The following is a 72,089-nucleotide window of genomic DNA, read 5'->3' on the forward strand; positions in this document are numbered from 1 at the left end:
ACCACCACCCCCCCCTTTCCTTCACCCAGTTTAAATAGTTACCAGGGCGTATACCACCCCCCCCCCCCCCTTTCCTTCACCCAGTTTAAATAGTTACCAGGGTGTATACCACCACCCCCCCATTCCTTCACCCAGTTTAAATAGTTACCAGGGCGTATACCACCCCCCACCCCTCTCCTTCACCCAGTTTAAATAGTTACCAGGGCGCATACCACCACCCCCCCCCTTTCCTTCACCCAGTTTAAATAGTTACCAGGGCGTATACCACCACCCCCCCTTTCCTTCACCCAGTTTAAATAGTTACCAGGGCGTATACCACCCCCCCCTTTCCTTCACCCAGTTTAAATAGTTACCAGGGCGTATACCACCACCCCCCCTTTCCTTCACCCAGTTTAAATAGTTACCAGGGCGTATACCACCCCCCCCTTTCCTTCACCCAGTTTAAATAGTTACCAGGGCGTATACCACCACCCCCCCCTTTCCTTCACCCAGTTTAAATAGTTACCAGGGCGTATACCACCCCCCCCCCCCCCCCCCTTTCCTTCACCCAGTTTAAATAGTTACCAGGGCGTATACCACCACCCCCCCTTTCCTTCACCCAGTTTAAATAGTTACCAGGGCGTATACCACCCCCCCCTTTCCTTCACCCAGTTTAAATAGTTACCAGGGCGTATACCACCACCCCCCCTTTCCTTCACCCAGTTTAAATAGTTACCAGGGCGTATACCACCCCCCCCTTTCCTTCACCCAGTTTAAATAGTTACCAGGGCGTATACCACCACCCCCCCCTTTCCTTCACCCAGTTTAAATAGTTACCAGGGCGTATACCACCCCCCCCCCCCCTTTCCTTCACCCAGTTTAAATAGTTACCAGGGCGTATACCACCACCCCCCCCTTTCCTTCACCCAGTTTAAATAGTTACCAGGGCGTATACCACCCCCCCCCCCCCTTTCCTTCACCCAGTTTAAATAGTTACCAGGGCGTATACCACCCCCCACCCCTCTCCTTCACCCAGTTTAAATAGTTACCAGGGCGCATACCACCACCCCCCCCCTTTCCTTCACCCAGTTTAAATAGTTACCAGGGCGTATACCACCACCCCCCCTTTCCTTCACCCAGTTTAAATAGTTACCAGGGCGTATACCACCCCCCCCTTTCCTTCACCCAGTTTAAATAGTTACCAGGGCGTATACCACCACCCCCCCTTTCCTTCACCCAGTTTAAATAGTTACCAGGGCGTATACCACCCCCCCCTTTCCTTCACCCAGTTTAAATAGTTACCAGGGCGTATACCACCACCCCCCCCTTTCCTTCACCCAGTTTAAATAGTTACCAGGGCGTATACCACCCCCCCCTTTCATTCACCCAGTTTAAATAGTTACCAGGGCGTATACCACCACCCCCCCTTTCCTTCACCCAGTTTAAATAGTTACCAGGGCGTATACCACCACCCCCCCTTTCCTTCACCCAGTTTAAATAGTTACCAGGGCGTATACCACCCCCCCCCTTTCATTCACCCAGTTTAAATAGTTACCAGGGCGTATACCACCACCCCCCCTTTCCTTCACCCAGTTTAAATAGTTACCAGGGCATATACCACCACCCCCCCTTTCCTTCACCCAGTTTAAATAGTTACCAGGGCGTATACCACCCCCCCCCCCCCCTTTCCTTCACCCAGTTTAAATAGTTACCAGGGCGTATACCACCCCCCCCCCCCTTTCATTCACCCAGTTTAAATAGTTACCAGGGCGTATACCACCACCCCCCCTTTCCTTCACCCAGTTTAAATAGTTACCAGGGCGTATACCACCACCCCCCCTTTCATTCACCCAGTTTAAATAGTTACCAGGGCGTATACCACCACCCCCCCTTTCCTTCACCCAGTTTAAATAGTTACCAGGGCGTATACCACCACCCCCCTTTCCTTCACCCAGTTTAAATAGTTACCAGGGCGTATACCACCACCCCCCCTTTCATTCACCCAGTTTAAATAGTTACCAGGGCGTATACCACCACCCCCCCCTTTCCTTCACCCAGCACTTATCATTCCAGCGTGTCTTCTTCAGATATCGTTTACAGTTCATTTTCCCAACGGCACATGTAACTTTTGCCTGTCACATTTCATGGCCCTTGATAATGTCCCGATTTTAATATCCAAGGAGATACTTCCGTTTCTCCCACGTACACAAGTCTCTCACCTGAACTTGTTCTCTCTCTCCACACTCTCTCCACAGGCGCTCTCAGCACTCCGGACCTGGTTTATGGCTCGACTTGACTATATGACGAAGAATTACATTAACCTTTTCTTAATAACATCTCTAAGACTAATGTCAAAAAGCATAACATAATGTTTCTGCTAAAAAACATTTTCTAAATTAGTCCATACTCCCTTATTTTACTGGCGACCTCTAGGAAGAGTTACCAGATCATGAAGTTAGCACCCTAACCCCTTTTGATACCAAACCTTCATTACTCCCTGATGAGAATCTGTCCTCACCTCCTGACCTCAACCCCTCCTTCCTCTAATCCACAGATGTCCATCTGTCTTTCCTGTATCAACACGGTGCTCTGCTCCCATCCCCCAACACATTCCATAGCTATCTGTCTTTCTACAGATATTCTATGCTTCTTCTCCATCATTTATTTAATATCTCAATGTTCAAACTGTCGAATCCAACAAATGCAACACAATGCACTTTACAGGAAAAAACAATGAAAAAAAACCTGAAATATTTACACAAGAAACAAAAGAATAACAATTTTAAACTAAAAGACTAAAAAAGCACGTTAAGGAAAAGCAAAGCTGAAAAGGTGTGTTTTAAGATCCCTTTTAAATATGTCCACAGTTTCAGACCTCAGGTTCTCTGGCAGGCTATTCCAGAGGCTGGGGGCATAATAACTAAAGGCTGCCTCTCCATGCCTCTTGGTCCTAGACTTCAGGATAGTTAAAAGGCCAGTGCCAGAGGACCTGAGGGACATACTGGGTACATAACTTAAAAGCATGTCTGACATGTATTGAGGTGCACTATGGAACGCCGTTTGGGTCTTGCGTGTCAAAAAGATACACGTCAAATAACACTATGTAAACTATATGCAAATGTTGGCCGATCACAAATAAGGCTGATGTGAAGCCAGCTATATGAAAAACATCTCATTCATCATCACCAACAAACAACTAAATCATGTCGAACCTTGAAAACATGAGAGACCTCTTTTTAAGTTTTACCAGCCAAGTGCAACCACCTTTACAACCAGCCCAGGAGGATCAGGTGGTTCAAAGTTAGGATTCATTCTGGTAGGTTAGGTAATACCTGGCAAGTCAACATTAACCGGTACAACTACCTAGTAACGTTAACACGTAACACTCCCCTGTCTATTATTATCTATCTAGCTAGCTATGTTATCGTTTGTTATTTTACAGTATGTCCGTTCCAGTAAACTAGGACTGTCTATTATTATCTATCTAGCTAGCTATGTTATCGTGTGTTATTTTACAGTTTGTCCGTTCCAGTAAACTAGGCCTGTCTATTATTATCTATCTAGCTAGCTATGTTACCGTTTGTTATTTTACAGTATGTCCGTTCCAGTAAACTAGGCCTGTCTATTATTAGCCTATCTAGCTAGCTATGTTATCGTGTGTTATTTTACAGTTTGTCCGTCCCAGTAAACTAGGCCTTTCTGTTATTAGTCTATCTAGCTAGCTATGTTATCGTGTGTTATTTTACAGTATGCCCGTTCCAGTAAACTAGGCCTGTCTATTATTAGCCTATCTAGCTAGCTATGTTATCGTGTGTTATTTTACAGTTTGTCCGTTCCAGTAAACTAGGCCTGTCTATTATTAGTCTATCTAGCTAGCTATGTTATCGTGTGTTATTTTACAGTATGTCTGTTCCAGTAAACTAGGCCTGTCTATTATTAGCCTATCTAGCTAGCTATGTTATCGTTTGTTATTTTACAGTATGTCCGTTCCAGTAAACTAGGCCTGTCTATTATTAGCCTATCTAGCTAGCTATGTTATCATTTGTTACTTTACAGTATGTCCGTTCCAGTAAACTAGGCCTTTCTATTGCTATTATGTTGTGTTATGATGTTGACTTTTTCTTGAAATATCACTTGAACATGAAGCGTTGTTGGACTGGACTGAACAAACTAACGTTAGCTTGCTAACGATAGCAGCAGCTACCGTGGGGTGTGAGAGTCTGGGCGCCGTCGATTAGGCTGAGTGTCATTATTGTAACTTTTATAACGTTTGCACATGTCAGATTTCAGTCGTTCAGGAGACGGAATAATGCTGGAATCCAAAGGCGGCAACCGGGGAGAAGCAGGCTGATAACTATGAGGGTTTGTCTGATCGCTGAGCCTAACATCCATCAGCTCTGTCTCTCTGTCACTCAGCTGTCTCTCTCTGTATATTATGTAAGAGATAAACGCAGACGTTCTGTACATTACCTTGGAGATAATGGACGACGCAGCAGGACAAGGTGGAGCCGAATCCCTTTGTGGAGTTCATTTTACCAAGGTAATGTACAGAAAGGAGGCGTTTATCCTGCTAATACTACAGTTACCAAAGACAATAATACTAAAGCACACATTTATCTGCAGGAATCCTGCTGCTGCTTGCTGCTACTGCTACTATGCACTGTCTTCTTGCTCCCAGCACCACCCCAGACTCCACCTGTTAGGTTCTGTGTTCCTGCTGGGGGCTTTGGTATAGCTTACCACACTCACTGCTGTAGGCTATTTTATATTGATGCTTTTGTTGGTCAATTTCTTCAACAGATGATCAGGTCTATATAATTATCAAACATACATTAGTAATGGAAAGGAAACACAGACTCTTTGTTTAAGTATTACAATTCTCCGTTAGTAATACAATTGTAGGCAGAAGTTGGTACAGAGGACAGTATATGATCGCTCTCCCCAGGTTCTGCAAAATGTCTAAGACATCCTGTAACTCATATAGCCTCTCCCAGTCCTCCTCGCGTGACTTTCCCTGGCAACAACATTTTAATAAATCTAACCTCCCCTTGACAGCAGCAACCATCTTATCAGCAGTTAAAATCTCAGAAGTGGGTTTGACTGAAACTTGACCTTTCTTCACAAGTATCGGGTCATAACAAGGTGAACGAGTCCAAGCATCTTCTGACAGGTGTCTGTTATCATCAGGCCTGCTGCAGCCTTGTGTTCTCAGACAACCAGTCGTATTGTCAGAACCTCAGATATCCAGGTGGGGTCCAGACAGGAGGAGTATGAACGTAGACTGGTTTCTACCTTCTGATAGTGTCTGAAGGGCACAACACTCGGAACAGGTGTTAATACATACACAGAGGTCTCCTAGAAGAGGAGACCTTACAGTTTATCATAACACCATTTATTAACCCTTTAAAAGGTATGAGACCTTGGTCCCTTTCACTTTGCTTGGGCAGTGAGCTACCCTGAATGAGCAGAGCCTATATCACCAAGGCATTATTCATTACTAAATAAATGGTTAACCGTATTTCTACGTGCTGTTTTCTTTCTGAACTGGTTTTAATTCCCATTCTAGAATTCAACAATGCTGTGGTATAAATATATTCATAACTTAACACTGACAGTAATGCATATTGTAGTCAATAGAGGAGAGAAGACAGAGGGGGGTCTCATATCCAGAGCAGCCTGATGGAGGGCCCTTTAAGATCAAATACCAGGATGGAGCGGATTAGGAGATTCCTGCTCTCTGAATCCATTCAGGTAAATCATTAATTTACTTGTTGATAAACTCACTACTATTAATGTACATTTCAGGCTGAATTACAATTGTTAATGTTGGTCTTTTGTTATATAGATGTTGTTTGAGTTTGTGGGGGAGGATGATGCCTGGAGTGAGGTTTTTACCCTCCATGCAGCAGCGGGCTTCACAACCCTGAAGAGCACCATTATTGGGTCATTGGAGGACCATGACATTAGGGAGTCCACAACACTGTATGTGTTGTGGTTGTCTGTGGAGGATGTACAGGTCACTAGCATGACAACACTTAATAATAATATATTTGATGTTTGTATCGGACTACATTTGAACTACTTGATAGTTATAAACTTTATGTGTGGTTGTTTCTGTCTATTTACAGGCAATCCTATCGCCTCACCTCTCGCCAGCCTCCTCTCCTCTCCACTCACCTCCTCCATCAGCAACCTTTCCTTCTCATCACCCCTCACCTTGAACACCTTCTAACTCATTTTCTCCTTCTCCTTCACCTCCCTCATCTCCATCACTTATGTTTTAGTGGTGTGTGTGTTTGGAGATTTCAGGAGTTGTGTTTTAGCTGTGTTTGGAGTATTCAGGAGTTGTGTGTGTGTGTGTGTGTGTGTGTGCAGGGTAGGGAAGGTGCATGGTGGAGTAGAGAGCATAGCAGTGCAGACCCCTGGAGGTTGAGTGTTTGAAGGGGTACGGGACGATACAAAGTTTGGGAACCACTGGGCTAAATGATTAAAAGACACATTATGATGTGATTGTGATTTTCCTGAACACCTCCTGAGGTAGTCAGACATGCTTTGTGTCTGGATATCTTACAAGTGTAGACAGATGTGGAAAGGTAAACTATTTAAATCATCATTATCCTGCCTTTTAAAATCATTGTTAGGTGGCACCATTGACTTATGACGTCAATATGTGAATTAAATAAATACAGTTTCTAATGTATAAACAGCCCTCTCAAAGGACAAAGCTCCACTAAATAACCAGAACATTTAAAAGGGGACATCTTACATACATCGTAAATGAAAAGTTACGTTATTCACACTATATTGTGAGTATCAAGGTATTTTTGGGGACAGAAAATGTAATCCAAAGTGAGCTTACTACTGAACAACAGAACCACTGATATGGTATTTAGTAATACTGATTTAATACTATATTGTAGAAGTAACATATACCATGTGTGATACAAAGCAACAAAACACTTTCTGTATAGTAAAACAAGCAACATAATACTGATATTTCTCTGTGTGTCTGTTTGGATATCAAATCTAAAGAGTTGGAATCAAGTATCGGAGTCAGGAGTTGAATGGACAACTGCTACTCCTATAGTCCTCGTGGTTCCTCCTGATCCTCTGGTGGTGTAACAGAGACATCTGGTGGTCAGAGAAGGTTACTGTATGTCTATTTAATTACTCACCTATCAGTCATATGGACATCTGCCTTCAGACTGATGCTCCATCACTTCATCTGGTCTTCTCAAACTGCTGTCCAGAAGTTTTAGTACTAGTAGTAGCAGTAGTAGTAGTAGTAGTAGTAGTAGTAGTAGTAGTAGTAGTAGTAGTAGTAGTACTAGTAGCAGCAGTAGTAGTAGTAGTAGTAGTAGTAGCGGTAGTAGTAGTAGTAGCAGTAGTAGTAGTAGCGGTAGTAGTAGTAGTAATAGTAGCGGTAGTAGTAGTAGTAATAGTAGCGGTAGTAGTAGTAGTAGCGGTAGTAGTAGTAGTAGCGGTAGTAGTAGTAGTAGCAGTAGTAGTAGTAGCAGCAGTAGCAGTAGTAGTAGCGGTAGTAGTAGTAGTAGCGGTAGTAGTAGCGGTAGTAGTGGTAGTAGTAGTAGTTAGTATCAGGTAAAGAGAGAGACCAGCTCAGTGTTGACAGCTCAGTGTTGACAGCTCAGTGTTGACAGCTCACTGTTGATAGCTCAGTGTTGATAGCTCAGTGTTGACAGCTCAGTGGTGACAGCTCAGTGTTGACAGCTCAGTGTTGATAGCTCAGTGTTGACAGCTCAGTGGTGACAGCTCAGTGTTGACAGCTCAGTGTTGACAGCTCACTGTTGATAGCTCAGTGTTGATAGCTCAGTGTTGACAGCTCAGTGGTGACAGCTCAGTGTTGACAGCTCAGTGTTGATAGCTCAGTGTTGACAGCTCAGTGGTGACAGCTCAGTGTTGACAGCTCAGTGTAGACAGCTCATTGTAGACAGCTCAGTGTTGACAGCTCAGTGGTGACAGATGTGTTGACAGCTCAGTGTTGACAGCTCAGCTCTGTACTATAGAGAATCATCCAAGACAAACAATGTCCAAACACTGATGTCTTACAAAGTTCCATTTCTTTATTTCAACAATATCAGTGTCATGTGGTATCAGAGTTCAATTGGGATGGATTGTAACTCAATATTAGGAAGGTGTTCTTAATGTTTTGTCCACTCAGTGTATATTTAAAGTTTCAACATGAAACAATTTGATTGATTAAGAACAGGAAGTAGTGTATGGTAAATACAGCATGGTTCTCTCTGTTCAATAGTAGACCTCCTCAAACACTGAGTAAAAGTCTCACTCAGATACAGCATGGTTCTCTCTGTTCAATAGTAGACCTCCTCAAACACTGAGTAAAAGTCTCACTCAGATACAGCATGGTTCTCTCTGTTCAATAGTAGACCTCCTCAAACACTGAGTAAAAGTCTCACTCAGATACAGCATGGTTCTCTCTGTTCAATAGTAGACCTCCTCAAACACTGAGTAAAAGTCTCACTCAGATACAGCATGGTTCTCTCTGTTCAATAGTAGACCTCCTCAAACACTGAGTAAAAGTCTCACTCAGATACAGCATGGTTCTCTCTGTTCAATAGTAGACCTCCTCAAACACTGAGTAAAAGTCTCACTCAGATACAGCATGGTTCTCTCTGTTCAATAGTAGACCTCCTCAAACACTGAGTAAAAGTCTCACTCAGATACAGAATGGTTCTCTCTGTTCAATAGTAGACCTCCTCAAACACTGAGTAAAAGTCTCACTCAGATACAGCATGGTTCTCTCTGTTCAATAGTAGACCTCCTCAAACACTGAGTAAAAGTCTCACTCAGATACAGCATGGTTCTCTCTGTTCAATAGTAGACCTCCTCAAACACTGAGTAAAAGTCTCACTCAGATACAGCATGGTTCTCTCTGTTCAATAGTAGACCTCCTCAAACACTGAGTAAAAGTCTCACTCAGATACAGCATGGTTCTCTCTGTTCAATAGTAGACCTCCTCAAACACTGAGTAAAAGTCTCACTCAGATCTTTAGAGTTCTCAGTCTCTGACTCCGCCCACTGACCTCCTGACCCCCCACAACCCTCTCCATTCTAAACGTCTCATCAAGATCTTTACAGACCTCCCTCCCCTCCTTCTCTAGACACTGTAGACTGGACCAGACATTATTCTGACCTGTTTTCCCCATGATCACCATGATCCATGGTCACTCACCACGGTACAGTGGACAGTAGACCTGGTCTGGTTCTACACATAGACGGTGATGGTGAATCATGTCAGATTGTGGAGAAGCCAACTTGATGAGTTTCTCCTGACCCAGCCCAACAACCCTATCAGTGCCCTCTGACCTCTCCCCTCTTGCAGCAGTCTCCCCTCCAACACTGAATGAGCTTCACTGACCTCTTTCAAGTTCTGTCTCAGTCTCTCCACCTCTCCACCTTTCTCCTCCATCTGTCTATTCTTCTCTTTCATCTGTCTGCTGAACTCTCTCAGCATCTTTGTCTGTGAGATCATGATGTTCCTCTGTAACTCAGGTAGGACTATCTTCATCAGGTTTCTCTCTGCTTCAACTCTGGCCTCTCCTTCATAGTTCTCCATCATCTCCTCTATCTCCTGTCTGTGTCTCTCCTCCATCTCCCTCCTCTCATTCTCTGTCTTCTCTCTAAATCTCTCCATCTTTCTCTCCATCTCCTCCCTCCTATCAGACTCCCTCTTCAGCTCCTTCTCCAGCTCTATTTTCTTCTCCTCATCCCTCTCTTCTTTCACCTGTCTCTCCAGTTCTGTTATTCGTTCTCTGAGAATTCTGATATTTCTCTTGAGTTTCTGGATTTCTCCATCTTTCTCCTTCATAGAATCCTGCAACTCCTTCTGAAGCCTCTCTCTCAAGTCTCTCTCCTCCCTCTGTTTCCTCTCTCCTCTCTCTCTCTGGATCTTTCCCTCCATCTCTCTAACCTGGTCCTCTGCCTCCTGGTAGGTCTGACTGCTGTAGAATCTCTCTCTGTTTCCTGCCACCATCTCCTCTACCTGCTCCAGCAGCTCTGATACCTGAGTGCCATGGGCCCTGTCCTTAATGTTGAGGACGTGGTACCTGTTCCCACTTTTCTCTACAAGCTGCTGGAGGTCCTGACTTCCTGCTTGGAGAAACTCCTCAATGCTCTGCTCTTTCAGGACATCATCATGAGTGAATAGAATCACAGTGTGTTCCCAACAACCCTCCCCAAACATATCCTCTGTTCTCTCCAGCACCCCTCTCTCCTCCCCCTTAGAAGGCTCCACTGGTATGACCAGGAGGAAGGCGTGGGGTCCTGGGGCAGACAGACGGACACAGAGCCCCACATCCTGTCTTATCTCCTCCAGAGAGAGTCCAGGACAGAACCAGTCTGGAGTGTCCACCAGCACCAGCCGTCTCCCACACACGTCCCCCTCTCTCCTCTTACACCTCTGGGTCACTGCAGAGGGGCTGGCCTGGGCCCCAAACTCCTCTCTGCCCAGGATGGTGTTTCCTGCTGCACTCCTCCCAGCCCCAGTCCTCCCCAGCAGCACCAGTCTCAGCTCAGACACACTGGGAGACACTGGGGAGTCTGGACTGCTGCTCTCTCCTCCCACTGCAACACAACACACAGCACTGATCAACACTCTGACTCTCTGGAGGATGTACAACAGTGTCAAATATAATATAATCTACATCCATAACTCACTATGTGGAGGATGTACAACAGAGTCAAATATAATAGAATCTACATCCATAACTCACTATCTGGAGGATGTACAACAGAGTCAAATATAATATAATCTACATCCATAACTCACTATCTGGAGGATGTACAACAGAGTCAAATATAATATAATCTACATCCATAACTCACTATCTGGAGGATGTACAACAGAATCAAATATAATATAATCTACATCCATAACTCACTATCTGGAGGATGTACAACAGAGTCAAATATAATATAATCTACATCCATAACTCACTATCTGGAGGATGTACAACAGAGTCAAATATAATATAATCTACATCCATAACTCACTATCTGGAGGATGTACAACAGAGTCAAATATAATATAATCTACATCCATAACTCACTATCTGGAGGATGTACAACAGAGTCAAATATAATATAATCTCCATCCATAACTCACTATCTGGAGGATGTACAACAGAGTCAAATATAATATAATCTACATCCATAACTCACTATCTGGAGGATGTACAACAGAGTCAAATATAATATAATCTACATCCATAACTCACTATCTGGAGGATGTACAACAGAGTCAAATATAATATAATCTACATCCATAACTCACTATCTGGAGGATGTACAACAGAGTCAAATATAATATAATCTACATCCATAACTCACTATCTGGAGGAGGTACAACAGAGTCAAATATAATATAATCTACATCCATAACTCACTATCTGGAGGATGTACAACAGAGTCAAATATAATATAATCTACATCCATAACTCACTCTCTGGAGGATGTAACTCCATGCTGTTTGTCCTCCTCAGTGGAAGTGTGGGGTCTGTATCTGAGGTCTCTCCTCCCACTGTAACACAACATAGAGAACTGGTCAACATACTGACTCATCAGAGACACATTTAAAACATAGTATAAACAAACTACAAATACATTACACATCAGAGTGAAATATAGATTATTGGAGAAAATAGAGAATATCAAGATTGATGACAGTTCGAGACAACATATATAACTTACTAAGTGAAGGATGGTCCACTATAGACTAGAAACAGTAGGAGACAACAGGACAATATTGATAACTCACAAAGTGAAGGATGGTCCACTATAGACTAGACACAGTAGGAGACAACAGGACAATATTGATAACTCACTAAGTGAAGGATGGTCCACTATAGACTAGAAACAGTAGGAGACAACAGGACAATATTGATAACTCACTAAGTGAAGGATGGTCCACTATAGACTAGAAACAGTAGGAGACAACAGGACAATATTGATAACTCACAAAGTGAAGGATGGTCCACTATAGACTAGAAACAGTAGGAGACAACAGGACAATATTGATAACTCACAAAGTGAAGGATGGTCCACTATAGACTAGAAACAGTAGGAGACAACAGGACAATATTGATAACTCACAAAGTGAAGGATGGTCCACTATAGACTAGAAACAGTAGGAGACAACAGGACAATATTGATAACTCACAAAGTGAAGGATGGTCCACTATAGACTAGAAACAGTAGGAGACAACAGGACAACATGTATAACTCACTAAGTGAAGGATGGTCCACTATAGACTAGAAACAGTAGGAGACAACAGGACAATATTGATAACTCACAAAGTGAAGGATGGTCCACTATAGACTAGAAACAGTAGGAGACAACAGGACAATAGTGATAACTCACTAAGTGAAGGATGGTCCACTATAGACAAGAAACAGTAGGAGACAACAGGACAATAGTGATAACTCACTTAGTGAAGGATGGTCCACTATAGACTAGAAACAGTAGGAGACAACAGGACAATAGTGATAACTCACTAAGTGAAGGATGGTCCACTATAGACTAGAAACAGTAGGAGACAACAGGACAATATTGATAACTCACAAAGTGAAGGATGGTCCACTATAGACTAGAAACAGTAGGAGACAACAGGACAATATTGATAACTCACAAAGTGAAGGATGGTCCACTATAGACTAGAAACAGTAGGAGACAACAGGACAATAGTGATAACTCACTAAGTGAAGGATGGTCCACTATAGACAAGAAACAGTAGGAGACAACAGGACAATAGTGATAACTCACTTAGTGAAGGTTGGTCCACTATAGACTAGAAACAGTAGGAGACAACAGGACAATAGTGATAACTCACTAAGTGAAGGATGGTCCACTATAGACTAGAAACAGTTGGAGACAACAGGACAATATTGATAACTCACTAAGTGAAGGATGGTCCACTATAGACTAGAAACAGTAGGAGACAACAGGACAATAGTGATAACTCACTAAGTGAAGGATGATCCACTATAGACTAGAAACAGTAGGAGACAACAGGACAATATTGATAACTCACTAAGTGAAGAATGGTCCACTATAGACTAGAAACAGTAGGAGACAACAGGACAATATTGATAACTCACTAAGTGAAGGATGGTCCACTATAGACTAGAAACAGTAGGAGACAACAGGACAATAGTGATAACTCACTAAGTGAAGGATGGTCCACTATAGACTAGAAACAGTAGGAGACAACAGGACAATAGTGATAACTCACTAAGTGAAGGATGATCCACTATAGACTAGAAACAGTAGGAGACAACAGGACAATAGTGATAACTCACTAAGTGAAGGATGGTCCACTATAGACTAGAAACAGTAGGAGACAACAGGACAATAGTGATAACTCACTAAGTGAAGGATGATCCACTATAGACTAGAAACAGTAGGAGACAACAGGACAATATTGATAACTCACTAAGTGAAGGATGGTCCACTATAGACTAGAAACAGTAGGAGACAACAGGACAATATTGATAACTCACTAAGTGAAGGATGGTCCACTATAGACTAGAAACAGTAGGAGACAACAGGACAATACTGATAACTCACTAAGTGAAGGATGGTCCACTATAGACTAAAAACAGTAGGAGACAACAGGACAATTCTGATAACTCACTAAGTGAAGGATGGTCCACTATAGACTAGAAACAGTAGGAGACAACAGGACAATATTGATAACTCACGAAGTGAGGGATGGTCCACTATAGACTAGAAACAGTAGGAGACAACAGGACAATACTGATAACTCACTAAGTGAAGGATGGTCCACTATAGACTAGAAACAGTAGGAGACAACAGGACAATATTGATAACTCACTAAGTGAAGGATGGTCCACTATAGACTAGAAACAGTAGGAGACAACAGGACAATACTGATAACTCACTAAGTGAAGGATGGTCCACTATAGACTAGAAACAGTAGGAGACAACAGGACAATTCTGATAACTCACTAAGTGAAGGATGGTCCACTATAGACTAGAAACAGTAGGAGACAACAGGACAATAGTGATAACTCACTGTCTGGAGGATCCTCCATGCTGTGTCTCCTCCTGACTGGGAGTATGGAACCTGTATCTGACGTCTCTCCAGGTTCTAAAATAATAGAACAACCATTTAGAATGGGAACATTTACCTCAGTGACACATGAAGGCACATAGACCTACTGAAGGGGAGTTCTGGGTTTCTATTGAAATGTTAAGTATCACATATCTCACTCACCAGTCATCTGGCCTGAGATCTCTCTTCTCAGTCTCTCTACCTCAGTCTTCACATCACATATCTGTTGAGCTGAAATAACAAAGGAGGACTAGGATCTGAATTCTGTGTTAAAGACTTTAGACAGAAATATGATGCAGAGGGAAAGTATGAAGTGATGTAAAACAATATTCACAACTCAGTGGAGAGTCGACAATAACCTGAGAATTGAGGAAAGTACAGAAGACTAAATGTATTAATGGTGTGAATAATCTTACCCAGTTCAGCATTTTCATTGTTGACATCCTCCAGCTGTTTGTCTCTTTCCTTTAACTGCTTCTCTCTCTCCTCTAGTAGGTTATCTTTCTCTTCTACTTCCTGCCTCCTCTCTTTTAGTTCATTTTCTTTTCCCTCCAGTAGTTTCTCTCTCACTTCCAGTAGTCTGTCCTTCTCTCCCAGTCTGTGGTTGCTGTCCTCTAGTTGAAGGTCTTTTTCCTGCAGTAGGACTCTGAAGTTCTCTACTTGGCTGTTCTTGTCCTGCAGGTTCTTTCTCAGTGCCTCTAGTTGAATGTCTCTATCCTTTAGTTGCTTGTCTTTCTCTTCCAGTTGGTTTTCTTTCTCTTCTAATAGTTTCTCCCTCTGTCCCATTATCTGGTTCTTCTCCTCCAGGAGTCTCTCTTTCTCTCTCACTTCCTGGGTCATATCATCTAGTTGTTTCATCATCTTCTGTCTTAATATCTCTTTTAATTCTTTTTCCATCTTCAACTCTGAGAGAGCAATTAACATATTTAATAGGTTGTTTGAATAAGTAATGTATTAATTCATTCAATAGTATGCCTATAAAGACATTATCATTTGATGGAGGTGGTACAATTATTAGTAATTATTTCCTCGTCAACAGTTATCTGAGCTGAACCAATCATCAACTGGTCTATTGACTATTTGATACATTACAAATGAATTAGTCTGAAAAACTGAATGACATCACTCATGTTCTCTGATTCAATCCTCTCTCCTCCAGACTCTCTCATACTTACCAAGCTCACCAGCTGATGCCTCCCTCTTCACCTTACCCTCCCGAGTCTCATGTTGTAAATAGTACAAACCTGATCCTATTGTGTAAAACAGAGAGGTGAGTTCTGTGTGGTAGACTACATCACTATATACAGAACAAACAGGACCAATCACATTTCTCCTGTCACTCAAGCCTCCCGCATGTAGGGACTGTGGGCACCAATGAGATCTGGTTAACTTCATAAATAATGTTGTTTAGTTATTGTCCTATCTCTGATCAAATGATTATGTTCATTGTTAGTGATAACCAGCTTTGGGCTCTATGGCAGATACAGGATATTGTGTCAGGAGGCAGGGTTCTATGGAATATACATTCAGTAGAATCTGAAGAACATCTGACATCATAATCCAACCTACCTTGAGAACATTTGGGGAGAGTATTGATAAATGTAAAGAAACTGATTTAATTTGTAGCCTTGAAGAAGACACACTGCTGTTCACAAGGCCTGTAGTTTTTATAGTATCAGATTAACACTCTGGTCTGTTCTTTGTCTTGTGTTATTGGTTGTCAATAAACAAAACAGACAAATAAGTAATTACTCACCTAATGCTGATCATCCATTATCCAAGATGGAGAGTCATGAATAATGATCATGTAAAACAGAATGCATTAGTTATTATTGTTCATTGAATTTCTGTCTCATTACATAATTTAATCAAATACCATACATCATATTGGAATGACTGTTCATCACATTCATTACTAATGTACATCTAGGGAAAGGGATGTAAGCAGCACTACTATGTGAGCAGTCTGAGAATGACTGAATGCTTCATAATAAGACATCAAGCTAAATTCAAGCTGATTCTATTTTAATTTTGGTGTGTGAAATGTTGAGCTATATGGCAGATATATTGTGGGAGGTTTATGGTAATGCTCCTGATCACCCATTATCCAAGATGGAGAGGAATGAATATTGATAATGTATAACAAAATGTATGAGTTATTACAGTTACATTCAATCCAAATTCAGCCACATTACATTATTCAATCAAATACCATACATCATATTGATATGACTGTTCATCACATTCATTACTAATGTACATCTAGGGAAAGGGATGTAAGCAGTGCTACTATTGGAACAGTCTAAACATCACAGAATGATTCATACTAGGACATCAAACTGAATTCATGTCACGTTCGTTGAAAGATGGATTGGACCAAGGTGCAGCGTGGTAGGCGTACATCATCAATTTATTAAATCAACACCAAAAACAAGAAAGAATAAACGACACGTAAAGTTTTGTAGCGCTAACACAGCAACTAACCAAAAACAAGAACCATACCCGGCCAACAAAGAAATAGAAAAACTAGAATGCCCACCCAAATCATACCCTGACCTAACCAAATAGAGAAATAAAAAGGCTCTCTAAGGTCAGGGCGTGACAATTCAAGATGATTCCATGTTCATTTTGGAGTGTGATATGATGAGCTCTATGGCAGATATATTGTGGGAAGGCTATGTGAAAGGTTGACCTCTATGGGAGATATTTTGTGGGAGATCTATGATATGACAATTCTGGATAATTTGAAGAACATCTATACATCTTAATCCAACCTACCTTGAGAACATTTGGGGAGAGTATTGATAAATGTAAAGAAACTGATTTAATTTGTAGCCTTGAAGAAGACACACTGCTGTTCACAAGGCCTGTAGTTTTTATAGTATCAGATTAACACTCTGGTCTGTTCTTTGTCTTGTGTTATTGGTTGTCAATAAACAAAACAGACAAATAAGTTATTACTCACCCCATTCTGATCATCCATTATCCAAGATGGAGAGTCATGAATAATGATCATGTAAAACAGAATACATTAGTTATTATTGTTCATTGAATTTCTGTCTCATTACATAATTTAATGAAATACCATACATCATATTGGAATGACTGTTCCTCACATTCATTACTAATGTACATCTAGGGAAAGGGATGTAAGCAGCACTACTATGTGAGCAGTCTGAGAATGACTGAATGCTTCATAATAAGACATCAAGCTAAATTCAAGCTGATTCTATTTTAATTTTGGTGTGTGAAATGTTGACCTCTATGGCAGATATATTGTGGGAGGACTATGTGAAATGTTGAGCTATATGGCAGATATATTGTGGGAGGTTTATGGTATTGCTCCTGATCATCCATTATCCAAGATGGAGAAGAATTAATATTGATAATGTATAACAAAATGTATGAGTTATTACTGTTACATTCAATCCAATTTCAGTCACATTACATTATTCAATCAAATACCATACATCATATTGATATGACTGTTCATCACATTCATTACTAATGTACATCTAGGGAAAGGGATGTAAGCAGTGCTACTATTGGAACAGTCTAAACATCACAGAATGATTCATACTAGGACATCAAACTGAATTCATGTCACGTTCGTTGAAAGATGGATTGGACCAAGGTGCAGCGTGGTAGGCGTACATCATCAATTTATTAAATCAACACCAAAAACAAGAAAGAATAAACGACACGTAAAGTTTTGTAGCGTTAACACAGCAACTAACCAAAAACAAGAACCATACGCGGCCAACAAAGAAATAGAAAAACTAGAATGCCCACCCAAATCATACCCTGACCGAACCAAATAGAGAAATAAAAAGGCTCTCTAAGGTCAGGGCGTGACAATTCAAGCTGATTCCATGTTCGTTTTGGAGTGTGATATGTTGAGCTCTATGGTAGAAATATTGTGGGAAGGCTATGTGAAATGGTGACCTCTATAGCAGATATATTGTGGTAGGACTATGTGAAATATTGACCTCTATGGCAGATATATTGTGGGAGGCCTATGTGAAATATTGACCTCTATGGCAGATATATTGTGGGAGGACTATGTGAAGTGGTGACCTCTATAGCAGATATATTGTGGGAGGACTATGTGAAATATTGACCTCTATGGCAGATATATTGTGGGAGGACTATGTGAAATATTGACCTCTATGGCAGATATATTGTGGGAGGACTATGTGAAATATTGACCTCTATGGCAGATATATTGTGGGAGATCTATGATATGAAAATTCTGGATAATTTGAAGAACATCTATACATCTTAATCCAACCTACCTTGAGAACATTTGGGGAGAGTATTGATAAATGTAAAGAAACTGATTTAATTTGTAGCCTTGAAGAAGACACACTGCTGTTCACAAGGCCTGTAGTTTTTATCGTATCAGATTAACACTCTGGTCTGTTCTTTGTCTTGTGTTATTGGTTGTCAATAAACAAAACAGACAAATAAGTAATTACTCACCCCATTCTGATCATCCATTATCCAAGATGGAGAGTCATGAATAATGATCATGTAAAACAGAATACATTAGTTATTATTGTTCATTGAATTTCTGTCTCATTACATAATTTAATGAAATACCATACATCATATTGGAATGACTGTTCACCACATTCATTACTAATGTACATCTGGGGAAAGGGATGTAAGCAGCACTACTATGTGAGCAGTCTGAGAATGACTGAATGCTTCATAATAAGACATCATGCTAAATTCAAGCTGATTCTATTTTAATTTTGGTGTGTGAAATGTTGACCTCTATGGCAGATATATTGTGGGAGGTTTATGGTAATGCTCCTGATCACCCATTATCCAAGATGGAGAGGAATGTTTATTGATAATGTATAACAAAATGAATGAGTTATTACAGTTACATTCAATCCAATTTCAGTCACATTACATTATTCAATCAAATACCATACATCATATTGATATGACTGTTCATCACATTCATTACTAATGTACATCTAGGGAAAGGGATGTAAGCAGTGCTACTACTGGAACAGTCTAAACATCACAGAATGATTCATACTAGGACATCAAACTGAATTCATGTCACGTTCGTTGAAAGATGGATTGGACCAAGGTGCAGCGTGGTAGGCGTACATCATCAATTTATTAAATCAACACCAAAAACAAGAAAGAATAAACGACACGTAAAGTTTTGTAGCGCTAACACAGCAACTAACCAAAAACAAGAACCATACCCGGCCAACAAAGAAATAGAAAACTAGAATGCCCACCCAAATCATACCCTGACCTAACCAAATAGAGAAATAAAAAGGCTCTCTAAGGTCAGGGCGTGACAATTCAAGCTGATTCCATGTTCATTTTGGAGTGTGATATGTTGAGCTCTTTGGAAGAAATATTGTGGGAAGGCTAAGATATGAAAATTCTGGATAATTTGAAGAACATCTATACATCATAATCCAACCTACCTTGAGAACATTTGGGGAGAGTATTGATAAATGTAAAGAAACTGATTTAATTCGTAGCCTTGAAGAAGACACACTGCTGTTCACAAGGCCTGTAGTTTTTATAGTATCAGATTAACACTCTGGTCTGTTCTTTGTCTTGTGTTATTGGTTGTCAATAAACAAAACAGACAAATAAGTAATTACTCACCGTCGTCTGATCATCCATTATCCAAGATGGAGAGACATGAATAATGATCATGTAAAACAGAATACATTAGTTATTATTGTTCATTGAATTTGTCTCATTACATAATTTAATGAATTACCATACATCATATTGGAATGACTGTTCATCACATTCATTACTAATGTACATCTAGGGAAAGGGATGTAAGCAGTGCTACTATTGGAACAGTCTAAACATCACAGAATGCTTCATACTAGGACATCAAACTGAATTCCTGTCACGTTCGTTGAAAGGTGGATTGGACCAAGGTGCAGCGTGGTAGGTGTACATCATCAATTTATTAAATCAACACCAAAAACAAGAAAGAATAAACGACATGTAAAGTTTTGTAGCGTTAACACAGCAACTAACCAAAAACAAGAACCATACCAGGCCAACAAAGAAATAGAAAAACTAGAATGCCCACCCAAATCATACCCTGACCTAACCAAATAGAGAAATAAAAAGGCTCTCTAAGGTCAGGAAGTGACAATTCAAGATGATTCCATGTTCATTTTGGAGTGTGATATGTTGACCTCCATAGCAGATATATTGTGGGAGATCTATGATATGAAAATTCTGGATAATTTGAAGAACATCTATACATCTTAATCCAACCTACCTTGAGAACATTTGGGGAGAGTATTGATAAATGTAAAGAAACGGATTTAATTTGCAGCCTTGAAGAAGACACACTGCTGTTCACAAGGCCTGTAGTTTTTATAGTATCAGATTAACACTCTGGTCTGTTCTTTGTCTTGTGTTATTGGTTGTCAATAAACAAAACAGACAAATAAGTAATTACTCACCTGATCCTGATCATCCATTATCCAAGATGGAGAGTCATGAATAATGATCATGTAAAACAGAATGCATTAGTTATTATTGTTCATTGAAATTCTGTCTCATTACAAAATGTAATGAAATACCATACATCATATTGGAATGACTGTTCATCACATTCATTACTAATGTACATCTAGGGAAAGGGATGTAAGCAGTGCTACTATTGGAACAGTCTAAACATCACAGAATGATTCATACTAGGACATCAAACTGAATTCATGTCACGTTCGTTGAAAGATGGATTGGATCAAGGTGCAGCGTGGTAGGCGTACATCATCAATTTTTTAAATGAACACCAAAAACAAGAAAGAATAAACGACACGTAAAGTTTTGTAGCGCTAACACAGCAACTAACCAAAGACAAGAACCATACCCGGCCAACAAAGAAATAGAAAAACTAGAATGCCCACCCAAATCATACCCTGACCTAACCAAATAGAGACATAAAAAGGCTCTCTAAGGTCAGGACGTGACAATTCAAGCTGATTCCATGTTCATTTTGGAGTGTGATATGTTGAGCTTTTTGGCAGAAATATTGTGGGAAGGTTATGTGAAATGGTGACCTCCATAGCAGATATATTGTGGGTGATCTATGATATGAAAATTCTGGATAATTTGAAGAACATCTATACATCTTAATCCAACCTACCTTGAGAACATTTGGGGAGAGTATTGATAAATGTAAAGAAACGGATTTAATTTGCAGCCTTGAAGAAGACACACTGCTGTTCACAAGGCCTGTAGTTTTTATAGTATCAGATTAACACTCTGGTCTGTTCTTTGTCTTGTGTTATTGGTTGTCAATAAACAAAACAGACAAATAAGTAATTACTCACCTGATCCTGATCATCCATTATCCAAGATGGAGAGTCATGAATAATGATCATGTAAAACAGAATGCATTAGTTATTATTGTTCATTGAAATTCTGTCTCATTACAAAATGTAATGAAATACCATACATCATATTGGAATGACTGTTCATCACATTCATTACTAATGTACATCTAGGGAAAGGGATGAAAGCAGTGCTACTATTGGAACAGTCTAAACATCACAGAATGATTCATACTAGGACATCAAACTGAATTCATGTCACGTTCGTTGAAAGATGGATTGGACCAAGGTGCAGCGTGGTAGGCGTACATCATCAATTTTTTAAATGAACACCAAAAACAAGAAAGAATAAACGACACGTAAAGTTTTGTAGCGCTAACACAGCAACTAACCAAAGACAAGAACCATACCCGGCCAACAAAGAAATAGAAAAACTAGAATGCCCACCCAAATCATACCCTGACCTAACCAAATAGAGACATAAAAAGGCTCTCTAAGGTCAGGAAGTGACAATTCAAGATGATTCCATGTTCATTTTGGAGTGTGATATGTTGAGCTTTTTGGCAGAAATATTGTGGGAAGGTTATGTGAAATGGTGACCTCCATAGCAGATATATTGTGGGTGATCTATGATATGAAAATTCTGGATAATTTGAAGAACATCTATACATCTTAATCCAACCTACCTTGAGAACATTTGGGGAGAGTATTGATAAATGTAAAGAAACTGATTTAATTTGCAGCCTTGAAGAAGACACACTGCTGTTCACAAGGCCTGTAGTTTTTATAGTATCAGATTAACACTCTGGTCTGTTCTTTGTCTTGTGTTATTGGTTGTCAATAAACAAAACAGACAAATAAGTAATTACTCACCTGATCCTGATCATCCATTATCCAAGATGGAGAGTCATGAATAATGATCATGTAAAACAGAATGCATTAGTTATTATTGTTCATTGAATTTCTGTCTCATTACATAATTTAATTAAATACCATACATCATATTGATATGACTGTTCATCACATTCATTACTAATGTACATCTAGGGAAAGGGATGAAAGCAGTGCTACTATTGGAACAGTCTAAACATCACAGAATGATTCATACAAGGACATCAAACTGAATTCATGTCACGTTCGTTGAAAGATGGATTGGACCAAGGTGCAGCGTGGTAGGCGTACATCATCAATTTATTAAATGAACACCAAAAACAAGAAAGAATAAACGACACGTAAAGTTTTGTAGCGTTAACACATCAGCTAACCAAAGACAAGAACCATACCCGGCCAACAAAGAAATAGAAAAACTAGAATGCCCACCCAAATCATACCCTGACCTAACCAAATAGAGACATAAAAAGGCTCTCTAAGGTCAGGAAGTGACAATTCAAGCTGATTCCATGTTCATTTTGGAGTGTGATATGTTGAGCTCTATGGCAGAAATATTGTGGGAGATCTATGATATGAAAATTCTGGATAATTTGAAGAACATCTATACATCATAAACCAACCTGCCTTGAGAAAATTTGGGGAGAGTTTTGATAAATGTAAAGAAACGGATTTAATTCGTAGCCTTGAAGAAGACACATTGCTGTTCACAAGGCCTGTAGTTTTTATAGTATCAGATTAACACGCTGGGCTGTTCTTTGTCTTGTGTTATTGGTTGTCAATAAACAAAACAAATAAGTAATTACTCACCCCGTGCTGATCATCCATTATCCACGATGGAGAGTCATGAATAATGATCATGTAAAACAGAATGCATTAGTTATTATTGTTCATTGAATTTCTGTCTCATTACATAATTTAATGAAATACCATACATCATATTGGAATGACTGTTCATCACATTCATTACTAATGTACATCTAGAGAAAGGGATGTAAGCAGCACTACTATGTGAGCAGTCTGAGAATGACTGAATGCTTCATAATAAGACATCAAGATAAATTCAAGCTGATTCTATTTTAATTATGTTGTGTGAAATGTTGAGCTATATGGCAGATATATTTTGGGAGGTTTATGGTAATGCTCCTGATCATCCATTATCCAAGATGGACAGGAATGAATATTGATAATGGATAACAAAATGTATGAGTTATTACAGTTACATTCAATCCAATTTCAGTCACATTACATTATTCAATCAAATACCACACATCATATTGACATGACTGTTCATCACATTCATTACTAATGTACATCTAGGGAAAGGGATGTAAGCAGTGCTACTATTGGAACAGTCTAAACATCACAGAATGATTCATACTAGGACATCAAACTGAATTCATGTCACGTTCGTTGAAAGATGGATTGGACCAAGGTGCAGCGTGGTAGGCGTACATCATCAATTTATTAAATCAACACCAAAAACAAGAAAGAATAAACGACACGTAAAGTTTTGTAGCGCTAACACAGCAACTAACCAAAAACAAGAACCATACCCGGCCAACAAAGAAATAGAAAAACTAGAATGCCCACCCAAATCATACCCTGACCTAACCAAATAGAGAAATAACAAGTCTCTCTAAGGTCAGGACGTGACAATTCAAGCTGATTCCATGTTCATTTTGGAGTGTGATATGTTGAGCTTTTTGGCAGAAATATTGTGGGAAGGCTATGTGAAATGATGACCTCCATAGCAGATATATTGTGGGAGATCTATGATATGAAAATTCTGGATAATTTGAAGAACATCTGACATCTTAATCCATCCTACCTTGAGAACATTTGGGGAGAGTTTTGATAAATGTAAAGAAACTGATTTAATTCGTAGCCTTGAAGAAGACACTGCTGTTCACAAGGCCTGTAGTTTTTATAGTATCAGATTAACACTCTGGTCTGTTCTTTGTCTTGTGTTATTGGTTGTCAATAAACAAAACAGACAAATAAGTAATTACTCACTCTCATCTGATCATCCATTATCCAAGATGGAGAGTCATGAATAATGATCATGTAAAACAGAATGTATTAGTTATTATCATTACCTTCAAATCACCATCTGTCACATTATCCTCTCAAATACCATAGTGATGTGATATACATCAGAGGGGTATGAGAGTTCATCACATTCATTACTAATGACAATCAAGGGACATGACAGTAATGTTGGAATGGTTCTAATGCTTTAGGACCAGCTCAAAGCTCAGAGTGATGGTAATATGCATTGTAACTAGTTGATATTCAGAATGAATCTAGTCTATTCATCTGTAACTCCTACTATGAACTCCTACATACATGAGAAAGTACACGTGTTCTGTACAGGGAAAGAGACTGGTTGTTATTGTTGTTGTTTAGGTGTTTAGAAACATTACTGGAGTTCTAGAACACTTACCTTCTCTCTCCCATAAACGCACTTCAGCCTCCTTCTTCTGTTCTCCATGGATGACCTGACATATGTAGACTCCTGTATCTGACCTCCTGATGTCTCTCAGCCTCAGAGACACGTTGCCTCTCTCCAGCTCCTGGGTGATCAGATTCACTCTGCCCTCATAGCCACTCCTCTCTGTCACCTGGCCATTCTGATACAGATAAATACACTCTGTCTCTTTAAACCACCTGATCGTCATGGCAACAGCACTGGTATCAGGTGAGAGGTGACAGGGGAGGGTGACCTCTTCACCAACATCAGCCTCCACATAGTTTTTAGTGGTAAGTTTAAACTGATCTGTTCAGAAAGAGAGAACATTTCATGTTTAATGACATCATCTGTGTCAGGAACACAAATCCTCTCAGTACATTTATAAACACAGCTGAATGAAAAACTACAATAGACATACAACAACCAGGACCATGTCAATTCTAAAATACAACCCCCACAATCCCAGACAGACAGATTCATTTGAAGGAAAGTATATATGTCATAGAAGAATGTGATGCTACAATCTAGAATGATATTATCCCATTTGTTCCCACATCTTTCCCAGACATGCCACTATGCTAATCTTATGCCACTAGTAAGCCTAACATGTCATCCATTTTGATTTTTGATTTATTTAAAAGTATGTTTTATTCTTGGTCACAATTGTGACAGAGTGCTCTGCCTATAATAACATGAACAGATATTTACCCCTATTCCTCAACCTCAATATCTATATACCTCAGTCCACTTACCCACACACCTAAACTCAATGACCCACACACCCCAGCCCTGTTACCCCCATGCCCTAACCCTAACACCCACAATATCTATATACCTCAGTCCACTTACCCACACACCTAAACTCAATGACCCACACACCCCAGCCCTGTTACCCCCATGCCCTAACCCTAACACCCTCAATATCTATATACCTCAGCCCACTTACCCACACACCTAAACTCAATGACCCACACACCCCAGCCCTGTTACCCCCATGCCCTAACCCTAACACCCACATGTCAATACCCTCAATATCTATATACCTCAGTCCACTTACCCACACACCTAAACTCAATGACCCACACACCCCAGCCCTGTTACCCCCATGCCCTAACCCTAACACCCACATGTCAATACCCTCAATATCTATACAATCAAGTACAGATACAGGCATATCCTGGCCCTAAATGACCTGTGTGTTACTCAAGACCCCAGTTCCTTTGCCAATACACCTCATCCCTGTTACTTTCCTATCTCAGCCCTGTTACCCACTTTCCTTAGGCCTGTATTCCCCAAGTCACCAACAGTAACCTATATCCAGCTATTCGCTGCACACCCCAACCCTGTTATCAGCATGTTTTAGTCCTGTGACCTCTGACCTGTATACACTAATCATTTCATAGATAAACTAATATTACAGTGGTATAACACACGTGACCCAGCCCCAATCTCTTGTTTCTACCACAAATGTTGTTGCCAGAAAGGATTTGAATGGACAACAGACGTCCATCCAGCCCCATTACCTGTATGAACCTTGTGTATCCCTACACCACATTATAAACCAGGGAAATCCATGGGCATACTCATATAAAACAGGTCTACCCCAGTGTCCAAGCCTCAACATTCATACTAACCAGGTCTACCCCAGTGTCCAAGCCTCAACATTCATACTAACCAGGTATACCATTGTGCAAGAGACACTAAACAAACCTAATAACATTAAATATCACTTCAATTATTATACTAATTCACTTTATGGGTCTATACACGGCCAATTCCCCCTGAAATAACTACATATGATGTTTTACAGTAAAAATCTCTGATTTAAACATCAGTAAAGGTAATGGATAATGGTTAAATCATCTGTAACATCAGAACAAGTAAATCCTGAACCGAACTCAACTTAAATCTACTGAAGAAAGAAAAGGATCTGTTATGACTAAATATATAGAATAAATTAGAGGCTATGTATTTTCCCATTAGTCAGACATGTTTGGCAGGAAGCCTAGCACTTAAGAGCATTGTGCCAGTAACCGAAACGTCGCTGGTTTGAATCCCTGAGGAAACTAGGAAAACATTTGTTGATATGCCCTTGAGCAAGGCACTTAATGCTAATTGCTCTGGATACATATTTTATTTATTTAACGAGGCAAGTCAGTTCAGAACAAATTCTTATTTACAATGACAGCCAACCCCGGACGACGCTGGACCAATTGTGTGCCGCTTTATGGACTCCCAATCATGGCCGGTTGTGATACAGCCTGGAATTGAACCAGATTCTGTAGAGACGCCGCTCGCACTGAGATGCAGTACCTTAGACCGCTGCACCACTCAGGAACCCAACTTATTTGTTGATATGTACAACTTTAACTTCTCTAGAGCCAGGAAAGTACAAAACGTTGATTTTCTTCCGTATTGTGTGCGACTGGATTAAATGGGTTCTATAATAAAATAGATGTTTGGAGGGAGAGATCACTGTGGAGCAGTAGAGCTGTTTCTCACAGACACAAACTCAGCTACAACTCCTCATGTTACAAACACATTTCATCCAGACACACATTTACACATAAAGACAAATAAAACCACAAACACATTTCATTTTCAATGGTTGATTTAGTTCTGGTCTCCCAGATACATGAAAGAAAAGTTCATCATTAATTATAGCATGGTGACTTACTATGAACTCTGGACTCTGCCATTTTAACTGCAATAAAAAGAGAAAACATTCATATTTACATCATTACCATTCATCAAATTCTCTCTTTTGCTCAATCACACAGATACAAACATCACTTCCTCTTTCTCCAGTCCTCATTGTTTTAAAACAGGACTGTTGTGTCTAGTTTGGAAAGTGAAATATACTGACATCTCCTCTTACCTTTACTGGTCTTCACGTCCTCCACTTCACATTCAAAATAGTTGATTTAAATCCATAACCACCCTAATAGTCTCTATATGTGCATATCTACACGTCTTCACAGAACAATCTACACCTCAGGCCTATACTGAGACACAACTTTCACCTTCACCTTTGCACAGGCACTTGGAGTAAACTCCTCCCCCCAGCCTCTCTGGTTATTAGAAAACCCAGTCACAAAGTCCAAATTGTCTACAGGCCTATCGTAAAATGTCATGAAAACAAAAATGTACATTTCTGATCTTAGTTTAAGGTTAGGCATAAGGTTAGCTGTGTGGTTTAGGGTTAAAATCAGATTGTAATAATGTAGCTCAGTTGGTAGAGCATAGTGCTTGCAATGCCAGAGCTGTGGTTTCAATGACTAAAAAAGTATGAAAATGAATGACTCACTACAGAGCGTCTGGTAAAATGTAAAAATGGTCAGGGTTTGTGACTTTGTTAACTAGTGAGCAACATTAGAGGGTTTATGCTATCATACAGCATGGTGCTGTCTTCTATCATCATATTTTAGTTAATCATCTCTAAAGTTCTAAAAACTGTTTCAATTCAAATCAGAAGACCGATCCAGCCAGCAGATGGTAGTGATGTTCTTTAATTATAGTCATATTATCCTGAGATGTAAAGATTTAACAGTGCCTATGTAACAACTTTAAACCGTCCCCTCGCCCCGACACGGGCGCGAACCAGGGAACTTCTGCACACATCAACAACAGTCGCCCACGAAGCATCGTTACCCATCGCTCCACAAATGCCGCGGCCCTTGCAGAGCAAGGTGCAACACTACTTCTAGGTTTCAGAGCAAGTGACGTACCTGATTGAAACGCTAGTAGCGCGTACCCGCTAACTAGCTAGCCATTTCACATCCGTTACACCTATCAATATTAGCTTCTCTTATCTCTTTGGACCCATTCACATGAGTAAATGAGTGAAATTGCTTCTATGACAAATAGTCTCAATGCTTTTCCATCCCCTCCTAACAAAATAAATGTAGCTGACTGGTGGTCATTTACTGTCTGAGAAGAGAGTATCATTGCCACCTGCTGGTCAATGTTGGGAACTGCAGTGAATTTACAAATCAGAAAGTCAGATATGATTTAGGGGGCTGTTGTTGTGGGCAGTCCGACTCTTTTTGGCTCCCAAACTGCTCTTTAATAAAAATATGTTTTGTATTTTTTCAAGTCAAACAGTTTGCGATAGTTTGACTATGATTGGTGTGAAAACAATTCTAATTAAATTATTAAATGAACTCATTCTCTACCTTAACCACAATGTTTTTAAAAATGCATAGTTTTTTTATGATAAAGAATGCTATTAAACATGTGCATTTAAAGTATAACTTTTTAATGTATATAAACAAAGTGCATATAAATGTAACAATTCAAAACGAATACAATCTGAACAACATAATAATAGAATATTGCACCATATCAAAGAAAAATAAATAATGTGCAAAACTGCAGCATCCCCTTAAAACATTAAACTGGTCCCTCTTTTCTCTCTCTTCTTTATTGACATGTTATAACCAGCAGCACACAGTAATGCTGACTATATTTAGCTTTTATGAGAGGTTTGCATTCAGAAATGCAAGCTGCCTCACTTTCGAGGGGCTGATGCGGTTTCTTCTCTCACTTCTTCTTCTTCTCTCTGCTTCTTCTTCTATGATGTCATGGCGGTCCGCAAACAATCGTTTAAGAGCATGACGTCACCTACTGTGCTAGAAAGTACTATCAATCATGATATGCCCAATTCTGTATAATCATGAATATAAAAACCAAATAAATCCCTACTAACTTCTACCACCCCCTCCCCCTAAAACACCTCCCCCCTTTCCTTGTCCCATCGCGTGCTAGTGACTCCTGTGGAAGGCCCGGGCGCAGTGCACACTGACACCGTCGCCTGGTGTACGGTGTTTCCTCCGACACATTGGTGCGGCTGGCTTCCGGGTTAAGTGGGCATTGTGTCAAGAAGCAGTGTGGCGTGGATGGGTTGTGTTTCGGAGGATAAACGGCTCTCGACCTTCACCTCTCCCGAGTCCGTACGGGAGTTGCAGCGATGAGACAAGACTGTAACTACCAATTGGACACCAAGAAATTGGGGAGATTTTTTTTTTTTTAAGTAACACCAGCCCGACTGTAGGTTGACTTACTACAGGAGCAGCCATGGAAGCTCCATCAGTCTGACAGTAGGTCCTCTTACTACAGGAGCAGCCATGGAAGCTCCATCAGTCTGACAGTAGGTCCTCTTACTACAGGAGCAGCCATGGAAGCTCCATCAGTCTGACAGTAGGTCCACTTACTACAGGAGCAGCCATGGAAGCTCCATCAGTCTGACAGTAGGTTCACTTACTACAGGAGCAGCCATGGAATCTCCATCAGTCTGACTGTAGGTCCTCTTACTACAGGAGCAGCCATGGAAGCTCCATCAGTCTGACAGTAGGTCCTCTTACTACAGGAGCAGACATGGAATCTCCATCAGTCTGACTGTAGGTCCTCTTACTACAGGAGCAGCCATGGAAGCTCCATCAGTCTGACAGTAGGTTGACTTACTACAGGAGCAGCCATGGAAGCTCCATCAGTCTGACAGTAGGTCCTCTTACTACAGGAGCAGCCATGGAAGCTCCATCAGTCCACACTGCAATTCCACCAATCTGTTTAACAGCCTCTACATACGATACATCATGACTAAATCTATATCACTGAGCCTCTCTAGCCTCTTTCTGTACCTGGCATCCACCAAATGCTGCATTATGCCCCCCCCCCCCCCCCCCCCCCCCCACATTGCGTTCACCGTAATCATGTTCCCCTCCACACATAGCATATATTTTCTGTCCTTTACACTTAGCAGCTACATGTCCCATTATTTGGCATTTAAAACACTGCAGTGCATATGGGACAAATTCTCTAACATTGAAATGAAGGAATCCTATCTGTACTTTTCCAGGCAAAACCTTCTCAAACCTCAGCAGCTGATAGGCTTTCACTTCTTCGACCCTCTTTCCTGCTGATCAACCTTTTGGTCTCAGTCACTCTGCCTCCCTTCACATGTTCTTTAATATCATCTGTGGACATAGATATAGGGACACCAGTGATGACCCCTCAACCTTGCATAAACAACAGGGACATGGCTTTTAATTCTTTAATCCATTAAGCTTTTCCATTTTCAGAATCTTCTCTTGCTGAGCCTGGCTACCACAAAATATATTCGCTAAAAGTCACACTCAAAATCTCTCAAGTTTAATTTGCGCGCACCACACTGGCCTGCGCTCGCGGCACCATCCTCTGCTCGATTTACCACAGTTCTTCTCTCTTCACTCAAGTGTTTGCTAGTGCAATGATGTTTCATCTTGCTCGCGGGGGCCATCTTGCACCCGGTCGCCTGTTGAACCGGAATTGACACCACAGATGAGCCTCACCATCACTAATACCACACCACAAAAATGCACTTCAGTTTGGTTTCAAAGTCATACTGATGGTCACAAAAAAAAAATGTGTTTTGCTCAACTCATCAAACAGAGGCAGTGCCCAGGATAGTGATATTAGTAGGTTAACTGAAAAGGCCTGCTGCCTCTGGTCTGCAGCCATTCAACACACACATAATTTCTACTCTGGACTTCCTCTTGTCACTATGGGCGGCCTAGCGGTTAAGAGTGTTGGGCCAGTGAGTGTAAAGGTCTCTGGTTCAAATCCCCGAGCAGACTAGGTGAACAATCTTTCGATATGCCATTGAGCAAAGCACTTCACCCTAATCTGCTCCTGTAAGTCCCTCTGGATAAAAATGTCTGCTAAATGACTAAGCTGTAACTATATAGGCCTAACAAACCAGGCAGAAGCACGCCAACCTATAAATGTCAAAGTGCGGTGAACGTGTTGGTTCTGGTATGTCTAACTTGTCCCACCGAGCTATATTCAGATGAACACACTAAACTGTAAGTCTCTCTGGATAAGAGCGTCTGCTAACAGTCCTTTAGTGTGGGAGCCGGCAGCAGCCAACCGTATGAAACAGATGAGGTTAGGTTCACACTCATCATTTCCAATGGAAACTACTGGGACCAACATGCCTGATAGTTACAGTATGAGCTGCAATAGTTTCCACTGAATGATACAGTGTGATTCTCACAGTTAGTGTTATAATGTCTATATAACAGTGTTATAATGTCTATATAACAGTGTTATAATGTCTATATAACATTGTTATAATGTCTATATAACGGTGTTATAATGTCTATATAACAGTGTTATAATGTCTATATAACAGTGAGTGTTATAATGTCTATATAACAGTGTTATAATGTCTATATAACAGTGTTATAATGTCTATATAACCCAAGGAGAGACATGACGATCTTAACCACTGCAGGTACTGTACGGAGTAGTGTGTCTCAAACCAACACTGTCCCAACACCCCCCCCCCCCCCCCCCTGCTACAGAGACACTACGATCTTAACCACTGCAGGTACTGTTTGGAGTAGTGTGTCTCTCAAACCAACACTGTCCCAACACCCCCTCCTGGTGTCTCTTGATGAACACTCAATCTCCAGAATTCAGCCCGTGCCCTTGGTTATATCTCTGCTTTCACCTGAGGATTTACACACGGCAACACATGGGTCATTTCCTGACAACATCATTTGTGATATTTGAATAACCGCATCCCCTGTTCTCCCATTGGTCCCCTAGTTACCATTAACCAATCCATGTGACATGAGTCATCATAACTGATATCCCTACAATGCTACTACAGTAACCACTGCTACTTCCAACATGACCCATGACTATAGTCTCACCATACCCCTCATGTGTGTAGTAGTCCAGTTCCATGCTATCAATATAGCATCCTACGCTACTAGTACTACTACTTCAGTTACTGTCCCTACTGCTCCTTCAGTTACTGTCCCTACAGCTCCTTCAGTTACTGACCCTACAGCTCCTTCAGTTACTGTCCCTACAACTCCTTCAGTTACTGTCCCTACTGCTCCTTCAGTTACTGTCCCTACAGCTTCTTCAGTTACTGTCCCTACAGCTCCTTCAGTTACTGTCCCTACAGCTCCTTCAGTTACTGTCCCTACTGCTCCTTCAGTTACTGTCCCTACAGCTCCTTCAGTTACTGTCCCTACAGCTCCTTCAGTTACTGTCCCTACAGCTCCTTCAGTTACTGACCCTACAGCTCCTTCAGTTACTGTCCCTACAGCTCCTTCAGTTACTGTCCCTACTGCTCCTTCAGTTACTGTCCCTACTGCTCCTTCAGTTACTGTCCCTACAGCTCCTTCAGTTATTGTCCCTACAGCTCCTTCAGTTACTGTCCCTACAGCTCCTTCAGTTACTGTCCCTACAGCTCCTTCAGTTACTGTCCCTACAGCTCCTTCAGTTACTGTCCCTACAGCTCCTTCAGTTACTGACCCTACAGCTCCTTCAGTTACTGTCCCTACAGCTCCTTCAGTTACTGTCCCTACTGCTCCTTCAGTTACTGTCCCTACTGCTCCTTCAGTTACTGTCCCTACAGCTCCTTCAGTTACTGACCCTACAGCTCCTTCAGTTACTGTCCCTACAGCTCCTACAGTTACTGTCCCTACAGCTCCTTCAGTTACTGTCCCTACAGCTCCTTCAGTTACTGTCCCTACAGCTCCTTCAGTTACTGTCCCTACAGCACCTTCAGTTACTGTCCCTACTGCTCCTTCAGTTACTGTCCCTACAGCTCCTTCAGTTACTGTCCCTACAGCTCCTTCAGTTACTGACCCTACAGCTCCGTCAGTTACTGTCCCTACAGCTCCTTCAGTTACTGTCCCTACAGCTCCTTCAGTTACTGTCCCTACAGCTCCTTCAGTTACTGTCCCTACAGCTCCTTCAGTTACTGTCCCTACAGCACCTTCAGTTACTGTCCCTACTGCTCCTTCAGTTACTGTCCCTACAGCTCCTTCAGTTACTGTCCCTACAGCATCTTCAGTTACTGTCCCTACAGCTCCTTCAGTTACTGTCCCTACAGCTCCTTCAGTTACTGACCCTACAGCTCCGTCAGTTACTGTCCCTACAGCTCCTTCAGTTACTGTCCCTACAGCTCCTTCAGTTACTGTCCCTACAGCTCCTTCAGTTACTGTCCCTACAGCTCCTTCAGTTACTGTCCCTACAGCACCTTCAGTTACTGTCCCTACTGCTCCTTCAGTTACTGTCCCTACAGCTCCTTCAGTTACTGTCCCTACAGCTCCTTCAGTTACTGACCCTACAGCTCCGTCAGTTACTGTCCCTACAGCTCCTTCAGTTACTGTCCCTACTGCTCCTTCAGTTACTGTCCCTACAGCTCCTTCAGTTACTGTCCCTACAGCTCCTTCAGTTACTGACCCTACAGCTCCGTCAGTTACTGTCCCTACAGCTCCTTCAGTTACTGTCCCTACAGCTCCTTCAGTTATTGTCCCTACAGCTCCTTCAGTTACTGTCCCTACAGCTCCTTCAGTTACTGTCCCTACAGCTCCTTCAGTTATTGTCCCTACAGCTCCTTCAGTTACTGTCCCTACTGCTCCTTCAGTTACTGTCCCTACTGCTCCTTCAGTTACTGTCCCTACAGCTCCTTCAGTTACTGTCCCTACAGCTCCTTCAGTTACTGTCCCTACAGCTCCTTCAGTTACTGTCCCTACTGCTCCTTCAGTTACTGTCCCTACAGCTCCTTCAGTTACTGTCCCTACTGCTCCTTCAGTTACTGTCCCTACAGCTCCTTCAGTTACTGTCCCTACAGCTCCTTCAGTTACTGTCCCTACAGCTCCTTCAGTTACTGTCCCTACTGCTCCTTCAGTTACTGTCCCTACAGCTCCTTCAGTTACTGTCCCTACTGCTCCTTCAGTTACTGTCCCTACAGCCTCTGCCGTGAGAATACCTCCTGCATGTCAAATATTCTGTCAAATGTTCACCGGCTGTTAATCGGCTGTTCACCGAATAATTAATGAGTTGGGAACAATATCCAACCTAACAAAAGTTTACCATAATGTCTGAAATGCCACTGGTATCTCTTCTACTCTCACCATGATCTAGGTGTGTGTAATGTTCAACTAAATACCCATATTGTGTACAGTTAGCTGCTCTCCCTCTTCTATGAGCTATTTCCTGTAGCAATATACCGTCTCTGGGAATGATACTCCTCTATCATTACATCTAACCCATAACACACTATACTCTATCATTACATCTAACCCATAACACACTATACTCCTCTATCATTACATCTAACCCATAACACACTATACTCCTCTATCATTACATCTAACCCATAACACACTATACTCTATCACTACATCTAACCCATAACACACTATACTCTATCACTACATCTAACCCATAACACACTATACTCCTAATGCATTACATCTAACCCATAACACACTATACTCCTCTATCATTACATCTAACCCATAACACACTATACTCCTCTATCATTACATCTAACCCATAACACACTATACTCTATCATTACATCTAACCCATAACACACTATACTCTATCATTACATCTAACCCATAACACACTATACTCCTAGTGCATTTTCTACAGTTATAAACATACTAACACATTCTCAAATCAGTTAGCCAATATACATCATTCCCTCCTCTGGAACAATGAACACCCTCATGTTCCACGAAACCTGAAAACATATTGACTTGAAAAGAAAAGAGAAACAAAGTACATGTTTAATAACTTAGCACCACTCATTGATGTGATGTAACATAAAAACTCTGAATACAGGGTCAAATAAAAAAACTTTCATGGTTGTCCCAAGCCGTCATCCAGTGATTCCCCCAAACAAACCACCTCCCCTCACGATGACACTTAGAGATAAGTGTCTGGAGACTCTCTGGGCCCCACCCCTCATCGTGCTTCAGCAGTTCTCTCTCGCTGTATCCCAATCACAACCAAAACATTTGATAAATTATCCAACCCGAATGTAGAATGACTGAACTCAATGCTCTGAGACTAAGGATCATATTCCAGCTGATCAACTTCACACATCATCCCTGTTAGAACATACATTTATAAACAACTTTTCATTGCCGGTTTTCCTGTCATGAGTGGCCTGGTAAAGAAAGATCAGTATCGCAATGCATTTTCAGTTTAAATAGTTACCAGGGCGTATACCACCACCCCCCCTTTCCTTCACCCAGTTTAAATAGTTACCAGGGTGTATACCACCACCCCCCTTTCATTCACCCAGTTTAAATAGTTACCAGGGCGTATACCACCACCCCCCCTTTCCTTCACCCAGTTTAAATAGTTACCAGGGCGTATACCACCACCCCCCCTTTCCTTCACCCAGTTTAAATAGTTACCAGGGTGTATACCACCACCTCCCCTTTCCTTCACCCAGTTTAAATAGTTACCAGGGCGTATACCACCACCCCCCCTTTCCTTCACCCAGTTTAAATAGTTACCAGGACGTATACCACCACCCCCCCTTTCCTTCACCCAGTTTAAATAGTTACCAGGGCGTATACCACCACCCCCCTTTCCTTCACCCAGTTTAAATAGTTACCAGGGCGTATACCACCACCCCCCCTTTCATTCACCCAGTTTAAATAGTTACCAGGGCGTATACCACCACCCCCCCTTTCCTTCACCCAGTTTAAATAGTTACCAGGGCGTATACCACCACCCCCCTTTCCTTCACCCAGTTTAATTAGTTACCAGGGCGTATACCACCACCCCCCCCTTTCCTTCACCCAGTTTAAATAGTTACCAGGGCGTATACCACCACCCCCCTTTCCTTCACCAAGCACTTATCCTTCTAGCGTGTCTTCTTCAGATATCGTTTACAGTTCATTTCCCCAACGGCACATGTAACTTTTGCCTGTCACATTTCATGGCCCTTGATAATGTCCCGATTTTAATATCCAAGTAGATACTTCCGTTTCTCCCACGTACACAAGTCTCTCACCTGAACTTGTTCTCTCTCTCCACACTCTCTCCACAGGCGCTCTCAGCACTCCGGACCTGGTTTATGGCTCGGACTCAGATAGAAGTGGTAAAAGTCACCGACTCTCATTGCGCGCCTTTGTCGCTCTTTCTTCAGCCGGTTAGGGAGGGTTTTGAGGTTTACACACACTGTCTGTGGTCAAATTATTCCTACCATGCATTAAGACACGATCTGACGTCACCTTCCATGATAACCTCAACAAAGCACATATCACAACAACAGTTAAGTTCATTACATTTCTGTTCCAGGAAATTCAGATAAACATTGACTATATGACAAATTATGACATTAACCTTTTCTTAAAACTTCTTCTGGCTGGGGGCAGTATTGAGTAGTTTGGATGAATAAGGTGCCCAGAGTAAACTGCCTGCTCCTCAGTCCCAGCTGCTAATATGCATATTATTAGACATTTGGATAGAAAACACTGAAGTTTCTAAAACTGTTTGAATGATGTCTTAGATTTAGATACTTGTCATTAGATTTAAATAATGTTTCCATATCTCAGTATCTTTAGAGTCTCCTGTGAGGCAGATCAAGTTGCACTATGGTCAGGAGGAGAGCAGCTTCTTGAAGGTTTTGGGGAAACATTCCCCCAGATGAATCCAAATGTAGAGGCCTTTAAGACAGACAGGAGGAGGAGGCTCGTTCTCCTACAGCTGGACAGCATGTGTCCAGCAGCAATCAAATCAGCTGGACTATGGAGGTCTGCCCTGTACTTAAGAATGAAGGTGTTTGATAGTTTATGTGTTAGGAAGGGGGAGGAAGATTGAGATGTATTATGTCACGTGATAAATGCCAGAGGTAATGAATTAATTCCAAAAGAAACTGGAATGAACTAATTTGAAAATAAACTGGATTTCCCTCTGAAAACAAACGTTATAAAGTAATTGAGCAACTGGTGATTTCTTGTATTTTAATGTTAATGGAAACTGTAAGGGAGGACAGAACCTCGGAGACAGAGACTCCACCTATGGAGACAGAGACTCCGCCTATGGAGACAGAGACTCCGCCTATGGAGACAGAGACTCCGCCTATGGAGACAGAGACTCCGCCTCTGGAGACAGAGACTCCGCCTCTGGAGACAGAGACTCCGCCTATGGAGACAGAGACTCCGCCTCTGGAGACAGAGACTCCGCCTCTGGAGACAGAGACTCCGCCTCTGGAGACAGAGACTCCGCCTCTGGAGACAGAGACTCCGCCTCTGGAGACAGAGACTCCACCTCTGGAGACAGAGACTCCACCTCTGGAGACAGAGACTCCACCTCTGGAGACAGAGACTCCACCCCTGGAGACAGAGACTCCACCTACGGAGACAGAGACTCCACCTACGGAGACAGAGACTCCACCTACGGAGACAGAGACTCCACCTACGGAGACAGAGACTCCACCTACGGAGACAGAGACTCCACCTACGGAGACAGAGACTCCACCTCTGGAGACAGAGACTCCACCTCTGGAGACAGAGACTCCACCTCTGGAGACAGAGACTCCACCTCTGGAGACAGAGACTCCACCTCTGGAGACAGAGACTCCACTTCTGGAGACAGAGACTCCACCTCTGGAGACAGAGACTCCACCTCTGGAGACAGAGACTCCACCTCTGGAGACAGAGACTCCACCTATGGAGGCAGAGACTCCACCTATGGAGTCAGAGACTCCACCTATGGAGACAGAGACAGACAGAGACTCCACCTATGGAGACAGAGACTTCACCTATGGAGACAGGCCTCCCTGTTGCCTCACCACAAACTTCAATGACACTAGAGGTTTGGAACGTTAAATGACCTTTTCCACTTTTAGCATCAAATGATAAAGTATAATATTAGTTCTAGGATTCTCATTGTAACTTAACAATCAGGATGGCTTTATTTATTACTGTACCTGTATTGATTTCAGTCTCTAGTGGAAATGCAGGAGATACGACGTCTCCAAGACGAGGCTACCATCTCTCTCTGGCTGCAGACCAGGAGAAAGTATGTATATAATATAGCTGAGTAAATCTGTTCAGATCACATCAACGGCATTCCAACAGGAAACACTTACTTTTTCATACACGAAACAGAAGAATTCAATACTTATTTTTTGCCACAGGAGATGAAACATCGTCGTTTTGAGGAGTGGGAGAGCAGGTGGAGGAAGGTAAGGGATTTCACCAAGTTGATATCATCTGAATATTATGGAAGGGATAAACGCAGACGTTTTGTACATTACCTTGGAAATAATGGACGACGCAGCAGGACAAGGTGGAGCCGAGTCCCTTTGCGGAGTTATTTTTTTAACGTACAGAAAGGAGGCGTTTATCCTGCTTATACTACAGTTACCAAAGACAATAATACTAAAGCACACATTTATCTGCAGAAGCTCTGCTGCTGCTTGCTGCTACTGCTACTATGCACTGTCTTCCTGCTCCCAGCACTACCCCAGACTCCACCTGTTAGGTTCTGTGTTCCTGCCGGGGGTTTTGGTATAGCTTACCACACTCACTGCTGTAGGCTATTTTATATTGATGCTTTTGTTGGTCAATTTCTTCAACAGATGATCAGGTCTATCTTATCAGCAATTAAGATCTCAGAAGTGGGTTTGACTGAAACTTGACCTTTCATCACAAGTATCTGGTCATAACAAGGTGAAGGAGTCCAAGCATCTTCTGACAGGTGTCTGTTTATCACCAGGCCTGCGGCAGCCTTGTGTTCTCAGACAACCAGTGGTATTGTCAGAACCTCAGATAGCCAGGTGGGGCCCAGACAGGAGGAGTATGAACGTAGACTGGTTTCTACCTTCTGATAGTGTCTGAAGGGCACAACACTCAGAACAGGTGTTAATACACACACAGAGGTCTGCTAGAAGAGGAGACCTTACAGTTTATCATAACACCATTTATTAACCCTTTAAAAGGTATGAGACCTTGGTTTAACCCCTTCACTTTGCTTGGGCAGTGAGCTACCCTGAATGAGCAGAGCCTATATCACCAATGCGTGCATTATTCATTACTAAATAAATGGTTAAATGTATTTCTACGTGCTGTTTTCTTTCTGAACTGGTTTTAATGCCCATTCTAGAATTCAACAATGTTGTGGTATAAATATATTTATAACTTAACACTGACAGTAATGCATATTGTAGTGGTCTCCTCACCTCTCACCTGTCCCCTCTCCTCACCTCTCGCCTGTCCACTCTCCTCACCTCTCACCTGTCCCCTCTCCTCACCTCTCACCTGTCCCCTCTCCTCACCTCTCACCAGCCTCCTCTCCTCTTCACTCACCTCCTCCATCAGCAACCTTTCCTTCTCATCACCCCTCACCCTGAACGTCCTCACTCTTTTCTTCTTTCCACCCCTCACCTTCTAACTCATTTTCTCCTTCTCCCTCACCTTCACCTCCCTCATCTCCATCACTTATGTTTTAGTGGTGTGTGTGTTTCAACTATTCAGGAGTTGTGTTTTAGCTGTGTTTGGAGTATTCAGGAGTTGTGTGTGTGTGTGTGTGCGCAGGGTAGGGTAGGGTAGGGTAGGGTAGGGCGCATGGTGTAGTAGAGAGCATAGCAGTGCAGACCCCTGGAGGTTGAGTGTTTGAAGGGGTACGGGACGATACAAAGTTTGGGAACCACTGGGCTAGATGATTAAAAGACACATTATGATGTGATTGTGATTTTCCTGAACACCTCCACAGGTAGTCAGACATGCATTGTGTCTGGATATCTTACAAGTGTAGACAGATGTGGAAAGGTAAACTATTTAAATCATCATTATCCTGCCTTTTAAAATCATTGTTAGGTGGCACCATTGACTTATGACATCAATATGTGTCTTAAATAAATACAGTTTCTGATGTAAAAACAGCCCTCTCAAAGGACAAAGCTCCACTAAATAACCAGAACATTTAAAAGGTGACATCTTACATACATCGTAAATGAAAAGTTACAACATTATTCACACTATATTGTGAGTATCAAGGTATTTTTGGGGGACAGAAAATGTAATCCAAAGTGTTCTTACTACTGTACAACATAACCACTGATATGGTATTTAGTGATACTGATTTAATACAATATTGTTGAAGTAACATATACCATGTGTGATACAAAGCAACAAAACACTTTCTATATAGTAAAACAAGCAACATAATACTGATATTTCTCTGTGTGTCTGTTTGGATATCAAATCAAAAGAGTTGGAATCAAGTATTGGAGTCAGGTGTTGAATGGACAACTGCTACTCCTATAGTCCTCATGGTTCCTCCTGATCCTCTGGTGGTGTAACAGAGACATCGGGTGGTCAGAGAAGGTTACTGCATGTCTATTTAATTACTCACCTATCAGTCATATGGACATCTGCATTCAGACTGATGCTCCATCACTTCCTCTGGTCTTCTCAAACTGCAGTCCAGAAGTTTTAGTACTAGTAGTAGAAGTAGTAGTACTAGTAGCAGCAGTAGTAGTAGTAGTAGTAGCAGTAGTAGTAGTAGTAGGAGTAGTAGTAGTAGTAGTAGCGGTAGTACTAGTAGTAGTAGTAGTAGTAGTAGTAGTACTAGTAGTAGTAGTAGTAGTAGTAGTAGTAGTAGTAGTAGTAGTAGTAGTAGTAGTATCGGTAGTAATAGTAGTATCGGTAGTACTAGTAGCGGTAGTAGTAGTAGCAGCAGTAGTAGTAGTAGTAGTAGCAGTAGTAGTAGTAGCGGTAGTAGTAGTAGTAGCGGTAGTAGTAGTAGTAGTAGCGGTAGTAGTAGTAGTAGTAGTAGCAGTAGCGGTAGTAGTAGCAGCAGTAGTAGTAGTGGTAGAAGCGGTAGTAGTAGCGGTAGTAGTAGTGGTAGTAGTAGTAGTTAGTATCAGGTAAAGAGAGAGACCAGCTCAGTGTTGACAGCTCAGTGTTGACAGCTCAGTGGTGACAGCTCAGTGGTGACAGCTCAGTGGTGACAGCTCAGTGTTGATAGCTCAGTGTTGATAGCTCAGTGTTGACAGCTCAGTGTTGATAGCTCAGTGTTGACAGCTCAGTGGTGACAGATGTGTTGACAGCTCAGTGTTGACAGCTCAGCTCTGTACTATAGAGAATCATCCAAGACAAACAATGTCCAAACACTGATGTCTTACAAAGTTACATTTCTTTATTTCAACAATATCAGTCTCATGTGGTATCAGAGTTCCATTGGGATGGATTGTAACTCAATATTAGGAAGGTGTTCTTAATGTTTTGTCCACTCAGTGTATATTTAAAGTTTCAACATGAAACTCTCCATTCTAAACTATTCTCCACCCTCTCCATTCTAAACGTCTCATCAAGATCTTTACAGACCTCCCTCCCCTCCTTCTCTAGACACTGTAGACTGGACCAGACATTATTCTGACCTGTTTTCTAAGTCTCATCAAGATCTTTGCAGACCTCCCTCCCCTCCTCCTCTAGACACTGTAGACTGGACCAGACATTATTCTGACCTGTTTTCTAAGTCTCATCAAGATCTTTACAGACCTCCCTCCCCTCCTTCTCTAGACACTGTAGACTGGACCAGACATTATTCTGACCTGTTTTCTAAGTCTCATCAAGATCTTTACAGACCTCCCTCCCCTCCTCCTCTAGACACTGTAGACTGGACCAGACATTATTCTGACCTGTTTTCCCCATGACCATCATGATCCATGGTCACTCACCACGGTACAGTGGACAGTAGACCTGGTCTGGTTCTACACATAGACGGTGATGGTGAATCATGTCAGATTGTGGAGAAGCCAACTTGATGAGTTTCTCCTGACCCAGCCCAACAACCCTATCAGTGCCCTCTGACCTCTGCCCTCTCGTTCCAGTCTCTTCTGCAACACTGAGTGAGCTTCCCTGACTTCTTTCAAATTCTGTCTTAGTCTCTCCATTTCTCCATCCTTCTCCTCCATATGTCTATCCTTCTCCTCCATATGTCTATCCTTCTCCTCCATATGTCTATCCTTCTCCTCCATATGTTTATCCTTCTCGTTCATCTGTCTATTCTTCTCCTCCATCTGTCTATTCTTCTCCTTCATCTGTCTATTCTTCTCCTCCATCTGTCTGCTGAACTCCCTCTGCATCTTTGTCTGTGAGATCATGATGTTCCTCTGTAACTCAGGTAGGACTATCTTCATCAGGTTTCTCTCTGCTTCAACTGTGGCCTCTCCTTCATAGTTCTCCATCATCTCCTCTATCTCCTGTCTATGTCTCTCCTCCATCTCCCTCCTCTCATTCTCTGTCTTCTCTCTAAATCTCTCCATCTTTCTCTCCATCTCCTCCCTCCTATCAGACTCCCTCTTCAGCTCCCTCTCCAGCTCTCGTTTCTTCTCCTCATCCCTCTCTTCTTTCACCTGTCTCTCCAGTTCACTGGTTCTTTCACTGAGTGTTCTGATATCTCCCTCATGTTCCTGGATCACTCCCTCTATCTTTATCAGAGAGTCCTGCAACTCCTTCTCCAGCCTCTCTCTCACCTCTCTCTCCTCCCTCTGTTTCTTCTCTCCTCTCTCTCTCTGGATCTTTCCCTCCATCTCTCTAACCTGGTCCTCTGCCTCCTGGTAGGTCTGACTGCTGTAGATTCTCTCTCTGTTTCCTGCCACCATCTCCTCTACCTGATCCAGCAGCTCTGATACCTGAGTGCCATGGGCCCTGTCCTTAATGTTGAGGACGTGGTACCTGCTCCCACTTTTCTCTACAAGCTGCTGGAGGTCCTGACTTCCTGCTTGGAGAAACTCCTCAATGCTCTGCTCTTTCAGGCCATCATCATGGGTGAATAGAATCACAGTGTGTTCCCAACAACCCTCCCCAAACACCTCCTCTATTCTCTCCAGCACCCCTCTCTCCTCCCCCTTAGAGGGCTCCACTGGTATGACCAGGAGGAAGGCGTGGGGTCCCGGGGCAGACAGACGGACACAGAGCCCCACATCCTGTCTCATCTCCTCCAGAGAGAGTCCAGGACAGAACCAGTCTGGAGTGTCCACCAGCACCAGCCGTCTCCCACACACATCCCCCTCTCTCCTCTTACTCCTCTGGGTCACTGCAGAGGGGCTGGCCTGGGCCCCAAACTCCTCTCTGCCCAGGATGGTGTTTCCTGCTGCACTCCTCCCAGCCCCAGTCCTCCCCAGCAGCACCAGTCTCAGCTCAGACACACTGGGAGACACTGGGGAGTCTGGACTGCTGCTCTCTCCTCCCACTGCAACACAACACACAGCACTGATCAACACTCTGACTCTCTGGAGGATGTACAACAGAGTCAAATATAATATAATCTACATCCATAACTCACTATCTGGAGGATGTACAACAGAGTCAAATATAATATAATCTACATCCATAACTCACTATCTGGAGGATGTACAACAGAGTCAAATATAATATAATCTACATCCATAACTCACTATCTGGAGGATGTACAACAGAGTCAAATATAATATAATCTACATCCATAACTCACTATCTGGAGGATGTACAACAGAGTCAAATATAATATAATCTACATCCATAACTCACTATCTGGAGGATGTACAACAGAGTCAAATATAATATAATCTACATCCATAACTCACTATCTGGAGGATGTACAACAGTGTCAAATATAATATAATCTACATCCATAACTCACTATCTGGAGGATGTACAACAGAGTCAAATATAATATAATCTACATCCATTACTCACTATCTGGAGGATGTACAACAGAGTCAAATATAATATAATCTACATCCATAATTCACTATCTGGAGGATGTACAACAGAGTCAAATATAATATAATCTACATCCATAACTCACTATCTGGAGGATGTACAACAGAGTCCAATATAATATAATCTACATCCATAACTCACTATCTGGAGGATTTTTCTCCATGCTGTTTGTCCTCCTCAGTGGAAGTGTGGGGTCTGTATCTGAGGTCTCTCCTCCCACTGTAACACAACATAGAGAACTGGTCAACATACTGACTCATCAGAGACACATTTAAAACATAGTATAAACAAACTACAAATACATTACACATCATAGTGAAATATAGATTATTGGAGAAAATAGAGAATATCAAGATTGATGACAGTTCGAGACAACGTTGATGACTCACTAAGTGAAGGATGGTCCACTATAGACAAGAAACAGTAGGAGACAACAGGACAATAGTGATAACTCACTAAGTGAAGGATGGTCCACTATAGACTAGAAACAGTAGGAGACAACAGGACAATAGTGATAACTCACTAAGTGAAGGATGGTCCACTATAGACTAGAAACAGTAGGAGACAACAGGACAATAGTGATAACTCACTAAGTGAAGGATGGTCCACTATAGACTAGAAACAGTAGGAGACAACAGGACAATATTGATAACTCACTAAGTGAAGGATGGTCCACTATAGACTAGAAACAGTAGGAGACAACAGGACAATATTGATAACTCACTAAGTGAAGGATGGTCCACTATAGACTAGAAACAGTAGGAGACAACAGGACAATATTGATAACTCACTAAGTGAAGGATGGTCCACTATAGACTAGAAACAGTAGGAGACAACAGGACAATAGTGATAACTCACTAAGTGAAGGATGGTCCACTATAGACTAGAAACAGTAGGAGACAACAGGACAATAGTGATAACTCACTGTCTGGAGGATCATCCTTGCTCTGTCTCCTCCTGACTGGGAGTATGGAACCTGTATCTGACGTCTCTCCAGGTTCTAAAAAAATAGAACAACCATTTAGAATGGGAACATTTACCTCAGTGACACATGAAGGCACATAGACCTACTGAAGGGGAGTTCTGGGTTTCTATTGAAATGTTAAGTACCACATATCTCACTCACCAGTCATCTGGGCTGAGATCTCTCTTCTCAGTCTCTCTACCTCAGTCTTCACATCACATATCTGTTGAGCTGAAATAACAAAGGAGGACTAGGATCTGAATTCTGTGTTAAAGACTTTAGACAGAAATATGATGCAGAGGGAAAGTATGAAGTGATGGACAACAATATTCACAACTCAGTGGAGAGTCGACAATAACCTGAGAATTGAGGAAAGTACAGAAGACTAAATGTATTAATGGTGTGAATAATCTTACCCAGTTCAGCATTTTCATTGTTGACATCCTCCACCTGTTTGTCTCTTTCCTTTAACTGCTTCTCTCTCTCCTCTAGTAGGTTATCTTTCTCTTCTACTTCCTGCCTCCTCTCTTTTAGTTCATTTGCTTTTCCCTCCAGTAGTTTGTCTCTCTCTTCCAGTAGTCTGTCCTTCTCCCCCAGTCTATAGTTGCTGTCCTCTAGTTGAAGGTCTCTTTCCTTTAGTTGGTTCTCTTTCTCTTCCAGTAGTCTGTCCTTCTCCTCCAGTCTATAGTTTCTGTCCTCTAGTTGAAGGTCTCTTTCCTTTAGTTGGTTCTCTTTCTCTTCCAGTAGTCTGTCCTTCTCTCCCAGTCTGTAGTTTCTGTCCTCTAGTTGAAGGTCTTTATCCTTCAGTAGTTTGTCTCTCTCTTCCAGTAGTCTGTCTTTCTCTTCTAGTTCCTGCCTCCTCTCTTTTAGTTCATTTTCTTTTCCCTCCAGTAGTTTGTCTCTCTCTTCCAGTAGTCTGTCCTTCTCTCCCAGTCTGTGGTTGCTGTCCTCTAGTTGAAGATCTTTTTCCTGCAGCAGGACTCTGAAGTTCTCTACTTGGCTGTTCTTGTCCTGCAGGTTCTTTCTCAGTGTCTCTTGTTGAATGTCTCTATCCTTTAGTTGCTTGTCTTTCTCTTCCAGTTGGTTTTCTTTCTCTTCTAATAGTTTCTCCCTCTGTCCAATTATCTGGTTCTTCTCCTCCAGGAGTCTCTCTTTCTCTCTCACTTCCTGGGTCATATCATCCAGTTGTGTGTCTTTCTCCTCTAGTTGGTTCATCATCTCCTGTCTTAATTTCTCTTTTAATTCTTTTTCCATCTTCAACTCTGAGAGAGAGCAATTAACATATTTAATTGGTTGTTTGAATAAGTAATGTATTAATTCATTCAATAGTATGTCTATAAAGACATTATCATTTGATGGAGGTGGTACAATTATTAGTAATTATTTCCTCCAGTCAACAGTTATCTGAGCTGAACCAATCATCAACTGGTCTATTGACTATTTGATACATTACAAATGAATTAGTCTGAAACACTGAATGACATCACTCATGTTCCCTGATTCAATCCTCTCTCCTCCAGACTCTCTCATACTTACCAAGCTCACCAGCTGATGCCTCCCTCTTCAGCTTCTCCTTCTGGGTCTCATGTTGTAAATACTCTGATCCTGAGGCTATGGTGTAAAACAGAGAGGTGAGTTCTGTGTGGTAGACTACATCACTATATACAGAACAAACAGGACCAATCAGATTTCTCCTGTCACTCAAGCCTCCCTCATGTAGGGACTGTGGGCACCAATGAGATCTGGTTAACTTCATAAATAATGTTGTTTTGTTATTGTCCTATCTCTGATCAAATGATTATGTTCATTGTTAGTGATAACCAGCATTGGGCTCTATGGCAGATACAGGATATTGTGTCAGGAGGCAGGGTTCTATGGAATATACATTCAGTAGAATCTGAAGAACATCTGACATCATAATCCAACCTACCTTGAGAACATTTGGGGAGAGTATTGATAAATGTAAAGAAACTGATTTAATTTGTAGCCTTGAAGAAGACACACTGCTGTTCACAAGGCCTGTAGTTTTTATAGTATCAGATTAACACTCTGGTCTGTTCTTTGTCTTGTATTATTGGTTGTCAATAAACAAAACAGACAAATAAGTAATTACTCACCCCGTCCTGATCATCCATTATCCAAGATGGAGAGTCATGAATAATGATCATGTAAAACAGAATGCATTAGTTATTATTGTTCATTGAATTTCAGTCTCATTACATAATTTAATGAAATACCATACATCATATTGGAATGACTGTTCATCACATTCATTACTAATGTACATCTAGGGAAAGGGATGTAAGCAGTGCTACTATTGGAACAGTCTAAACATCACAGAATGATTCATACTAGGACATCAAACTGAATTAATGTCACGTTCGTTGAAAGATGGATTGGACCAAGGTGCAGCGTGGTAGGCGTACATCATCAATTTATTAAATCAACACCAAAAACAAGAAAGAATAAACGACACGTAAAGTTTTGTAGCGCTAACACAGCAACTAACCAAAAACAAGAACCATACCCGGCCAACAAAGAAATAGAAAAACTAGAATGCCCACCCAAATCATACCCTGACCTAACCAAATAGAGAAATAAAAAGGCTCTCTAAGGTCAGGGCGTGACAATTCAAGCTGATTCCATGTTCATTTTGGAGTGTGATATGTTGAGCTCTATGGAAGAAATATTGTGGGAGATCTATGATATGAAAATTCTGGATAATTTGAAGAACATCTATACATCTTAATCAAACCTACCTTGAAAACATTTGGGGAGAGTTTTGATAAATGTAAAGAAACTCATTTAATTCGTAGCCTTGAAGAAGACACACTGCTGTTCACAAGGCCTGTAGTTTTTATAGTATCAGATTAACACTCTGGTCTGTTCTTTGTCTTGTGTTATTGGTTGTCAATAAACAAAACAGACAAATAAGTAATTACTCACCGAATTCTGATCATCCATTATCCAAGATGGAGAGTCATGAATAATGATCATGTAAAACAGAATACATTAGTTATTATTGTTCATTGAATTTGTCTCATTACATAGTTTAATGAAATACCATACATCATGTTGGAATGACTGTTCATCACATTCATTACTAATGTACATCTAGGGAAAGGGATGTAAGCAGCACTACTATGTGAGCAGTCTGAGAATGACTGAATGCTTCATAATAAGACATCAAGCTAAATTCAAGCTGATTCTATTTTAATTTTGGTGTGTGAAATGTTGACCTCTATAACAGATATATTGTGGGAGGTTTATGGTAATGCTCCTGATCATCCATTATCCAAGATGGAGAGGAATGAATATTGATAATGTGTAACAAAATGTATGAGTTATTACAGTTACATTCAATCCAATTTCAGTCACATTACATTATTCAATCAAATACCATACATCATATTGATATGACTGTTCATCACATTCATTACTAATGTACATCTAGGGAAAGGGATGTAAGCAGTGCTACTATTGGAACAGTCTAAACATCACAGAATGCTTCAAACTAGGACATCAATCTGAATTCATGTCACGTTTGTTGAAAGATGGATTGGACCAAGGTGCAGCGTGGTAGGCGTACATCATCAATTTATTAAATCAACACCAAAAACAAGAAAGAATAAACGACACGTAAAGTTTTGTAGCGCTTACACAGCAACTAACCAAAAACAAGAACCATACCCGGCCAACAAAGAAATAGAAAAACTAGAATGCCCACACAAATCATCATCAAATTATTATTACTTTATTATTTATTATTATTACTTTATTACTCACCCCATCCTGATCATCCATTATCGAAGATGGAGAGTCATGAATAATGATCATGTAAAACAGAAAGCATTAGTTATTATCATTACCTTCAAATCACCATCTGTCACATTATCCTCTCAAATACCATAGTGATGTGATATACATCAGAGGGGTATGAGTGTTCATCACATTCATTACTAATGACAATCAAGGGACGTGACAGTAATGTTGGAATGGTTCTAATGCTTTAGGACCAGCTCAAAGCTCAGAGTGATGGTAATATGCATTGTAACTAGTTGATATTCAGAATGAATCTAGTCTATTCATCTGTAACTCCTACTATGAACTCCTACCTACATGAGAAAGTACAAGTGTTCTGTACAGGGAAAGAGACTGGTTGTTATTGTTGTTGTTTAGGTGTTTAGAAACATTACTGGAGTTATCGAACACTTACCTCTGACCAATAAACGCACTCCAGCCTCCTCCTTCTGTTCTCCATGGATGACCTGACATATGTAGACTCCTCTATCTGGCCCCCTGAAGTCTCTCAGCCTCAGAGACACGTTGCCTCTCTCCAGCTCCTGGGTGATCAGACTCACTCTGCCCTCATAGCCACTCCTCTCTGTCACCTGGCCATTCTTATACAGGTAAATACACTCTGTCCTTTTAAACCACCTGATCGCCGTGGCAACAGCACTGGTGTCAGGTGAGAGGTGACAGGGGAGGGTGACCTCTTCACCAACATCAGCCTCCACATGGTCTTCTGAGGTGAGTTTAAACTGATCTGTTCAGAAAGAGAGAACATTTCATGTTTAATGACATCATCTGTGTCAGGAACACAAATCCTCTCAGTACATTTATAAACACAGCTGAATTAAAAACTACAATAGACATACAACAACCAGGACCATGTCAATTCTAAAATACAACCCCCACAATCCCAGACAGACAGATTCATTTGAAGGAAAGTATATATGTCATAGAAGAATGTGATGCTACAATCTAGAATGATATTATCCCATTTGTTCCCACATCTTTCCCAGACATGCCACTATGCTAATCTTATGCCACTAGTAAGCCTAACATGTCATCCATTTTGATTATTTATTTATTTATTTAAAAGTATGTTTTATTCTTGGTCACAATTGTGACGGAGTGCTCTATCTATAATAACATGAACAGATATTTACCTCTATTCCTCAACCTCAATATCTATATACCTCAGTCCACTTACCCACACACCTAAACTCAATGACCCACACACCCCAGCCCTGTTACCCCCATGCCCTAACCCTAACACCCACATGACAATACCCTCAATATCTATATACCTCAGCCCACTTACCCACACACCTAAACTCAATGACCCACACACCCCAGCCCTGTTACCCCCATGCCCTAACCCTAACACCCACATGATAATACCCTCAATATCTAAACAATCAAGTACAGATACAGGCATATCCTGGCCCTAAATGACCTGTGTGTTACTCAAGACCCCAGTTCCTTTGCCAATACACCTCATCCCTGTTACTTTCCTATCTCAGCCCTGTTACCCACTTTCCTTAGGCCTGTATTCCCCAAGTCACCAACAGTAACCTATATCCAGCTATTCGCTGCACACCCCAACCCTGTTATCAGCATGTTTTAGTCCTGTGACCTCTGACCTGTATACACTAATCATTTCATAGATAAACTAATATTACAGTGGTATAACACATGTGACCCAGCCCCAATCTCTTGTTTCTACCACAAACGTTGTTGCCAGAAAGGATTTGATTGGGCAATAGACGTCCATCCAGCCCCATTACCTGTATGAACCTTGTGTATCCCTACACCCCATTATAAACCAGGGAAATCCATGGGCATACTCATATAAAACAGGTCTACCCCAGTGTCCAAGCCTCAACATTCATACTAACCAGGTCTACCCCAGTGTCCAAGACTCAACATTCATACTAACCAGGTCTACCCCAGTGTCCAAGCCTCAACATTCATACTAACCAGGTCTACCCCAGTGTCCAAGACTCAACATTCATACTAACCAGGTCTACCCCAGTGTCCAAGCCTCAACATTCATACTAACCAGGTCTACCCCAGTGTCCAAGCCTCAACATTCATACTAACCAGGTCTACCCCAGTGTCCAAGCCTCAACATTCATACTAACCAGGTCTACCCCAGTGTCCAAGCCTCAACATTCATACTAACCAGGTCTACCCCAGTGTCCAAGACTCAACATTCATACTAACCAGGTCTACCCCAGTGTCCAAGACTCAACATTCATACTAACCAGGTCTACCCCAGTGTCCAAGCCTCAACATTCATACTAACCAGGTCTACCATTGTGCAAGAGACACTAAACAAACCTAATAACATTAAATATCACTTCAATTATTATACCACATTCACTTTATGGGTCTATACACGGCCAATTCCCTCTGAAATAACAACATGATGTTTTACAGTAAAAATCTCTGATTTAAACATCAGTAAAGGTAATGGATAATGGTAAAATCATCTTTAACATCATTTTGAACAAGTAAATCCTGAACCGAACTCAATTTAAATCTACTGAAGAAAGAAAAGGATCTGCTATGACTAAATATATAGAATAAATTAGAGGCACTGTATTTTCCCATTAGTCAGACATGTTTGGCAGGTAGCCTAGCACTTAAGAGCATTGGGCCAGTAACCGAAACGTCGCTGGTTTGGATCCCTGAGGAAACTAGGAAAACATTTGTTGATATGCCCTTGAGCAAGACACTTAATGCTAATTGCTCTGGATACATATATTATATATTTAACGAGACAAGTCAGTTCAGAACAAATTCTAATTTACAATGACAGCCTACCCCGGAAGATGCTGGACCAATTGTGCTCTGCCCTACGGGACCCCCATTCATGGCTGGCTTTGGATTTGAACCAGATTCTGTAGAGACGCCTCTCACACTGAGAAGCAGTGCCTTAGACCGCTGCACAACTCGGGAGCCCAACTTATTTGTTGATATGTACAACTTTAACTTCTCTAGAGCCAGTAAAGTACAAAAGTTTTATTTTCTTCCGTATTGTGTCCGACTGGATTAAATGGGTTCTATAATAAAGAGATGTTTGGAGGGAGAGGTCACTGTGGAGCAGTAGAGCTGTTTCTCACAGACACAAACTCAGCTACAACTCCTCATGTTACAAACACATTTCATCCAGACACACATTTACACATAAAGACAAATAAAACCACAAAAACACATTTCATTTTCAATAGTTGGTTTAGTTCAGTTCTCTCAGATACATGAAATAAAAGTTAATCATTAATTATAGAATGGTGACTTACTATGAAGTCTGGACTCTGCCATTTTAACTGCAATAAAAAGAGAAAACATTCATATTTACATCATTACCATTCATCAAATTCTCTCTTTTGCTCAATCACACAGATACAAACATCACTTCCTCTTTCTCCAGTCCTCATTGTTTTAAAACAGGACTGTTGTGTCTAGTTTGGAAAGTGAAATATACTGACATCTCCTCTTACCTTCACTGGTCTTCACATCCTCCACTTCACATTCAAAATAGTTGATTTAAATCCATAACCACTCTAATAGTAACGTGCATATCTACACGTTTTTACAGAACAATCTACACCTCAGGCCTATACTGAGACACAACTTTCACTTTCACCTGTGCACAGGTACTTGGAGTAAACTCCTCCCCCCAGCCTCTCTGGTTATTAGAAAACCCAGTCACAAAGTCTAAATTGTCTACAGGCCTATCGTAACATGTCATTAAAACAGAAATGTACATTTCTGATCTTAATTTAGGTTTAAGTTTAGGCATAAGGTTAGCAGTGTGTAGAATCGGGTTCAAATCAGAAGACCGGTCCAGCCAGCAGATGGTAGTGATGTTCTTTAATTATAGCCATATTATCCTGAGCTGTAAAGATTTAACAGTGCCTATCAATATTAGCTTCTCTTATCTCTTTGGACCCATTCACTTTAGTAAATGAGTGAAATTGCTTCCATGACAAATAGTCTCAATGCTTTTCCATCCCCTCCTAACAAAATAAATGTAGCTGACTGGTGGTCATTTACTGTCTGAGAAGAGTATCATTGCCACCTGCTGGTCAATGTTGGGAACTGCGGTGAATTTACAAATCAGAAAGTCAGACATATGATTTATGGGGGCTGTTGTTGTGGGTAGTCCGGCTCTTTTTGGCTCCCAAACTGCTCTTTAATAAAAATATGTTTTGTATTTTTTCCAAGTCAAACAGTTTGCGATAGTTTGACTATGATTGGTGTTAAAACAATTCTAATTCAATTATTAAATGAAATCATACTACACCTTAACTACAATGTATTTAAAAAATGCATTCTACCACACCCATGCTATTAAACATATGCATTTAAAGTATAACGTTTTAATGTATATAAACAAAGTGCATATAAATGTAACAATTAAAAACGAATACAATCTGAACAACATAATAATAGAATATTGCACCATATCAAAGAGAAATAAATAACAATGTGCAAAACTGCAGCATCCCACTTAAAACATTAAACTGGTCCCTCTTTTCTCTCTCTTCTTTATTACCATGTTATAACCAGCATCCCACTAAAACATTAAACTGGTCCCTCTTTTCTCTCTCTTCTTTATTACCATGTTATAACCAGCATCCCACTAAAACATTAAATTGGTCCCTCTTTTCTCTCTCTTCTTTATTACCATGTTATAACCAGCATCCCACTAAAACATTAAACTGGTCCCTCTTTTCTCTCTCTTCTTTATTACCATGTTATAACCAGCATCCCACTAAAACATTAAACTGGTCCCTCTTTTCTCTCTCTTCTTTATTGCCATGTTATAATCAGCAGCACACAGTAATGCAGAATATATTTTTCTGTTATGAGAGATTTGCATTCAGAAATGCAAGCTGCCTCACTTTCGAGGGGCTGATGTGGTTTCTTCTCTCAGTAATTATTTGTCCCGTTTTCGAGAAGACCCTCTCAGAGGGAACGGATGTGGCCACTATGCAGTGTCTCCCTGTCATGACTTTAGTAAGCCGTGGGTAGACAGAGACCTTGTTCTTCCACCAGCTCAGAGGATCTGCAGATCGTTGGAGGGGCTCCTCCAAATAGGATCGGACCTCCATTATGCCATCTGCTGAGGGATTCCTTCGTGCTGCATCCCCAGTTGCTCTCTCGTCAAACAGCATCCAAACAGCAGACGTTGGCGCGTTCTAGCATCTATCGGCATGTTTCCGTTAGGGAAAGCCTACGTTGTGAAGTGCGCATGTGTATTAACTCAATTCTCCTGTGCACTCCTTCTAATCAGCGCAACTTTGAAAAACCTTTGCAAAGGGTAAAGTCTACAAAACTTAGTCCACTCTGTTCATAACAGATTCTAGTTTTGGGAACAAAAAAACGGTATTGCGATAAATAGTTTAATCGATGAGAAAATGTGCCACTTCAACAGTAACATCTGTTACTGCACAATAACCTTCAACCTGGCATTTCTGCTTTCCACAAACCCGAGTCGGATTGATAACCTTACCAATAAAAGCTATGAAGTCAACTTTATTCATTATCAAAGTGTCCTTTGACGCAGCACATTCATGAGCAACAGATTGCTGAACAGGCGTCGAAACAATGACAAGGCTGTTGTGTCTAGTTTGGATAGTGAAATATACTGAGATCTCCTCTTACCTTTACTGGTCTTCACGTCCTCCACTTCACATTCAAAATAGTTGATTTAAATCCATAACCACTCTAATAGTCACTATATGTGCATATCTACACGTTTTTACAGAACAATCTACACCTCAGGCCTTTACTGAGACATAACTTTCACTTTCACATTTACACAGGCACTTGGAGTGAACTCCTCCCCCTCGCCTCTCTGGTTATTAGAAAACCCAGTCACAAAGTCCCCCAGCCTCTCTGGTTATTAGAAAACCCAGCCACAAAGTCTAAATTGTCTATAGGCCTATTGTAAAATGTCATGAAAACAAAAATTTACATTTCTGATCTTAATTTAGGTTTAAGGTTAGGCATAAGGTTAGCAGTGTGTAGAATAGGGTTCAAATCAGAAGACCGATCCAGCCAGCAGATGGTAGTGATGTTCTTTAATTAGAGTCATATTATCCTGAGCTGTAAAGATTTAACAGTGCCTATCAATATTAGCTTCTCTTATCTCTTTGGACACATTCACATGAGTAAATGAGTGAAATTGCTTCCATGACAAAGAGTCTCAATGCTTTTCCATCCCCTCCTAACAAAATAAATGTAGCTGACTGGTGGTCATTTATTGTCTGAGAAGAGAGTATCATTGCCACCTGCTGGTCAATGTTGGGAACTGCGGTGAATTTACAAATCAGAAAGTCAGACATATGATTTAGGGGCACTTGTTGTGGGCAGTCCGGCTCTTTTTGGCCCCCAAACTGCTCTTTAATAAAAATATGTTTTGTATTTTTTCCAAGTCAAACAGTTTGCGATAGTTTGACTATGATTGGTGTTAAAACAATTCTAATTCAATTATTAAATGAAATCATACTACACCTTAACCACAATGTATTTAAAAATGCATTGGTTTGTTATGAAAAAGAATGCATTTAAACATTTGCATTTAAAGTATAACTTTTTAATGTATATAAACTAAGTGGCTTCTTCCTTTCCTCTTGACCAAAACCACTGCCCAAGCCTGAAGCGAGGTTGTTTCGGACGTATACAGTCCACATTTGAAGTTCCCACTCTCTAAGGTCAGGACGTGACAGGTCAAAAGACTATACCACTCCCGAGTCTAGCTTGGACTCCCCCTCCCCCGAAGGCCCAACTTCCTGCCTTTATCCTGTCACTAACACACTGACCACAGTACAATGAATGGTCAAGAGGAGGAGCTAAAAACTAAGGTCCACTTATAACAAAGGAATATATCTCAATCAGGTCAATATAAATCATCAAGGTACCTGATATTTCATCATATACATTCATATTTCATATATTTGTATACAGTCCATATTCAAAGATCCCAAACGGCCAAAACATTCATTGAGATCCAGGGATATGGTGCAAAAAAGTATTCTCCAATCAACTTAATTCATTTTGAATCTTGTTGTGTTCCAGCTCTTTCAGAGCTTCTCCTAGCTCTGTGTGTGTTCCAACAAAGTTAGTGCCATTGTCTGTTCTGACACTTGTTACTGGGCCCCTTCAATAGATGACCCTGCGCAGGGCATTGATGCAGGAATCAGTATCCAGATAACTAGCATAAGTAATGGACATTATCGAACAAAACAACGATTTATTGTGGAACTAGGATTCCTGGCACTGCATTCTGATGAAAGATCATCAAAGGTAAGGGAATATTTATGATGTAATTTCATATTTCTGTTGACTCCAACATGGCAGAGAAATGTTGTGTATTTCTGAGCGCCGTCTCAGATTATTACACGTTTTTTTTTAAATCTGACACAGCGGTTACATTAAGAACCAGTGTATCTTAAATTATATGTAAAACATGTATCTTTCATCAAAGTTTATGATGAGTATTTCTGTTATTTGACTTGGCTCTCTGTAATTACACCGGATATTTTGGAGGCAGTTCTGAACATGGTGCCAATGTAAACCGAGATTTGTGTATATAAATATGCACATTATCGAACAAAACATAAATGTATTGTGTAACATGATGTTCTATGAGTGTCAGCATACCTCCCTGCATACCACTGCTGGCTTGCTTCTGAAGCTAAGCAGGGTTGGTCCTGGTCAGTCCCTGGATGGGAGACCAGGTGCTGCTGGAAGTGGTGTTGGAGGGCCAGTAAGAGGCACTCTTTCCTCTGGTCTAAACAAAGATCCCAATACCCCAGGGCAGTGATTGGGGACACTGCTCTGTGTAGGGTGCTGTCTTTCGGATGGGACGTTAAACGGGTGTCCTGACTCTCTGAGGTCATTAAAGATCCCATGGCACTTATCGTAAGAGTAGGGGTGTTAACCCCGGTGTCCTGGCTAAATTCCCAATCTGGCCCTCAACCATCACGGTCACCTAATAATCCCCAGTTTACAATTGGCTCATTCATCCCCCTCCTCTCCCCTGTAACTATTCCCCAGGTCGTTGCTGCAAATGAGAACGTGTTCTCAGTCAACTTACCTGGTAAAATTACGATAAAATAAAATAAATAAAATAAAAATCTGTTGAAGATTATCAAAGTTTAGTGATTAATTTTATCTCTATTTCTGCTTTTGTGTGACTATCTTTGGCTGGGAAAAATGACTGTATGTTTTTGGGATTTGGTGGTGATCTAACATAAATATATGTTGTGTTTTCGCTGTAAAACATTTAAAAAATCGGACACGATGGGGAGATTAGCAAGATGTTTATATTTCATTTGCTTTATTGGACTTGTTAATGTGTGAAAGTTACATATTTCAAAAGAATATTTTTGAATTTCGCGCGCTGCCTTTTCAACGGAATGTTGTGGGTGTTCCGCTAGCGGAACCCCTGGGCTGGAAAGGTTAACAGTAGAAGAAGTCTCTTCAGTTTCAGCATCCAGGCAACTGCTTTCTTCAAGCTGTTCCATGTTGAATACTACTCAGTTTGCTGGTCGGACTCTTTTCATCCACACTTGTACTATTCACGATGATGTCATTTCTCAACTCTGGATCATCCGGAGGGATGGGGCCAAGCTCCTCAGGGTCTTTCCGCCATTGTGTTTCTGCTTTCTTCAGGATTTCTGGACCTTTGAGCCATCTCTTTGAGTTCAGGAAAGTTTCAGCATGTAACCATCGAGGCGTTGTCGGCTGGGCTGTGTTGGGAGTTCAAATACCTCCACTGTTTAGCTTTCGATAGGTCACGGATCACAGAAACCCTATTAGCCACAAAGGTATGGAATCTCTTGATATCGTTGCGGATGTATTTTAGCACAGACTGGCTGTCTTTCCAGAAAGTTGACTCCTCAAGTTCAGTCTGGAGCTCCAACCTTAATAACATCCTGTCCACTCGCACCTCCAATGTTGCTGCATCAAGATCCAGTCTGGGGATTGTCATCTGCTTGAGTGGAGTCACCCTTGATTTCCCCAGTATGAATGCGATGTGGACCTTTTCCATAACGTTTGTGAACCTAAGGTAGCTTGCCGTGCCATAACCTTGTTCACTTGCATCACCGAAGTGATGCAGCTGTGCGGTCTTGACTTGACCAAAGTTCTCAGGCATCATACACCTGTCAATCTGGAATCTGGACAGCTGGTCCAGCTCAGAGCCATTTCTTCCATGAAACAGAGTGTTCTTTGGGGATGACTTCGTCCCATCCACACTTTAGCTTGCAGAGTTCTTGAAGAATTTGCTTTGCCTTTAATATGAATGGGGAGAGGAAACCTAATGGATCATAAACAGAGCTGACAGTTGAGAGAATACCTCTTCTTGTAAGGGGTCTGTTCTTGATAGTGACTCTAAACGCATCACTTTCAAATGTTCAAATCGGATTCCAAGTGCTCTTTCAACAGGCAGCTTCTCTCTGTCCTGGTCCAGTTATTTTATCTGCTTGGCTGTGTGTTCATCAGGGATAGAAACCAGCACAGCGCGGCTGTTGATGACCCACTTGATCAACTTGAACCCACCCGGAGAGCACACATCTGAGGGTTTTTTGTGAGAGCTGTGGCTTGTTCCTCTTTGGTCACTGATTTGAGGTAGTCATCAACATAGAAGATGGACTTGACTGTTTGATTCACCTCTTCGTCGTACTTCACACAGTTGTCTTCTGCCGTCTTTCGCAGTGCAAAGTTTGCGTAACTTGGAGAGGATATAGCACCGAAAAGATACCGTCATTCTGGCCACCATAGGAATCGCAGGAAGTCTAAGTCATCTTCATGGACACGTACTTGATGGAACATTCCTTCGATGTCTGCCATCATGGCAATATGCTCTTGCAGAAATCTTAGCAAGACTCCTAAGAGCGTGTTTGCCAGGTCAGGGCCTTGAAGGAGAGATGTACCTTTATATGATGAGCAGTCCAACACCACTCGTATTGTTCCTTTGCGCTTATGGTGAATGCCATGGTGTGGTATGTACCATACCTTGCCTTTCTCTCTGAGGAGCTGTTCTTGTGGCGTAACCTTTTGTTATTACCTCTTCCATGAAGCCTTTGTACTCTGCAGCGTAACCTTCGTCCTTCTTGAACTTCCTGATAATATTTAGAGCCCGCTGCTCTGCCATGTCACGGTTCTTTGGCAGGACTACATCTTTGTTGAGAAAGGGCAACGGTAAGTAGTAGTGACCTGTCTTTGAGGATTACGGAGCTTGATTCCATCTCCATAAACTTACGATCCTCAGCTGACATCTCACTTTTCTTTTCATACTCTCTCTCAGGGAAGTCACGGTTGTACTGATTTACAAGAAGAACCCCCAGGTTGGCCATTGAGATACGATTGGCCATCACCTTAGGATGCCCAGATTCTTCTGCCATGGTACAAGTGTTAAGAGGACCGTTCATCACCTATCCGAAGTGTGTTTTCACTGCATACGGTCCGTTGCCTTGGCAATTTATGATTTTCCAGGGTTCCATTGCCTTTGGAGCATTTATGCCAATCAGGAATTCAACGTCGGCATCAATCTCCTTCAACTGAACCCATTTCAGGTATGGCCACCTTTTGAGATCTTTCTGAGTGAGAATGTTCTCTCGTCACAGGGATCTTATTCAGGGTGTAGACCTTTGATAATGAAAGAAATGTCTCCTTCCACGTTGCCAATCTGTAATCCAGATATCTCAAAGCTCCTGGTAGGACTCTCCTGCTCCATTGTGTGTAGCAGAATATCAGTCTCACTGGCTTTAGCTTTCAGCTGCATCATGAGTCTCTCAGTATGTTGGTAAACTACCAGAATGAAGAAACACATAGGTTAACACAGACTGGCTTCTATTTACCAGCTTTACTTGAACTGGCACAAGTGCACCATTTGTACCGACCTCGGTATCTTCACCAGCTTCCAGTGAAACAAGAGCACTGCTGACAGTCTCCTCCCGCTTTACTGCTACACTTCTCATATCCTCCTTCAGAGATCTACTTCTCTTTCTTCCTTCAATGTGCAGGATAGTGGGGTGCTTTCTTTGACAGCGCTGACAGGTCATCCTTCTTTTACATTATTTACATTCCTCTCATCAGAGAGGCCAAAACAAAGACCTCTTGATCTTAGAAACTCAACCTTGGATTTGTGTGGCTGTACCTTCACCTGTTGGCAGTCGACCAATAAATGCTCACCAGCACAAAATATACAAGATACTGGGAGCATCAGAAGGGCAGGTGTCTGGTCTCTTTACTACTGGGAGCATCAGAAGGGCAGGTGTCTGGTCTCTTTACTACTGGGAGCATCAGAAGGGCAGGTGTCTGGTCTCTTTACTACTGGGAGCATCAGAAGGGCAGGTGTCTGCTCTCTTTACTACTGGGAGCATCAGAAGGGCAGGTGTCTGGTCTCTTTACTTTGAATGTTTGTTCTTTTAGAGGTTTTTCACAGTCGCAATCTGACACTACATCTACTGCAGTGTCAAAGCTGCTTCCCCTACTCTTGGACAGAAACTGCTGTTTAGAGTCTGATGCCGTTTTTTAAATTAATTTTTGTACCTTTTGTTGGACAGGGGATGGTGAAAATCTCCATAAATCGGATCCATGAACGTCACAAGGTCACTTTACTGGGCTCTCAGGTGTCTTCTCTCTAAAATATCACATGCTGTTGACCTCCATTTTCCCTCAGTTTGAAGGGAAGTTTTGACATGATCAACTTTATGTCGGAGGGAAGATTAAGCTCTTCCATGTTCTGTAGGTCTTCCATAGCATTACAGCAACCTCTAAGATAGAGTGCATAGCGTTACAGCAACCTCTTAGATAGAGTGCATAGCATTACAGCAACCTCTAAGATAGAGTGCATAGCATTACAGCAACCTCTAAGATAGAGTGCATAGCATTACAGCAACCTCTAAGATAGAGTGCATAGCCACCAGTCCCTTTCCATCATCCGGTTTGATGTAAGCAGTGGTGACTTTGATTTCATTGACAAAGTGTTCCTTTAACAACCTCGTAGCCTCTTCTGGCTTCCATATGCAGACAACTACAGACCAGATCCTTGGGCTGACGAGAGGTGTACTGTTCCAGGTAATAGAGCCTATCCTGGTGACTGCTGACCAGAGGTGTACTGTTCCAGGTAATAGAGCCTATCCTGGTGACTGCTGACCAGAGGTGTACTGTTCCAGGTAATAGAGCCTATCCTGGTGGCTGCTAACCAGAGGTGTACTGTTCCAGGTAATAGAGCCTATCCTGGTGACTGCTGACCAGAGGTGTACTGTTCCAGGTACTAGAGCCTATCCTGGTGACTGCTGACCAGAGGTGTACTGTTCCAGGTAATAGAGCCTATCCTGGTGACTGCTGACCAGAGGTGTACTGTTCCAGGTAATAGAGCCTATCCTGGTGGCTGCTAACCAGAGGTGTACTGTTCCAGGTAATAGAGCCTATCCTGGTGACTGCTGACCAGAGGTGTCCTGTCCATACATAGATATCTCCCTAACAGGGAGTGTGGCCTGTTTGTGCTGTAGTACAAGGAGGTCAGTAATTTCAATCTGCCTTTGCATGACAGTAGAGAGGTTATCATGGCTGGTATTATGGCTGATACCCATAGTGTTGATTCTGTGTTGATTGCTAGACCTTGCTGTTGACTGCTGAGGGGTGTGGTTTATGACTGTTTTCTGAATAGGTTTTGATGGCTTTGTTGTCGGTTGTTGTAAATCCCTTTGTAGTGGGGTCTTTGGAACTGCACCTAATGCTGCAAACTCAACAGGTGATGGTTCATGTTCCTCATAGACCTCAGGTTCCTGGTTCTCAAAACAGGACTTCATTCCATCTTGTTGGTTTAGTAAAGTGGGCTGCCACAGCATGGGATTGAGAAGTTGACTCAACACTCTCCAGGACCTTCAGTCTGGCATTATATGCTGCTATGTCCGTTTCCAGTTCCACTAGAAGGACTTTTATTTAATACATTGTGCGTGTCCACTCTCCAAGTTTACCTCTCCGTGCTGCGTAGAGTGAATTTAAAATGCTCCTCTGTCCTCTCCTGTGGGGTCTTATTTGGGATTTCATCTTCCATCATTCACTTTTAATTCACGAGGACACAGTTGTAGATTTTATTGTTAAACGCAATGCCCATTTAGACCTCCATTAATGCTTTAAAAACACAGACCCTCTGCCCTCGACCCCCTAGGCGGTGCCATTACATCCACCTTGCTCTCTTCAGCAGGAAGAGAAAGGGGAGACGGCAAGAGAGGGATGGACAAACCCAGGGAGGGGGGGCTGACCACGAGAGAGAGGGCCTTGCCCCTGCCCGTGGCCACCAGGGTGTGCTACTAAATTCACCCAGAGAGAGCTGGGGCTGACCCAGGGAGCCGAAGCAGGGGACCCGACCCCCGCCGTAGCCACTCCAGCCAGCTCCCTGCCCCAAGGAGAAGAGGGGAGAGGGCCCAATGAGGGCCACCAGGGGTTTTACTACATCCAGTCAGCTCCCTGCACGGGCTGGGTCAACCCAGAGGGCGCCACTTCATCCAGCCAGCTCCCTGTTCCAGATATACAGAGAAATAGTAATGGCATATTTCTGTAGGCACTAACTCTGCCATGACCCGTTCAATAGCCTATGGGGTAATGAATGGTGTTTTTGTAGTATTTCTTTTTTATTATCGCCGAAAATGAGTTATTTGGGAAATACAGGCTGAGGAAATGTTATCCACTTTGTTCTACGAGATAATCTTCATCAGCTAACGTCACATTTTGTGATTTAAAAAAAATCATTTCTGCACATAAAGCACATGAAGGCATTTTAATCGGGGCGGCAGCGTAGCCTAGTGGTTAGAGCGTTAGACTGAAAGGTTGTGTAACAGTATAACTTTAGACCGTCCCCTCGCCCCGACACGGGCGCGAACCAGGGAACTTCTGCACACATCAACAACGGTCTCCCACGAAGCATCGTTACCCATCGCTCCACAAAGGCCGCGGCCCTTGCCGAGCAAGGGGAACCACTACTTCTAGGTTTCAGAGCAAGTGACGTAACTGATTGAAACGCTATTAGCGCGTACCCGCTAACTAGCTAGCCATTTCACATCCGTTACAGTTGCAAGATCAAATCCCCGAGCTGACGAGGTACAAATCTGTCGTTCTGCCCGTGAACAAGGCAGTTAACCCACTGTTCCTAGGCCGTCATTGAAAATAAGAATTTGTTCTTAACTGACTTGCCTAGTTACATAAATAAAAAAATTCATAAAGGTCATGTTAAATGACTGATTTTATCTCATAGAAGGAAATCAGATCTCCTCAGTCCGTCTTAAATTCAGACATTATTTTTGGTGTTTTGTCATATTTTTTCTATTTACATTTACATTTTAGTAATTTAGCAGACGTTCTGGTAATATTTTACTAAATACATATACTGACATATATACTGGGACATCTTTTAACACTTTCCTCACAGTAACACACAATTTCAGTCTTTTTTAGTCTTATTAAACCAATTATTTATTCATTTCTGCCCTGAAAAATCTATTCAGTTCCTCCACATTGAAATGAATGGCGGACAATTTTAACCTTTTCTTAATCTAGGGGGTGCTGTTTCCACTTTGGAAAATATCGTCTCCAAATTAAACTGCCTCATACTCAATTCTTGCTCGTACAATATGCATATTATTATTACTATTGGATAGAAAACAATCTCTAGTTTCTAAAACCGTTTGAATTATGTCTGTGGGTGAACCAGAACTCTTTCTGCAGCGAAATCCATGACAGGAACTGCGAAGGTCTGAAAACGAGGCTCTGTTCTCAGATCAGTTTAAAGCTCTGTATGTATCCTATGGGTCGACATGAACTGCACCCGCCTTCCCCTGGATGTCAGTAACCAATGAGAAGTGGAATGGATTTTCTACGTAGTTCTCAGAGCTTATAAAAGGCCAAGGAACGAAGGGAGCTCTCTTTTCGTCGTTCGTCATTGCGCAAAGCAAGACCTCAAGATGGCATTTTGAAACGCTCAGTTATCGGCCTTAGCTATATCCGTCTGTAATTTAATTCGATATAGGTGTTAGAAACATCATAACGAAGTTATTTTAAACCGAGTTATATCAGTTTATGCGAGTATATTGCTATTTTCGGAATTTCCTTAGTATTGCATTTTGGGGATTTGGGAATGTTGTGGCCACATAGCTATTGTTAGCTGCTAATTCCGAAGTTGAAGACGACGTTTTACAACCAAGCAACGATTCTTTTGGACAAAGGACACCTTGCCCAAGATTCTGATGGAAGCTCGTCCAAAAGTAAGAACTATTTATGATGTTATTCCGTATTTATGTGGAAAAATGTAAACGCATTTGTTATTGCGGCACTAGTCTGGCTGTAATGCACACTGTATGTCTAGTAACGTTAATTTTAAAAATCTAACTCAGCGGTTGCATTAATAACTAATGCATCTTTCATTTGCTGTCCAACCTGTATTTTTTTGTCAATCTAATCGATAAATAATCGTAAACTTAGGTGCCTTTCCAAGATGGCGCCGGCCAGAATGCATGTTGCCACTGATCACATTGTATAACAACGATTTGTGCTGCTAAATATGCACATTTTCGAACAAAACCTATATGCATTGTGTAATATGATGTTACAGGACTGTCATCTGACGAAGTATATCAAGGTTAGTCCAAAATTATATATCTTTTGCTGTATTGTTACGATCGCTAACCTGTGCTGCTGGTAAATTGCTTGTGTTTCTGGCTATTGTGCTAAGCTAATATAATGCTATATTGTGTTTTCGCTGTAAAACACTTAAAAAATCTGACATATTGGCTGGATTCACAAGATGTTGGGCTTTCATTTGCTGTACGCTGTGTATTTTTCAGAAATGTTTTAAGATGAGTAATTAGGTATTTGACGTTGGTCTCTGTAATTATTCTGGCAACTTCAGCACTATTTCAGATTGCAGCTGCAATGTAGAACTGTGATTTTTACCTGAAATATGCACATTTTTCTAAAAAAACATATGCTATACAATAAATATGTTATCAGACTGTCATCTTATGAAGTTGTTTCTTGGTTAGTGGCTATATATATCTTTATTTGGTCGAAATTGTGATAGCTACCCATGCAGGAAAAAAATGGTGGGGAAAAAAAGTTGTGTCTTTTGCTATCGTGGTTAGCTAATAGATTTACATATTGTGTCTTCCCTGTAAAACATTTTAAAAATCAGAAATGATGGCTGGATTCACAAGATGTGTATCTTTCATCTGGTGTCTTGGACTTGTGATTTAAAGATATTTAGATGCTAGTATTTACTTGTGACGCTATGCTAGGCTATGCTAGTCAGCTTTTTTACTGTGGGGGGTGCTCCCGGATCCGGGATGCGTAGCAAGTAGAATTAAAATAGGTTGTTGTGACTGATTTTACACTGAATCCATGACGACTCTATGAAACTTTTCCAATGGGTCTCCTTGTTCTGTGGGAAGTTTGTTGTAGTTATCATTGTCGTGTCTTTGACTATGCCAGATTGATTGCTATGACATGCTATTCTATAAAATCTTTTTTCCGGTATTAATATTACCTGATTGAACTAATCATGTAAATATTAATTAACTAGAGGGACACCACGAAAGAATATTTATAGAGCTGTTATCTTTCGAATAAACTCTTAAAGATTTTGTAATATTTTACTAAATAGCCGTCACATTAATCGTCATTATATTCAGTCTCATCTGAAAGCTGTAAGTCCTTGATTATCTGCAAGAATCCTAGCTAACAAGTTGAATCAGCAATACAAAATTGGGTTTAATTATTTATTTACTAAATACCTAACTAATCACACAGAATCACACATATACAATTAAATCATAACTTGATCACAAATTACGTCATACAGAAAACGTCCCTAGCGGGCGGAATAGATATGACAGCTTGTTACACAAAGAAAAGGGGCTGAGTCTTAGTGAAAGAGCGAGAGACGGGAACATAGGCGAGCTGTGCTCTCGGAATCAGTATCTGGTGCATTCTAAATTACCGCCCATTTAAGAAAGAAAATGCAATACATATTTACTCTGAGCTGCGCTTCAGTAGGTTGGTGGTAGATGGAAGACCGTATCGCCAACCCGAGTCCTCTGTCCTTTGGAGGATGTCTCTGGTCTCTGGTAGTCACGGGATACTTTGTAGTACCGTTGTGTGTGGAAGACGGGATACTCGGACTGTCCTTCCTAACCTGCGTTTGTAGCAGCTGTTGCCAACTCAACGGCTAGGAGATATCACTTCTGTAGTGAACACGAGTTCAAAGTTCATACCATTCACAATCAAAGTCCATGCTGATGTTGGCCTAGTTCTGTAGTTATTGTCTGAACCATCTTGACATCGGATCGTCATCCAAAATGTACCTGGAACAGGAAGTTACATTTTTGTCACTGGCTTTATATAGTGGAGGTAGAGGGGTGTGTCTGAAAAGTCTATTACCCAGGTCTCTTCACAGGGGCGGGCCCCTGGTTGAGCAGAAGCCAAATTTATGAAAACACAGATCTCTCATTTGGAAGGTAAAATTACATTTCACCTCTTCACAAACAATGTCATATTCAAACATTTGAATTAAACAACAATTCCATGTGAATCCGATACCTCTGACGTTTAGACTTTTCACAGTAGAGTTTGTCATTCTATCATTGATGAGAATGTGTCAGAGTGCAACCGAACTGACATAATATACCTTAAGTACCACCGCATATGTTCAGTTGGTTGGATTGCCAGAATATAGTTCATTTCCCCCCAACTTCTGATGTTACCCAGAATCTCTATGTTAACCCATGGGTTTCCTTATGTCACATCAGTTATAGTGGGGAGAGAGGAAAAGGGGGAAAGAGGTATTTATGACTGTCGTAAACCTACCCCCAACCCAACGTCATGACATCATCTATGGTACGATGTGATAATAAAACACATCCCAATGCTGCCCATTCTGTCTCATCAATATACCCCAAAATGCATACAGGTATGACCTCTGACCCCCCCAGGTGGACGCATGGAGATGTCATTAACATTCCAATTATTTTATACTTAATTTCTTACCTTATACCTTATTTCATACCTCAAGTTAATAACATATCAGTTGCCTTATTTACCAAAGATTGTTCCCTGATAATACATTAATTTCTATTTTCTGGTTATCAACAGTTTTTCTTCTGAAGTAACAAGTTATAAATCCATGTGAAAACAAATCCCCTCCATTGTGTCTTCATTACTTTATAGTAACAATATGTTCCTCCAGCCTTTGTCTTGAATATTGATTTCCTACTCATTCTAATGACACTATACATCCACTAGATGGGGGTGTTTTGACTAAAGTACCTACTTTTCAAAAACCCCTCTGATTATTAGATGAATGTATGAATAGGCACTACCCTTTCTAAGATACAAAGCCTGGAGGAAAGGACCTGGCTGCAGTGGAGGAAAGGACCTGGCTGCAGTGGAGGAAAGGACCTGGCTGCAGTGGAGGAAAGGACCTGGCTGCAGTGGAGGAAAGGACCTGGCTGCAGTGGAGGGAAGGACCTGGCTGCAGTGGAGGAAAGGACCTGGCTGCAGTGGAGCAACGGACCTGGCTGCAGTGGAGGAAAGGACCTGGCTGCAGTGGAGGAAAGGACCTGGCTGCAGTGGAGGAAAGGACCTGGCTGCAGTGGAGGAAAGGACCTGGCTGCAGTGGAGGAAAGGACCTGGCTGCAGTGGAGGAAAGGACCTGGCTGCAGTGGAGGAAAGGACCTGGCTGCAGTGGAGGAAAGGACCTGGCTGCAGTGGAGGGAAGGACCTGGCTGCAGTGGAGGAAAGGACCTGGCTGCAGTGGAGGAAAGGACCTGGCTGCAGTGGAGGAACGGACCTGGCTGCAGTGGAGGAAAGGACCTGGCTGCAGTGGAGGAAAGGACCTGGCTGCAGTGGAGGGAAGGACCTGGCTGCAGTGGAGGGAAGGACCTGGCTGCAGTGGAGGAAAGGACCTGGCTGCAGTGGAGGAACGGACCTGGCTGCAGTGGAGGAACGGACCTGGCTGCAGTGGAGGAAAGGACCTGGCTGCAGTGGAGGAACGGACCTGGCTGCAGTGGAGGAACGGACCTGGCTGCAGTGGAGGAAAGGACCTGGCTGCAGTGGAGGATAGGACCTGGCTGCAGTGGAGGATAGGACCTGGCTGCAGTGGAGGAAAGGACCTGGCTGCAGTGGAGGAAAGGACCTGGCTGCAGTGGAGGAAAGGACCTGGGTCATTCCAAAGGCCATTTATTCTGGAACAGAGCAATAAATCAAATCAAGCTTTATTTACACAGCACATTGACGACATGAATGCAACACAATGCACTTCACAGGAAAAAACTATGAAAATAAAACCTGAAATATTTACACAAGAAACAAAAGAATAACAATTTAAACTAAAAGACTAAACAGGCACGCTAAGGAAAAGCAAAGCTAATAAGGTGTGTTTTAAGATCCCTGTTTTAAATATGTCCACAGTTTCAGACCTCCTCAGGTTCTCTGCAGGCTATTCCAGAGGCTGGGGGAATAATAACTAAAGGCTGCCTCTCCATGCCTCTTGGTCCTAGACTTCAGGATAGTTAAAAGGCCAGTTTGGGGACTCCTCCGGTTCTCTGGCAGGCTATTCCAGAGGCTGGGGGAATAATAACTAAAGGCTGCCTCTCCATGCCTCTTGGTCCGAGGCTTCAGGATAGTTAAAAGGCCAGTGCCAGAGGACCTGAGGGACATACTGGGTACTTAAAAGCATGTCTGACATGTATTGAGGTGCACTATGGAATGCCGTTTGGGTCTTTGCGTGTCAAAAAGATACACGTCAAATAACACTATGTAAACTGTCAGGATTTTGCCAGGATTGTTCCGGTTTTGGCCACTAGGTGCCCCCATTGTGCTTGTTTGACCCTTTTGTTTTCCCTTGTTTCCAGTTATTATTTGCACCTGTGCCTCGTTTCCCTTGAATGTATTTAAACCCTTAGTTTTCCTCAGTTCTTTGCTCTGTGTGTGAATGTTAGCACCCAGCCCTAGCGATGCTGTGAACTTTTGTTACTCCTGTTGGATTCTCTTGAGGTACTCTGTTTTTGTTCTTGTATATTTATTTTTGATTATATCTTTTGAGGTTTTTCCCTGCTGTATCTACCACCTACCACCTAGTGGATTTACCTTTTGACTTGGAGGATTAGCTTTTTTCTCTTGGATTTACTTTTGACGTTGTGGATTTATATTTTTGCCTGAAGTACTTTCCTTTTTACTTTATTAAAACACCGTCTCAAGTGCTGCTGTGTCTGCCTCATCTCCTGGGTTCTGCCGACTATTAGTGGCTCAGTTAAGTGACTGTTTCTCACACCGGAGACCCGAGTTCGTAACCGGGTCCTGACAGTAAACTATATGCAAATGTTGGCCGATAACAAATAAGGCTGATGTGAAGCCAGCTATATGAAAAACATCTCATTCATCATCACCAACAAACAACTAAATCATGTCGAACCTTGAAAACATGAGAGACCTCTTTTAAAGTTTTACCAGCCAAGTGCAACCACCTTTACAACCAGCCCAGGAGGATCAGGTGGTTCAAAGGTAGGATTCATTCTGGTAGGTTAGGTAATACCTGACAAAAGTCAACATTAACCGGTACAACTACCTAGTAACGTTAACACGTAACGCTCCCCTGTCTATTATTAGCCTATCTAGCTAGCTATGTTATCGTTTGTTATTTTACATTATGTCCGTTCCAGTAAACTAGGACTGTCTATTATTAGTCTATCTAGCTAGCTATGTTATCGTTTGTTATTTTACAGTATGTCCGTTCCAGTAAACTAGGACTGTCTATTATTAGTCTATCTAGCTAGCTATGTTATCGTTTGTTATTTTACAGTATGTCCGTTCCAGTAAACTAGGACTGTCTATTATTAGTCTATCTAGCTAGCTATGTTATCGTTTGTTACTTTACAATATGTCCGTTCCAGTAAACTAGGCCTGTCTGTTATTAGCCTATCTAGCTAGCTATGTTATAGTTTGTTATTTTACAATATGTCCGTTCCAGTAACTGGGCCTTTCTATTGCTATTATGTTGTGTTATGATGTTGACTTTTTCTTCAAATATCACTTGAACATGAAGCGTCGTTGGACTGGACTGAACAAACTAACGTTAGCTAGCTAACGACAGCAGCAGCTACCGTGGGGTGTGAGAGTCTAGGCGCCGTCGATTAGGCTGAGTGTCATTATTGTAACTTTTATAACGTTTGCACATGTCAGATTTCAGTCGTTCAGGAGACGGAATAATGCTGGAATCCAAAGGCGTCAACCCGGGAGAAGCAGGCTGATAACTTTGAGGGTTTGTCTGATCGCTGAGTCTAACATCCAGCAGCTGAACAGGAGAGGTACATTTTCCCTTTATCCCTGCAGTACATGAGGACACAGTGTGGTCCACAGTGCTTGCTTTGTAAGTAAGCTAGGTGTGAATCTATCTTGTGATTTAACATAGACTTATTGAAGGTTATTTTACTGATTTTAAAGATCATGGACTGTTTCCCTGTTTTATATTAGGATACTTGTCATTAGATTTAAATAATGTTTCCATATCTCAGTATCTTTAGAGTATCCTGTGAGGCAGATCAAGTTGCACTATGGTCAGGAGGAGAGCAGCTTCTTGAAGGTTTTGGGGGAAACATTCCCCCAGATGAATCCAAATGTAGAGGCCTTTAAGACAGACAGGAGAAAGAGGCTCGTTCTCCTACAGCTGGACAGCATGTGTCCAGCAGCAATCAAATCAGCTGGACTATGGAGGTCTGCCCTGTACTTAAGATTGAAGGTATTTGATAGTTTATGTGTTAGGAAGGGGGAGGTAGATAGAGATATATTATGTCACGTGATAAATGCCAGAGGGAATGAATTAATTTGAAAAGAAAAGGGAATTAATTATTTTGAAAATAAACTGGATTTCCCTCTGTATACAAACGTTATAAAGTAATTGATCAACTGGTGATTTCTTGTATTTTTATGTTAAAGGACACTGTAAGGGAGGACAGAACCTCGGAGACAGAGACTCCACCTATGGAGACAGAGACTCCACCTATGGAGACAGAGACTCCACCCCTGGAGACAGAGACTCCACCTCTGGAGACAGAGACTCCACCCCTGGAGACAGAGACTCCACCTCTGGAGACAGAGACTCCACCTCTGGAGACAGAGACTCCACCCCTGGAGACAGAGACTCCACCTATGGAGACAGAGACTCCACCCCTGGAGACAGAGACTCCACCTATGGAGACAGAGACTCCACCTATGGAGACAGAGACTCCACCTATGGAGACAGAGACTCCACCTAAGGAGACAGAGACTCCACCTATGGAGACAGAAACTCCACCCATGGAGACAGGCCTCCCCGTTGACTCACCACAAACTTCAATGACACTAGAGGTTTGGAACGTTAAATGACCTTTTCCACTTTTAGCATCAAATGATAAAGTATAATATTAGTTCTAGGATTCTCATTGTAACTTAACAATCAGAATGGCTTTATTTATTACTGTACCTGTATTGATTTCAGTCTCTAGTGGAAACGCAGGAGATACGACGTCTCCAAGATGAGGCTACCATCTCTCTCTGGCTGCAGACCAGGAGAAAGTATGTATATAATATAGCTGAGTAAATCTGTTCAGATCACATCAACGGCATTCCAACAGGAAACACTTACTTTTTCAGACACAAAACAGATGAATTCAATACTTATTTTTTCCCACAGGAGATGAAACGTTGTCGTTTTGAGGAGTGGGAGAGCAGGTGGAGGAAGGTAAGGGATTTCACCAAGTTGATATCATCTGTATATAATGTAAGGGATAAACGCAGACGTTCTGTACATTACCTTGGAGATAATGGACGACGCAGCAGGACAAGGTGGAGCCGAGTCCCTTTGTGGAGTTCATTTTACCAAGGTAATGTACAGAAAGGAGGCATTTATCCTGCTTATACTACAGTTACCAAAGAAAATAATACTAAAGCACACATTTA

At 41.6% G+C, this 72,089-nt stretch overlaps 3 protein-coding genes across 5 annotated transcripts; all 3 read right to left on the reverse strand.

Moving 5' to 3' along the window:
- Positions 1 to 9,073: 9,073 nt before the first annotated feature.
- LOC120049206 (protein lava lamp-like) lies at positions 9,074 to 15,727 on the reverse strand. The gene is made up of 6 exons (XM_038995777.1): positions 15,266 to 15,727; positions 14,507 to 14,995; positions 14,253 to 14,321; positions 14,052 to 14,126; positions 11,459 to 11,536; positions 9,074 to 10,581 (listed from the first exon to the last, which is right to left on the reverse strand). Exons 1-6 carry the CDS (start codon positions 15,483 to 15,485, stop codon positions 9,248 to 9,250), a joined length of 2,265 nt encoding a protein of 754 aa, XP_038851705.1. The 5' UTR covers positions 15,486 to 15,727; the 3' UTR covers positions 9,074 to 9,247.
- An 8,912-nt stretch (positions 15,728 to 24,639) lies between these two features.
- On the reverse strand, positions 24,640 to 27,845 carry LOC120050068 (butyrophilin-like protein 1). The gene is made up of 4 exons (XM_038996699.1): positions 27,676 to 27,845; positions 27,475 to 27,501; positions 24,771 to 25,103; positions 24,640 to 24,665 (listed from the first exon to the last, which is right to left on the reverse strand). The coding sequence occupies exons 2-4, from the start codon at positions 27,494 to 27,496 to the stop codon at positions 24,640 to 24,642; spliced, it is 381 nt and encodes a 126-aa protein (XP_038852627.1). The 5' UTR covers positions 27,497 to 27,501; positions 27,676 to 27,845.
- Positions 27,846 to 41,736: 13,891 nt separating this feature from the next.
- LOC120047303 (trichohyalin-like) lies at positions 41,737 to 54,901 on the reverse strand. 3 transcript variants are annotated; one of them, XM_038994742.1, is made up of 13 exons: positions 54,753 to 54,901; positions 52,382 to 52,408; positions 49,507 to 49,836; positions 49,077 to 49,082; positions 48,237 to 48,242; positions 47,408 to 47,413; positions 46,827 to 46,901; positions 46,191 to 46,552; positions 45,707 to 45,959; positions 45,453 to 45,521; positions 45,252 to 45,326; positions 44,468 to 44,545; positions 41,737 to 43,814 (listed from the first exon to the last, which is right to left on the reverse strand). In XM_038994742.1, the coding sequence occupies exons 2-13, from the start codon at positions 52,401 to 52,403 to the stop codon at positions 42,355 to 42,357; spliced, it is 2,742 nt and encodes a 913-aa protein (XP_038850670.1). In that variant the 5' UTR covers positions 52,404 to 52,408; positions 54,753 to 54,901; the 3' UTR covers positions 41,737 to 42,354. The 3 variants fall into 3 exon arrangements, with proteins under 3 accessions (XP_038850670.1, XP_038849852.1, XP_038849100.1); XM_038993924.1 differs by having other exon boundaries at positions 45,707 to 46,043; XM_038993172.1 differs by having other exon boundaries at positions 45,707 to 46,552.
- Between the last annotated feature and the right edge of the window lie 17,188 nt (positions 54,902 to 72,089).

This window comes from Salvelinus namaycush, chromosome 1, assembly GCF_016432855.1.
Source record: "Salvelinus namaycush isolate Seneca chromosome 1, SaNama_1.0, whole genome shotgun sequence".
Classification (NCBI taxonomy): Eukaryota; Metazoa; Chordata; class Actinopteri; order Salmoniformes; family Salmonidae; genus Salvelinus; species Salvelinus namaycush.

Bases quoted from the DNA above. Each gene is read 5' to 3' on its own strand.
- LOC120049206 (XM_038995777.1), bottom strand. From the start codon at position 15,485: ATGAAGTTAACCAGATCTCATTGGTGCCCACAGTCCCTACATGCGGGA. The intron at 11,537-14,051 runs GTGAGTTATCAC...GTTGTGTTACAG, and splicing joins CATGGAGGATCCTCCAGACA to TGGGAGGAGAGACCTCAGAT. The intron at 10,582-11,458 runs GTGAGTTATGGA...GTTGTGTTGCAG, and splicing joins GGAGTTACATCCTCCAGAGA to TGGGAGGAGAGAGCAGCAGT.
- LOC120047303 (XM_038993172.1), bottom strand. From the start codon at position 52,403: ATGGCAGAGTCCAGACTTCATA. The intron at 46,553-46,826 runs GTAAGTATGAGA...GCTCTCTCTCAG, and splicing joins GGCATCAGCTGGTGAGCTTG to AGTTGAAGATGGAAAAAGAA. The intron at 45,522-45,706 runs GTAAGATTATTC...TTGTTATTTCAG, and splicing joins CAATGAAAATGCTGAACTGG to CTCAACAGATATGTGATGTG.
- LOC120050068 (XM_038996699.1), bottom strand. From the start codon at position 27,496: ATGGCAGAGTCCAGAGTTCATA. The intron at 25,104-27,474 runs GTAAGTCACCAT...CTTTCTGAACAG, and splicing joins GGCAGAGTCCAGAGTTCATA to ATCAGTTTAAACTTACCACT. The intron at 24,666-24,770 runs GTAAGTGTTCTA...TCATGTATGTAG, and splicing joins GCGTTTATGGGAGAGAGAAG to GAGTTCATAGTAGGAGTTAC.